The sequence below is a fragment of the Borostomias antarcticus genome (genome assembly GCF_949987555.1).
Source record: "Borostomias antarcticus genome assembly, chromosome: 31".
Lineage (NCBI taxonomy): Eukaryota > Metazoa > Chordata > Actinopteri > Stomiiformes > Stomiidae > Borostomias > Borostomias antarcticus.
The window spans coordinates 2141916-2214004 of record NC_140264.1 but is presented as its reverse complement, the minus strand read 5'-3'; the positions used below and the strand labels follow the sequence as shown (position 1 = coordinate 2214004).

The following is a 72089-nucleotide window of genomic DNA, read 5'->3' as shown; positions in this document are numbered from 1 at the left end:
TTTCCCAAAGCTACACCTGTTCAGGTTTACAAGCCTTGCAGAGTTCTGTTGTGTCTAGGACCACCTAATTGTTGCTTACTAAACGAAATGGTTTCTGAACAACAGCTATCGTAGTAGTAGATTAATCTTAATAGTAGATTAAGGTATACATGCATATTGCTTATTATCACACACGTATGCTATAATTTGATAAAACTTATACATTATTGCATAGTGCTTGTGTTAATTGGTACTTAAAATGGCACAGGAAAATAAGTATAATATGGAGCAAAAGTACTTGAAAATAATTAATATACATTTAATTATGTCTGTACACTGAACTTATGTTTGTTTTTTTGTGCTGCAGGACATCGAACAAACGTCAGAGAGAGTGTTTGCGGTGTGGGGCTGTGAAGGGGACGGGGACACCCTGTCCATTCTCCTCTCCACAAACCAGGAGCTGAAGGTGGCCAGGGACTTGTGGGAGAAGGTGGTTGGGAAGGAGCTTCCTTATGCCCCCTACCCTGTCCTGGGAGAGGTCAGGGGGGACACAATAATTTCGTTGAGAAGGGAGGAGTAAATGTTATTTTATATTGTTCTGTAGTAATCTTTCAGTTGTTGTTGTTGTTCTTCTTATTATTATTATTATATTGACTTGTTTTTGTTGTTTAAATCAAATGAATAAATGTATACATGAGATTAAAAATGAATTTCATGATTATGTTTTTATATATTTTTTTTATGAAATATGACATTTATAACCACGCGTATGTCAGGAACAAATACCGTAATAATGTGTGCATGTCCTAAGCTGAGGTCAATGTTGCCTGTGCATGATGGTGCATGCTGCTATACTGTAGTTACATCTTTCAAATGATATAATGATTTTATGTAGGCTAACTCGAGGTGCATTATTCACCATAACGGAGATCGGAGGACATGAAGTTCAAAATCAATATCCAAGTGGGCTGCTGCAACAGACTATCACTCCCCTCAGTCACCCGTTTGTCTGTAGGCCTATGGTATAAGCACAACAACACGTGTGTGACAAAATATAGGTTATAGTTTTTTTTGTGACCTGACGTGTGTCGCCCTGAGGTAGTACATTCCGGTAAGGTAGGTGGCCGCATAGATATTAGCGACTTTACGTAGTACGGGAGAGGAAGTTCCATTTACACATACCTGTCTATACAGTGTTCCGAATCGCATACTACCCTACTATATAGTATTCCAAAACAGAATGTATTATGTCCCAATACATACAGATGTGAGAACATAAGAATGTAACTTGACCCGCGGTATTCTAACAGGTGCTTTACGGCATTCCGCACCACCGCTCGCATGCCCATAGGGGCGCAGTAATACTACTCATTGACCCATTGCTGTAGCTCATCTCGCACATTAGATGAGCCTACCGTTCTCAAACTCCTTGTTCTCTGTCTGGTTGTAATTTAATTATTACGAACAAAGCCTATCTATTTATAGTTTCTATCTCTGTAACTGTCGCCGGGTCTATATCTGTTAACTCATGTGTCGGGACAAGAAGAAGTTTAATACAGTAGGCTAACTGAGTGTTTTCATATGGAACATGGCATCAGGACGAGTAAGATGGCTAACGGAGCTGACCAGAGATGTGTTTGAAATGGTTCACTCACTCCCTATTCCCTATGTAGTGCTACTCATAGTGAACTACAAAGGGAATGATTTAACAGTTTTGGGACACTACATGGAATGTCATTGCATAGGATATTCATGACGCAAACAAGCAGACGCGCCAATCACTGATGGCAGCAGGTTGAAATATCAGGTAGTATTCAGGTTCCATGTTTAGTTGAATGATAAATCCCATATAAATGTTTGGAATTCTAATGATGTGCAAGTGTGATTTTGTCAACTTTAGTGCTGTCTGCTAATAGCAGGCTGTGAAGCTGCACGATAAGACCGTGATAGCAAGTAAGCTCACGACAGCAGCTTCCATAATATTAACGGTAGCTGTCGGTGGCTAAAAAGCAGATAGCTAACTTAACAACGATGATTCCTGTAGCTATTTTGATTTTGATGCTATTAGTTCAACTTGTTTCCCGGGCAGGAACGGAGACAGACTCGCATTAGCAGCAAAGCAGCTACAGGAATGATCTTAACATTAGCTAACTGCTTTAGCCACTGATAGCTACCGTCTTCTTCACTTCTCCTTCGGTAAAACATGACACCGTTGTATTGTGGTATTGTGGAGGGCTTAGGCAGAAGCAGGAAGACAAAACCGTCATGGGACCTTAAATCAGAAAAAATGTGGAATGGTAGTGAACGGCGTGAGAAGCTATTGTAAGCTAGACTGCAACGTAAACAAACAACACGTGACACGGGTCAGACGTCGGGTCAGCTAGCTAGCTAACAACTGTACCAGTTAGCTAACAACTATGAACTCAAACTCCTTGTTCTCTGTCTGGTTGTAATTTAATTATTACGAACAAAGCCCATCTATCTATAGCAGGGGTGTCAAACATACGGCCCGCGGGCCAAAACCGGCCCGCCAGATGGTTCAAACCGGCCCACGAGACGACGTCCAAAATTAATAAAAAGGAACAGATATTCCAAATTTGTCCAGCAGAGGTCGCACTGACATAACGAGAGATCCGGAAATAAACAGCACGTGACAGCAACGCGCCCAGAATCATCTGGCAATCTTGCCTTATCGTTATTAAGCTCTTGTTGTCAAAATTACCCACGGTTGCACAGTCATAACCAAAATGTCTGTCAAAACGGAGAAAAGTTGACACAGAGTGCAGAGTTTTCCAAGAAAAATGGACTGATTCTTATTTATTCACAGAAGTGAAAGGGAAACCTGTGTGCTTGGTGTGTAATCAGCAAGTTTCAGTGCTCAAGGAATATAATATTCGACGCCACTATGAGACTCATCATGGTGAAAAATACAACCATTTGCGAGGACAACTGAGAATAGAGAAGATAAATGAATTGTTAGTGGGTCTGAAGAAACAGCAGTCTGTTTTTACCCGTAGCCGAGAGGTCAGTGATGCAGCGGTGAAAGCTAGCTACCTTATTGCTAACGAGTTAATGTTAGGATCCAAGCCATTTTCTGAGGGCGAGTTCGTGAAAACATGCTGAAGGCTGCAGAAATCGTGTGCCCTGAAAAGCGACAGGCCTTTGCCAACATTAGCCTAACGAGGAACACTGTCGCAGATAGAATTTCAGATCTCTCGGCAGACTTGGACAGCCAAATGAATCACAAAGTCAAGTCATTTGTTGCATTTTCGGTTGCAATTGATGAGAGCACTCTGAAGAATACAGTTCTGTTAAAAATAACATTTACTGTGGTAATGTAATATTTAAAGACCATGAACATTGTGCAGTATAATATCAGTCAGCAGCTTCAGCACAAAATAGTTTGGTCTGGTGTAACTCTATTGCTCATGCACTGCTATCACTTTTATGGGTTTTTGAAATGTACAAATTTAATACATTTACAAGGCAGGGTGATAACGTTCTTCATAGCTCCCACTTTAGTTTGTGCATAGTGTGGTGAGTCAGTTCAGGTGGTCAGATGTGAAAATGTATCTACTGTACATTAAAATAAACAAGTTGTTTTAATCAAAGTGAAATGCCATTTTTTCAGTTCCATAGGCCTATCTGTGAATAAATGTTTTGTGCCTTTGTAGATCCACTGTGATCTGTGAGTTATAATGCACATATATAGGCTAAATGATAAATTAAGGCATAATATTGAAATATTGAAAAACAAAGGTAAAGATTTGGAGTTGACGTTATTTCTAGGTTATTTTGCTATTATTTTACTGGCCCGGCCCACTTGAGATCAGATTGGGCTCTATGTGGCCCCTGAAGCAAAATGAGTTTGACACCCCTGATCTATAGTATCTCTCTCTGTAACTGTCGTCGGGTCTGTATCTGTTAACTCATATGGAACAAGGCATCGGGACTAGTAGAGGTTTATTACAGTAGGCTAACTAGCTAGCTAGCAGTGTTCTCATATGGAACATACTGGATCTACATAGCAAACAAGCATAACAGTGTGTCCTGAAGACCGACGACTTGCTACAGTAGGCTACCTCCTGGAATACCCCACTTAAAGGACTTTCATATTGAAATTTCCTTGATGGTCTGGGGGGTTGCGATGTGTTGCATAGGGGCTCTTCAAATCAAACTGTATTCATTCATTTCAGACACAGGGGCACCACGATACAGGCACAATATTGATGCCGTTGGTCAATCTTGTGTTTTTGTTTTTATTTTTTTGCAAAAAAGGCTATGTACACACATCGGAATAGATACACAAAACAAAAAAACAGCTGTGTACTAGTAGGCTACCAGTATAGCCTGCTACAGAGTCCCGGGGGGATGTCACATTCCTGACGGGCCACCAGCAACCTCGACGATCTTCGGCAACACATTCTTGAGATGGTCGATGTAGTTGTTGCATGTCTTCACATCCAGTACCTCATACCAGAAAGTTTCAATGGCATGAATCAGCTCCTGTCTGTTGCTGGGTTTTGCCGTGCGCCGAATGTACGTCTTCAACTGGTTCCACACCATCTTGATGGGGTTCAGATCTGGAGATCTTGAGAAAAGATAATAAATTAGGCTAAATATATTAAAAAGTAGGCCACTCCACCGTCACAAAGTCATCGCCTCACTATCCGGTAGTTTGTAAACAACATATGCAATATTACATAAACAACTTACTCTGCTGGTGTTTTGATCCAATTGATCCCCTCGGCAGCGATGTAGGCTCTAGCTGCAGTGTGCTTGGGGTCGTTGTCTGCATAAATAAAGGGAGAAAAAATATTAGGCACACCAATTTAGGCTTAACAACAGATTTTTCACTCAATGAGTGCTTTGCATGTAGCCCATCGTAACAATAGTCTACATTGAAAAAAACGATGCGTTGGTCCATTCCAGTTGTTTCTGATGTACGGTGCAGCAGCCATTGTTATGAAGTCGCCATTCATGATTCCTGAATAAAAGAACAACACTAAATTATTAGATTATTGGCTACCTACAGTAGACCCTACACCAACATATGTAGCCTAATGGATAATAGCCCGCAAAACGCTACAACGATTAAATAATAGCTAGGCTACCTTCGAAAAATGATAATCGGTCCTCGTCCCTGTCGAGAAATTCCACCCCAGACATGGAGCTTCAGGGGATGCTTCGGTTTGGGCTTGAAGGAAGCTCTCCCTTTCTTCAAGTAGCAGGTCCGGGCGAAACGCTCAAGGGACACTGTCGTTTTGTCAGTGAAGATGACGTCCTCGAAGCGCTCGCTTGTCGCGATCCACTCTCTCCCGGATCATGGGAACCCAACTACAGAACAGACGTCATGTTATATTGTAGCCTACGGTACATTTTTGTCTATACGTTTTAGACATAAATTATTCACATAGCCTACGAGCCGAGACAAAACAATGTCATTAAATAAATAAGTCACAATTAAGCACTCACTTACCGAGTCATTCCGTATTTCCACCCCATTCTTCTAGCAGCCTTCCCGATGGTCTTGGTAGAGACTTGTGTGTTGTGGTCGGACAGCAAGATTTTCTGTATGTCTCTGGCTGACCACTCGTCCTCGGCTTCAAGAAGTCCGTTGATGGTTTGCATGATCTGACTATATACAAATACAATGAATTATATTAGAACAGTGCCTTATATAATATAGATAGATGTCGGACAGCTAGTGTGCATTTATAGTCTAGGGCTAATGTGGGCTAATACAGGTCTATAGTCTAGGTCTACTGTACCTTGTCAGTTTCCTTGGCCTGCGGGGTTTGGCCACTACAGGTGACTTGCTATAGTGGCGCCGGACTGAATTAGCGGTCACATCAACCCCCATTGCATTCAAGACCGCTCTTATCTGTGTGGTGGAGTAGCCGTCCATATGGAGTGTCTTGATCTGCTCACTTTGCTCAGTTGAGATCTTCATCTTGATCAAGCGATGTTGGGTCTGCTGGTGAGGTCAGCTGCATGATCACAACATTTATCTTCACAATAAGGGGGCGGGGCGGAGGGAGCCGATGCGCTGTTTCCCAGAGCCTTCTTAGCCAAGGTATAGGCTACCTTAGACAAGGGATACTTTAAGGGCGGGCTGAACCCATCGTAAGCTGTCCCTTAGCGATGTGCTCCGTTCATCCCATTATAGTTTTCGATCACAGCAAAATTATACTTTTAAAAAGGAGAGTTGCAATACAGCGCACATCTATCTACTCTACCTGCGCGAACTAGGCAGAACCGAACTAAAAGCAGATTCGCAATATAGCGCCCATCTATCTACCCTACCTGCGCGTAGCCTACATAACAGATCATGGGAATGTTGTCGTTAACAATTCTATTGAGCCAAATAAAAAAACTGTTCCTTCACCAAGGTATACATTGAGAAGTGTCGTAGAGCGGCAAGGTACAGCGAATCTGGGAAACGCGGCCCTGCACTAGTGCTGTGTTCTAGTCAAAACGGAGCTGTGTTCTAGTAGGCTAAAGGCTAAAGGTTCGTGTTCAAAGAAAAGTAACTGGCCAAAAGTTAAAAGCCTTTATTGAGACATAGGCCTACAACTCATCATGTCATAGACGCAAGGCTTTTTTTTTACATAGTCTACTGAGACTTTTATGTCACTCTGCTGCTGTAACCCCAGTAGGGATTGATAGTTATTTTATCTTAATATAGCAAAAACAAATAGATAAGTAAAACGTATGATCAGGCTAGCCAACGTTAACCCATACCCTAACACTGGCATTCATTGACATCACCATGACCTAGCAGTGGCGTGTCTAGGGGGTGGCCAGGGGTGGCACGTGCTACCCCTGGAATCTGATTGGCCACCCCAGGTGCCACCCCATATGCTAAACTATGATTGGCTATCTGCCCACGGAGGCGGGAACATTTGAATTGTGTGACTACCGAACTTTCATTTTCAACCGACAAGAAGACGTCAAGAAGACATCAAGAAGAGATTGCGGCTACTCGCTCCTGAAAGATGTGAGTAGCTAGAATTATTGATAACAGTTACACACAATGAGTCAGTGGTTTAAAAAGTTTGAACTGTAATAAGCTAAAACGTTTTTTGATTTTCACGATATGTGGTGCAGGTCTGTCATCATCGCGACTGTCGACTGACTCAGCTTGCTGCCTAGCAAACCTGTCCAGGGATTCTTGCTAAGCTCCTGAAAGATGTGAGTAGACTTATTGATACACATGTGTGAATGGTTTAAAAGCTAAAACGTTTTCCCATCTTATTTTATTATTTCCTGACTCAGCTTACTAGCAAACCTGTCGTCATCATTGTTTGGTTATTGTCAACGATGCTAACGCTAATGCTAACGCTAATGCTAACGCTGATGCTAACGCTAGCTAACTTAACGTTACAGTATGTAAATCTGTCTTGTATCTCTTCTAACTTTGTAACATTAGGCCTGAGTAAGTTTTGCATGTCACATTCATTCATGCATTCATAATTAGGCTAAATGTATTGTGCAAGATATAGTGACATGCATCATGACATGCGACTATTACAGTATGAAAAGAAATCAGAACATTCAGGGATTCTTCAAAAGAAAGAAATCCAAAACAACAGAGCAGGACAGAGCAGCAGAAGCCAGCAGTGCTAGTCAGTCTGAGGATGAGAGCCAGCTTGACTCTGCTAGGGATGTACAGCAGGAGCCTCCAGCTTCAGCTGTACACATGGGTATGTAAAATCCTGATAGTTCCAGATTTCTCTTTAGTAAGCACTTATTTGATTGCCTTGATAATATCAATGACATTGTGGTTAATTGCCAGACATTGAAACTAAAGTTGACACTAACTTCTCAATTAGTGTAGAAGTGCAATAGTCATTATTTCATTTTAGTCATCTGGGTTGCGTAACATACCACTTAGCCTACTTACAAAAAGGCTGATTTTATTATCATTCTGATGACAACGTATGTGTTTTTGTAGACTCAGACAAGGATACTGGTGATGAAGGCCCTTCATCTTCACTTGCACATCAGGGTATGTAATGTATGCATCTTTATAAAACTATCTGCTATGACTTGGGATGGGGATGTTTCACTTTTGCTATACTTATAGTGGCTTATACTGAGATTCAGGGCAAAGCCCTATTTTTAACAATACAGGTGTGAAAAAGCTAAATATGACTAATTTGACATACAAATAAATTGATACAACTGTTAAAATCCCTATATTACTTCAGGTGTGTGTGTCAAGTCAGCCACTCTCTGACAATGACACTGACACTGAGAACCATCCAGCAGTACCTGCAGGCCATGCAGTGACACGTGGGGATGGTGATGCAGCAGCCCTTGTGGCCCCACCTGGACCTCATGGTATGCCTTAATATTTCATATGAAATATATTGTACTTAATTCAATTCTTTCATCTGTACTAATGCCCCAATGAGCACTTCTGTCCCAACAAGTACATGACACTGATCCGATTCTCATGCTTTTGTCACTTTCAGATATTTCACAGTCAAGAGCAGCAGGTCCCTCTCAGCCTCGTTTAAAGGTTTTTCCAAGAACCCTCCAAGGTGAGAAGAGGAGGGCGTTCAATCCAGTGTGGTTTAACCACAATTCCTGGCTTGAATACTCACAAAGCAAAGATTCAGCCTACTGTTACGCATGCAGACACTTCTCCCTGCCTGGCGCGTCAGAATCTGTTTTCTCCTCAGAATCAGGCTTTTCACACTGGAAAAAAGCAACGTACAAAGATGCTGGCTTTAAGTTGCATGAGAAATCTGAGTCTCACATTAATGCCATGTTTGCTTGGAATGAGCACAAGAGGCTATTGCTTACAGATTCTTCTATCTTAGATATGATTAACAAAGAGTACAAAAAGAAAGTTGAAGAGAATCGCAGTTACATTAAAACAGTTGCAGATGTACTGCTTTTGACAGCAACACAGAATATAGCACAAAGAGGTCACCGTGAATCGGAAGAATATGACAACAAAGGGAATTTCTTAGGAATTCTAGAAATGATCGCTAAACACAATCCTATGGTAGCCCAAAAAATGAAGGGACAACGCAATGCAAAATACACAAGCAATACCATACAGAATGAAATTCTGCAGTGCTTAGCAAGTATGGTGCGTGATGAGATTGTGAAGGAAGTGAAGGAGAGTGAGGTATTCTCTGTCATTGCTGATGAAACCAAAGATCTGAAAAAGAAGGAGCAGCTGTCATTAGTAGTTAGGTATTACTACAACGGGGCTGTGCATGAAAGCTTTCTTGATTTCCAACATGCCCAACATCTAGATGCTAAGGGGCTCAGCGAAATGATCATCCAGTGTTTAGAAAGATATGGCCTTCAGTACAAAGAAAATCTTGTTGGACAAGGTTATGATGGGGCCTCAGTGATGAGTGGCAAACACACAGGTGTGGCAGCCAGAATTAAGACAGAGGCTAAACATGCGTTTTATGTCCACTGTAATGCACACTGTCTGAACCTGGTCTTAGTTGACACTGTGAAGTCAGTTCCAGAGGCTGATTGCTTCTTCTCACTGCTTGAGAAGCTCTATGTGTACATGTCAGGATCTTATGTGCACCAGAAATGGCTGGATGTTCAAAAGGAGATGTATGGGGGCCAGCCTAGGGAGTTACAAAAACTTAGTGACACAAGATGGGCATGTAGAGCATTGGCTTGCAGGAACTTCATGGATAGGTTACCAGCTGTGTTGTGTGTCCTTCAAAATATAAGCGAAGAAAATCATAGAGACAGATCCACTGATGCTCGAGGTTTGCTTGCACAGATTGACCTCACATTCATATCCCTCCTTGCAACCTTCCGAAAACTGTTCGGAAACACAAAGCTGCTTTCTGACCTGCTACAGTCACCCTCAGTTGATTTAGCTATGGCAGTAGACATGGTCGAGTCACTTCACGATACACTTCAGGAGTACAGGACTGAGACATGTGATCAACTGTGGCATGACATAGTAGAGACAGCCAAACAGTGCAATATAGCTGTTGAGAATGGTGAGAAGAAGAGATCACAAAAAGTTAGCTCCAAACTTGGTGGGTCTTATGTGACATGTACTATAGGCCTGCGGAAGGGTAATGATGACAAAGATACATTCAGACAGACTACTCTACCCCATCCTTGACTCCATGATTGGTGAATTGGAAAGAAGGTTCTCAAAACCTAACTGTTTAATAATGAAGGGTTTACAGGCCCTAAACCCTAAAAGCAGTACATTCCTTCAAGACAACCAAGTATTTGGCTTGGGTGAAATGTATGGTTGTGATCAAGAAGATCTTACTCATGAGCTTCACCAGGCTAGGAGAATTTTGAAAAGGAAGGCTGAGAGTGGGGCAAGAGAGTTGGCAAGCATTCTAGACTTGACTGTGTTTTTAGAACCGTACCAAGAGGTGTTTCATGAGCTCTTCAGGCTGTGCAAAATAGCTGTAGCCCTTCCAGTCAGCAGTGCTGCCTGTGAGCGGAGCTTTTCTGCTCTAAAGCTAATTAAAAACCATTTGAGGACAACAATGGTAGATAGCAGGCTAAGCCATTTAGGTGTGCTAAGCATTGAGTCAAGAAGAGCTAAGGCATTGAACATGGATGACTTTATAAAAGTGTTTGCAAGCCAACACAAGAACAGGAGAATTCAACTGTTTTAAATGTATCTGGGCTGGTTTTTTTGTTGGCACTTTACTTTATACTGTGACAGTTTTTTATTTTATTTATTTTATTGGCACTTTACTTTATACTGTGACCGTTCAATATTGTTGGCATTATTACCGTACTTTATTTTAAGTTTGTTGGCACTTACTCTGAGAATGTGCATTTTCTTTTGTATATACAGTACTGTACAAGTTGTTAAAGAATAAAGTATGGAAGTTTTATATTACATTTGTATGGTGTCACTCTGTTGAGATTGGTAGGTCTGTGTATCTTTTAAATTAAACTTTAAACACAGGAATGTAAGACACTATAAAGTAATTAAAGTAGATATGGATAGTAGAGACAAAAATGGTAAATTAATGCTATTCCGTGCCCCCCGCCCCGATGTGCACTCGTACTTCATGCCACCCCTACATAAGTCAGTTCCCCACTTGGGCCACCCCAGTCAAAAAGGTCTGGACACGCCACTGTGACCTAGTTGCATTTGATTAGCACATTATGGTCGATTAGGCTACATTAGCAAATACTTCGATGTTGCATTTACAGGACAATACAGGCTAATCGATTGGGCCTATAAAAGTTCACAATGAATGGAGGCCAAGCAATTTGAACAAACAATTTGATTTAAGGAATGCCGATTAGGCATTGTTAGCGATGATTTGACTGTTCAATGGATATCATTCGGTCCTCGGTCGCGAAAAGCCTATTAGCCTACAGTATAACGACGCACATTGAAAGTAGGCTATACCAGTAGCGAAATAAAGACAGAGGTACAGTAGGCTACAGTCTACTGTAGATATAAAAATACATTGATTGCAAGGTGCATAGCCTGAATAAAGGCAGAACGTGAGACAGGGAATCCATTCTAGTACAAGGCTACTGCGTGCGTGCAAGACTGAGGGGCGAATTCACTAAAGGATTGCGCAGCTTTTCCTGACGCAAAGCCTGTGCAAATAAGTCGAAAATAATCTTTGCTATTCACAAAGCCCTCGCAAAGGGTGAAATACGGTATTAACTGCGTTGCCTTCCTCATAGCGTTTCTCTGCGCCGGTGTTATTAGCGGATATTTAAATTGGGTAATATGGGCGGAGAATGTTCCCCTTTCTATGCAAATGAACATTATTGCAAAATCCGCCCAATTCACAAAGATCAACGCCAATTGCTTCACGCAGTTAAAGTTAAATTAATTCCGTTTTCAGAGACGTGGTGGTATTTAAGCACAAGGGGTGTGTCATGGCCAGCCTTTCCGCTAATCATGGCAGCAGTGATTGTTGCGAGGCGAATTTGGCATCGCAATGCCAGGCATGTTGTTCGTGAGAGAATATTTAAAAGGTCACTTTTTGATTTAACACTAGAACCACCGCGGCTCACTATATAACGTTATCTGCCAGTAGCCGTTCAATGGACTTACCGTAAGAACGCATCGTTTTTTACGGTATACGGTTTTAGGATTGTACTGTACAACTCAAGGCTTAATGTTGTCCATTCATACTACTCACAAAATGACAATATGGCAATAAAATAACACAACAAAATCTTATCTTCGCACTTTAACAAGAATAGTATAGCCTACACTTCACAAAAGGAAAAAAATCGATGAAACGGCTACAAGAACAGCATTTTGGCCAAGGATCCAAATAAAACAGTAGCCTACTGTACAGATGTAGCATAGAACGTAGGTACATTATAATTATCTAATTAATAATTATCTAAGCTAATATATGAGAATGCATCGCTTTTTACGTAGGCTAGGCCTATACGTCTTGTGATTACTACAGATGCAGCATAGAACTTAGATGTTTCATAATTATCTAATAAAATTAATAATTATCTAATTATCTAGTTGATATATGAATAAAACAATAAGCCGTTTTATTGGCTATGGACTAGCCTACTAGTTGTAGGCTATACACGAGTTGATGCGCTCTGCTCTTACCGAGGTTGAGGCGGCAGCTCAAATACACTTCGCACATATCCTCTGCACCTTGGCAGTGCAACTGCCACAGACAGCTTTGGTGCACTTTGTGCATTGGTAGACAGTTCTGTTCTTGCTGCAGCTTGTCTTCACAATGCAGGTATTTTTTGGGGGGGTATTCTTCTGTGGACACTGCGGGGCGCCGCCGGTAGCTGTTTGGACACCAGAGCGCGCAGCCCTTCAGCCAACTGGAGGATGAAGTCGCGTCTGGGGAGGCTCTGTACACTATGCGTCTCTCACCAGTCCCCAGCGAGTCCAAGCTCCCCCAATGAATAATACTTATTTATAATAGCCTACATATCGCGAAACTGTGCGTATAATAGTCTATACGCGAAACTGCGCATTCCCTATAGCTGTTCATTAAACGGCTGGCGGCCGATATAGGTATAAATAAAAACATAGCCTACACAATATTTTTTTTATTTGAATGGTCTTGAAAATATTTTGCTTTTGTATCATAGGTGACGGCAGGTATCTTCAGCCATGGATGATGACTCCCGTGCGTAATCCTTCCAACGTTGGAGAGGCGGCGTACAACCGGGCTCACATCAGGACGCGCGGTGTGATTGAGTGCACATTTGGAATCCTGAAAAGCCGTTTAGATGCCTAGATCGTACCGGTGGGGCAATGTTATACACTCCCCCAAAAGTATGCCAGATCATCGTGCTGCAACTTGCATAACATAAAATGAAAATTTTTCCTTTGTTCATCTTTTCAAATCATTCCACCTCCGTTTGCAGTCTTCCGCATTTACACACACCAATTGCACTGACTGATTGGGAAATTAAACCCCAAATATGATTTTTTGCTGCAGTCGTGATATTTGCGGAAAGCTGTGAGACATGTCTTTGAACCTCGTCCGTGAGGCCTTCAAGTTCGGTGTCTGAAAATCGTATCTTTCTTTTTCTGTCTGCCATCGTCCAATGATATGCATACGAGTTGTATGCACAGTATTTATAGTAATTTCCTATATCAGCAGCAAATTGCACACAGCCGCAAACACCGAATGGGCGTGTTTGCGCTGGGATATTATTAGCGCAATGTCTTTAGTGAATAGGTTTTTACAACGGAGCACATAGCTGGAGCAACTAACGCGCAATGTAATGGTGCAATTAACGGCCGCATTTCCGCTTTAGTGAATTTGCCCCTGAGTGCGTTCACATTTTCCATTTCCAAACGGTTTTCCACCTCACCTAATTTCGCTGTTGATTGGTTTCAGCTAATGTTAGATTATAGTAGCCTAGGTACAGTACTGGATATTTATTTAACCGAAAATGGATTTTAGTAAATTAATCATCAATGACGCAGTCATTCCATTGTTATTGCTCCAGAATCAAATGACAACCGCTTTCATGATACTTTTGATCCTTACAGAAAGAGAAATACATAGCCTAATAATTATCTAATTAATAATTATCTAAGTTAATATAGGCATATGAGAACGCATCACTTTTTACGGTAGGCTAGGCCTATGCGTCTTGTAGTTGTAGCCTACTGTACAACGTAAGGCTTAGGCCCTTTTGAATTTATTTTATAGCCTACTAGGCTACTCATTATTATCTAATTATCTAGTTGATATATGAATAAAACAATAAGCGGTTTTAATGACTATGGGCTACTAGTTGTAGGCTGGCGGTTGAGGCGGCAGCTCATATACACTTCGCACATATCCTCTGCACCTTGGCAGTACAACTGCCAGACAGCTTTGGTGCACTTCATGCATTGGTAGACAGTTCTGTTCTTGCTGCAGCTTGTCTTCACCATGAAGGTATTTGGAGGGGGGTGTACTCTTCTGTGGACACTGCGAGGGGCGCCGACGGTGGCTGTTTGGACGCCATCCACTCGGTGCGCAGCTCTTCAGCCAACTGGAGGATGAAGTCGCGTCTGGGGAGGCTCTGTTGACTATGCGTCTCTCCACCAGTCCCCAGCGAGTCCAAGCTCCCCCAATGAATAATACTTATTTATAATATCCTATAAAAATATAGTTATGTGAAAATGAAAACCCACAATCATCCAATGGACGTCTTTGGCGGTTCTATTGTTAAGACCTTACCCTGATTTTGGAAATCAGATAAAGGCATTCACAAGGCCATTTCAATAATCACATTATTACCATTATCGGGTTATGATCGGCGTAGTGTGCATGTGAACGCACTCACTGTCAAACCTGCCGGCCGCTCTGTATGAACAAGATAGTTAATGTCTGGATATAATTGGCAATAATGAGTGATCTTTACTCATGGTGACTGTCAATTTTGTATGGATCTACAGCTCCGATCAAGCTTATTTTTTCATTTTTTCTTTGTATCGTGCCATAGCCTACTGCGCTCAGCTACATTAACTGGTGCCCCGTCTTCAAATTTACTCCCGGGGTTTAGGAGTACCAGTTGAATGTGTTCCAGAAACAAAACGCAAAACTTTCACCACACTTTACTAACAAATGTATTTACAATACCGTTATTTTGCGCATTTGACTTAACAGACACCACGTCTTGGCCCGACGTCGGTTACCGAGATAGATACTGTAGATATATGTGTTCGTAATAATTAAATTACATCCAGATGGAGAAAAATTTTGTTTGAGAACAAGGTAATAATAACAATTAAACGTTATTTGTAGCACCTTTCATACAGATAAATTCAGCTCAAAGTGCTTTACAACAGAGCATTTAAATTAAAGAATGTGAAATTTAATGATGCTTCATTCGTAGACTATAGGAGAAAAACACTGAGCCCAGCCTGCTAAATCTACTCAAAGACGCTACCTGGCGGTGGTGCATCACTAAAACGAAATAACACCCGTCTGAAATCCCACGAGATTTCCAACAGGATTTCCCTGCCAAATACCGCGAAGGTGAAATGCTGCAGCATGTGACACTTCTAACTTCCCACATCTGTAATTTGTGTTTAATGGTTGTGCTGAAGCAGTGACATGATATGACCCCTCTGATTTGTTTGGAAAAGGAAATAGAAAGCAGAAACTTTGGATTATGGACTCCTGACAACTTTCTGAGTTATTTCTGGGTTAACAAGCACACGGCGTTTAAAAAGCCTTTAATCCATCGGGCTATATAGGCCTACAATAAAAACACCAACGTTTCGGTTTTTATTGTAGCCTACATATGGATTAAAGGCTTTTTAACCACTTTTCCACAACAAGTTAATCAATTTGACCGAGCGCGTCCTCACGTTCCGCAGCTAAAATGCAACCGGTCCAAACTAACACAAATCCTACAACATAGGTATGTATTAGTTTAGAGTTTAGTTTATTGGTTTGAGTGTAAAATGTTTATATTTTCAATTATATTTGTAGTAATACATGTTTATTGCTGGGTTTGTGAAAACCATTACTAGTACACCACGCTGCCTGTGTCACATGGTTGCAGATAATATATTAGATATTATGACACGGGAGAAATAGAGCTACTATAGCTGTTCTAGCAAAGTTGCTATGAGGACTTATATTTTGATTTCGAAAAATGTTTTTCAGTTTCTAACTAAATGTAGAATGTCCCCCAGTTAAGGGCGGTGGTGGGGTTCTGACACTTCATAGTTTGTTAAAATAAAAACATACAGGATGATAAGGAGGAGGAATAATACTTCATAATTAATTATAATAATAATATATATATACATATATATATATAAAAACAGCAATTCTGATGTGTTGAAAGTACAGCAATTAAAATGCCAATTAATATTAGGCTAAAGAAATTACATTTCCTCTCAGTTTAAACCGTTTTCAACCGACTTCCGGTTTAGGCCCCGCCCACTTCCGAATCCGAATAATTAGCTGTCAAATACAAATACAGGCTGTGTCCGAAATGCCTGCTACCTGCTACTTGCTATATAGCAGGCGAGAAGTAGCATGCTATATAGTACCTACTACTCCACAGAAACGATATAGCAGGCGAGAAAAATGTAGCATGCTACTCGAGTCAGGTGACGGGAATGCGTGGGTTACGTTACGCTGAGGCAAAAAGGCGTTCAGTTACCCAGACCTCGAACCTGTGGTTAGTTTATATTCTGGTTATATTCTGTAAAATATATCGTTTCGAAAATGTATTTATTTATCCAGGCATCTTAGTTTTAACAGTTTCATTATAGCGGAGCAGGTCATATTTGCTTGTATGTGGTATTTATTTTGTTCACAAGTTCGCGATAGTACAGCCAGGCTACAGAGCTCCAGAAGCCGTGGCAGAGGACTCTGGGCCGGCCACAATGTGATCCAGCTCGGCTTGGCATAGGGGTTCCTGGAGCTCTGTAGCCTGGCTGATCGCGAAGTTGTGAACAGAGTAAATACAACATACGAGCAAATATAACCTGCTCCGCTATAATGAAACTGTTAAAACTAAGATGCCTGGATAAAGAAATAATTTTTCGAAACGATATATTTGACAAAATGGTGATTTGATGGCAGGTACTCAGCCATGATAAACTCCGCTATTAGCCGCGTTCCGGTACTGCAACAGGAGCATTCCGTTCCGGCCGCTCCTCTGCTATGGCTATGGTTTCTGGAGCTCTGTAGCCTGGCTGTACGATCGCAAAGTTGTGAACAGAATAAATACCACATACGAGCAAATATAACCTGCTCCGCTATAATGAAACTGTTAAAACTAAGATGCCTGGATAAATAAATAATTTTTTGAAATTATATATTTCACAGAATCTTAATTTAATGGCAGGTACTTAACAATGCTAATGCACTTCTTACTGGCATCGGCCATGACAGCTGTCCTGAAAATTTTGCTGAACAGTGACGTAACATCCGGAATAGAATGCTCTGGACTCTGCTACGTTTTTCGCCGTTTTTTTCGACAATATAGCAGGCGAGAGGTAGCAGGCACATTTTTGAAGTAGCATGCTACTTCTCGCCTGCTATATAGCAAGGTGGGCTCCCGGCACACCTCTAACACACACACACACGAGCGCCATCTAGCGGCCATTATGTGTCAGTAACAGGCTCCCATTCTAAAGACTGCGGGGGCATTTGAACCACTCCACGGCGTTGCTGGTAAGTTTCAAATGCTTGGCGCTGCTAGTGTTAACACAGCTATTTTCAGCACAACAAACCTGGAGACTTCAGAAGCCCTGGGCCAAGCAGACACCGCCTCATCACCACTCAGCTCTACCTCTCACACTTCTCTACAACCTTCCAATAGCTCTCAGTTGTTAGTTGTAACACTGATCTATTCTGCCACTTGAGAAAGGAGGAAGAGATACAGAAATTGTTTTCAGTTCTTGCCCCCAATAGTTATAGCAAATTTTCCCTATCCAGCATTTCTGCTATGCACCTGTATTGTATGTTTCAGGAGGTTCACAAGCAAGCTGTGGACACCGTCGCCATAATTGTTGTGTCTGTGGAAGGAGAGGGTCAGCTTTAGTTCTTCTTGAAGTGTGGCCATATTGTCTTTGTGAAGGAGGAGCTGTGGACCCGTCACCCTAAAGGGACGCACCTCCCACTCTGCTGTGTAATCTGTGAAATTCAGCACTGTTAGCAGGGAGGAACACATCCAGATCACCGCCACGGCTGACTTACTGCCGCTGCGTGAATATCCCACTCACCGCCACGCTACTGTGTGTGTGTGTTTCTAATGCATGTTGAATGCCTAGATTAATCTCTCTATCTTTCTTTCTTTCTTTCTCTCTCTGCAGTCTCATCTGTCCGTGTTGCAGCTTGTCTATAGGCCGTCAGTGAGACCTGTTCTACAGTGTTTGATTAAAAAGAGACTGCTGATTTCTGATCACTGTATCAGAGTGAGTGAGTCACGCTGACACACACACATACACACATTGTGTGAGCCAAGGTGGGCTAGGGTTGATATATGAGATGGGTGTACAAGCTTGGGGGTCTTCATTGTTGATCAATCAATCAATCAATCAAAGCTTTATTTATATAGCGCATTTCATACTCAGAGGCAACACAATGCGCTTTACAGAGAACAAGGGAGGTGGGCATACGACCCACTCTCTACATATTCCAGAGGGAAGCAAAAAAACAGTAATCACCCGGGGGCCAGATAAGTGAGCTGTAAAAGTTCTTCCCTGACCCCTCTCAACAAGGCGATCGAGCAAGCTCCAGGAGTATGTTTGTCTACTGGCTAAGAACATTTATAAAGCAATACATTACATTTAATTACATTTCAGAGTAAGAGAGGCTAAAAAAGCAACATAGGAGAGAGGACATTCTACGGACATGCTACGACATCCACAGCAGACATGGGGGTATCTATCTAAATCTGAGGCCATGGTTCTCAGCAGGAAACCGGTGGCCTGTCTGCTCCGAGTAGGAAATGAGTCCTTACCCCAAGTGAAGGAGTTCAAGTATCTGGGGGTCTTGTTCACGAGTGAGGGAACCATGGAGAGGGAGTTTGGCCAGAGAATCGGAGCAGCTGGTGCGGTTCTGCAGTCGCTTTACCGCACTGTTGTGACGAAAAGAGAGCTGAGCCAAAAGGCAAAGCTCTCGATCTACCGGTCTATCTTCGTCCCCACCCTCACCTATGGTCATGAAGGATGGGTCATGACCGAAAGAACGAGATCATGGATACAAGCGGCCGAAATGAGTTTTCTCCGGAGGGTGGCTGGGGTCTCCCTGAGAGATCGGGTGAGAAGTTCAGTCATTCGGGAGAGACTCGGAGTAGAGCCGCTGCTCCTTTGCGTCGAAAGGAGCCAGTTGAGGTGGTTCAGGCATCTAGTGAGGATGCCTCCTGGGCGCCTCCCTAGGGAGGTGTTCCAGGCGTGTCCGGCTGGGGGAGGCCGCGGGGTAGACCCAGGACTAGGTGGCGGGACTACATCTCCGCACTGGCCTGTGAGCGGCTAAAGATTCCCCAGGCAGAGCTGGTTGATGCTGCTAGGGAAAGGGATGTCTGGGGCCCCCTGCTGGAGCTGCTGCCTCCGCGACCCGACCCCGGATAAGCGGATGAAGATGGATGGATGGATGGATTCCTTGGTGATGGAATCTTTAGCAGGTTTGAGACACCGGACTTGGGCATAAACTGTAGTGTAGTGACAATGCGGTGTTACACCCTGTGCTTTGCAGTTGATGATGAGAAGGTAGGTTGTGTGAGGTCCAGAACATGGTGAGGAAGCGGAGGAATGAGAGCTTGTTAGACAGTCTTAAGGAGGTACAAACTCAATTATGCAGTTCCGCTGCTTGGTCCCGAATTAAATAATGGATAGTGGTTTAAATCATCAAATGGGTATTGAATGGCTCTTTGATGGTTTGTGAACTGCATACATTAGCAATAGCATCTGGTCAAGCTGGCTGGCTAGCTAGCTGGCTACTAGAGCATAACGAATATTGAAAACTGCTAGTGTATAACATCTTGTTTGGGTTAATGTGTGACACATGTCATAATAGGCCATTCACACACTCCTGTGGTAGACTAATTTAGAAATATTGTTCTAAGTGTAAATCAAAGGAGTCATGAGTCAGCCAATCAGGTTCAGAAAATGGTATTGTCTACCGTGACATAAAATCATCTCAGACTGGCTTAACAATCAACACAACACAACTTAGACTAAGACCACAGTACATATTTCTAAAACCAGCACAGATAATCATTGAAAATAAAACATGGTGCAAAGTGTGTAAAGTGGCAAGTGCATATGAGTTAAGCCCTATTCCAATACCCCCCTTTAGCCCCTAGTTTTGGAGTGCCCTCGACCGGGTAGTAGTGCCCCTTCAGAACGGTGCGGTGGAGGTTGAAATCTCATCAGATTTATTTAGAGGATTAATGTCTAATGTGACTGTTGATTCTTCAAAGGTTATCAAAATGTTTGGTTGAAAGCTAGTTTACATGAAATTAAGTTAGGCTTATTATAATTCATTATTAAGATATAGGTTACATGTTGAAGTTTCATTGAAGTTTGAGGAAGAGCTGTAGGTCTTTTTTCATTTTTAAAAACTCCAACATTTGGATGCGTTTTTTCTTATCAAAAACACTGCTTAATATTCAGCAACCACTGGGACATCAACATCATCTTTTCTAGATATTTTTAATACACATAGATCAGCCACAAATGTATAGAAAACTATTATCCTACCTATGTTAAATTGCCATCTACAACGCATAGACTGTGTTATGACACGGTTTCATGTCACAAGAACACATTTCCAATAGATGGACACAATCACCACACAATTCTCTAACATTAGTCATCAGGTTTTTAAATTTGGTCATACGTCTGATGCTCATATCATCCATTACATTTTTATGACCGGTCAAATTACTAGGACCTAGCATATGCGATGCGTTCATATGTACAATTTCATCAGCGATAACACCACACAGTAATACAGTCAGTTCTGTTTTCAGCCGTTGTTTTTGAAAGGCGTGTGGCGCTGGTCCACCTCTGCACGCCTTATTACCCATTTTCTTTCTCTTTCTTTCTTCTTTCAACATGTCAAAGCCCCTCTCCTCTCCAGAGTCTCAATGCCTCGTAAACATCCGATTGCAGTTGTCTTTGATCAGATGTTCACGAATCTCACGTAGTCTGGCGCAAATGGATGGCTCAGATTCCAATTCATTACATTACATTTACATTAGTCATTTAGCAGACGCTTTTATCCAAAGCGACTAACAATAATTGCATTTAACGTAGGAAGAGCCAATGTACTACTACTTGCCAGAACTCACAAGTGCATCTTCCTTCTAAAACAAGTGACTAAGAGCATAATCTAGTGCTGAAGGCAAAGTGCAAGAATCGCAATCTAAAGTACAGTGCAATATAATATAATACAATAAGTGCTTAGGTGGGAGGATTGTTGTAGTATTTCTTGAAGAGATGAGTTTTGAGCCTGCGACGAAAGATGGGCAGCGACTCTGCTGTCCTGACATCAGTGGGCAGCTCATTCCACCACTGCGGGGTCAGGACAGAGAAGAGCTGTGACCGTGGGGCCAGGACAGAGAAGAGCCGTGACCGTGTCGATCGACCGCAGGAGCCTCGGAATGACGGGGCAACCAGTCGCCCTGAGGTAGCAGAGCGTAGCGGTCGGGAGGGGGTGTAGGGTTTGACCATGGCCTGGAGGTAGGAGGGGGGCTGTTCCTTTCATTGCCCTCCACATTCGAAGAGAACAGCCTCCACACAACCAATACTTTTCTGATGAGATGGAGCCAGCCCCCGTTTTGTCAAAATGTTTGCGAGTATAGAGGGTAGCACAGGCGTTATCACTCAGTGATATATCTAACACATTTGATTCAAAGTAGTAAGATGGAGGTTCATAGAGACACGTGGTGTTTCTGACTGGTGTGACTAATTAGACAGCCGTAACAGCTCTTGCGGAGCTTCTCGGTTATAATCTCCTCCAATATTAGGCATACAGTGGCCTTAATAAGCCGAAAGCCCAGCAGCACAGGTAGGCCCAGCTCGTAGGGGGATACATGCCTAACGGGTGGCTTTTACTGGTGAAATATCCATCAGTAAATCGGTTTGATGCCCCCCACCATATTCACCATTCCAGCTTTTAAACCATGAAATGTCTTCGTTAGTCGCAGAGTCTGTATGAGGGGGTGACTGAGACATGTTGAAGCACTCGTTGTAGACGGGGTGACTCAATGGGTGATGGTCCTTGCTCTTAGGCATTTAGTGTTTATAGACTAAGGGCGGTGTCTGGTGACGTATCCCGTCACCACCTGTATGGTCCACTTGAGGCTCGTACGTGAACAGTTTCGTTTTAATGTTATTGTAGTCTTGCAAAACACGAGCCCAACGAAACAAATCATCTACTCTTTCAAATATCTGAAATATTGTTTCCACATCAGCCCATTGAAACACGAACATGGCTTTTGAGCACGCTATGACGTTATCGAGATCAACTGGTGTAATATCACTGTGGCCAGAATACGCCTCACTACACACATAGATGTATGATGAGGGGTTTTTCTCAACGCGGTCTGTGAAAATGTAGTATTCCTTGTCACCGCATTGTACACATTCTCAGTGTCAGGCACCTTTACTCTATGCAGGTCTGCCATGACAGTGGCCTTAAACAACCACCAATCATCCTGATTGAATGAAACACCATCTCTATCTAATATGGCACCGATATTAGTGGTTGATATCTTCACAACACCTTCCTGTTTGTCATAGAGATAGCCAGCTAGACGGTAATTAGCTAACATCCAACTGTACTCTTCATCATAGGCTTGGGCAGCTAGGTATCTTATCAGCGAGTTAGGGCGCCTTGTCATAGCAAGAGCCCGAGCGGCTCTCTTCTTCGGCGCCCTACACAGCACAGAGCCGCTCGCAGGATGTTGGGTAGAATTATCAGGAGTCTGGGCCATTATGATCTGTCTCTCTTCGTGTTTGGTTGTGAAAAATGGGGTGGGCTGTCGAGGGTGTGTAAACCCTCCTTGACCCCTGTCATTAGGCTATTTATTGGCCTCTAGGCTATAGTTCATAAACACGGAATACCAAAAAACGAGGTGTATCAAAACATGTTCTATTGACACCGCCCCATGTTGACAATCAAAACAAGCAGGTATGGGCATCCTGGGATGCTAATAGCAAACACTTTGTGGAAGTGTGTGTGTGTGTGCTAACACCTACTCTGAGGCGACAGCGTCACCCGTTCTTTACTAAAAACGTCAATGTAGCCTACACAAAGAGAATGTTGGTAATAACACTATAGATTAGGCTAATGTGTAACTGAAAATGTCCTCTAAAGAATTCCAGAGGTAGACTGATATGTAGCCAGCCTTGTCACTGTTTGGGCTACCAACACTCCCGACTGCTGGGTTGTATATAGCCTAAAGCCTACACATAGGAATGTAAGAAATTACATCACTATAGAAACGCATGGGTAATACTAATTGTTAGCCAGCAGACACCTGTGGATGCACTTGGGCTGTATGAATTTAAATGCTTAGAAATGTGGGTAATTAACCTATGCATTTTTTAAAACAAATGTGTGGTCTGTTGTAAACACACACAGACAGCCCAGGGGCCTCATTTATCAAAGAGCGTGTAAATTCAGGTGTAAAAGAGGGCGTACGACGAAAACGCGGAAAATGCGAAATGTCGCGTACAACGAGAATATTTACACGCTTTTCGGATCTATCAAAAATGTCGTACACGCTGCTGCGCCAATTCCTCCACGAAAAATCCGACGGCGTAGAAGAGAGCGGACGCGCACGCGCCCCGTGTTCCGCCACGCCCAAATCCAACCATATATGGTCAAAACTATGACAGCGCACTACGTGGATACCCCGGAAGGAACAGACATAATATAGCGTGGAGCATAGGAAAGACTAATACGTTTATGGAAAAACGCGGAAAGAAGAGAAACTTTTCGGAGACGGAGGTGCATGTGCTTGTTGGTGAGGTCCACGCGAGGAAAGAAAATCATCTTCGGAAGGTAAGCTATTTGTACGAGCCTACATTTGTCTGATTGCTCCTACAGTTTAGGTAGCCTACTGTACGTTTCGTGCATCCTGTATGTGGCGTAGGCTACACGGACATGCTGTATTATGTGGCTGTGAGGAAAGCAAACATTCCACACATTCTGTGGTAGGCTATGATTGATTTAGGACCAAAAACAGGGAACGATAACATAGATGACCACTTCATAATGTTAAACCACATTAAATGGTGTGAGGGCTGTATGAATTATATATGGTTAGGTATAACCATAACGAACACTATATGGTTAGGTAAGTAAGTAAGTAAGTAAGTAAGCTTTATTTATATAGCACTCTTCACAGCACGGATGCACAGAGTGCTTTACAGTAATAAATTAAAATGGCAATACAACACGAGACAAGATTAAAACGACACAGAACAGATAAAACAACAACATTGCGAGCAGCAAGGCGTTATAGATGGCCGAAGGCCTGCCTGAACATGTGTCTTAAGAAGTTTTTTTAACATGAGTTCAGTGGATGGCTCTCTCAGGGCCTGGGGAAGAGCGTTCCAGAGTCTTGGCGCCACCGCCTCAAATGCTCTGTCACCCTGAGTTTTTAGTCTAGTCTGGGGCACCGCCAGGAGACCCTGGTCGGATGACCTCAGTGATCGACTCAGAGAGTGAGGGTGTAAAAGTTCTGTGATGAGGGAGGGGAGAGAGAGGGAGTGGGGGGGGAGAGAGAGAGAGAGAGGGAGTCGTGGGGAATAAGAACAGGGAGAAAACATTTGTGATCCAACACACTTAGAATAGCATTGTAACTTATACATCACTATATGGATAGAAATGTGTGTTATTAACCTATGTGTTTTTTTAAAAACAAATGCGGGTCTATCAATGTCATAGTCTGCTGTTAACACAGCGAGCTAGGTGCCTATGCTAATATCACACACACACACACACACCTGGGTGACACAGTTAAGCACACGCACACACACACACTCATTTAACACCACACTGATGTAAAAGACAGACTCCAATGCTAAATATCATAACTAACTAACCCTAAACAACATTCCTTTTTTAAAATATCACACACACACCCGGCTGTCGCCGGTAAGCACGCACACACATTTACACACACATTTACACACACACACACGCATGCAAAATACCCTCGGGGGACTCATTAACATAACAATGACTTTGATACACTTTAATTACCTCATTAATTATGCAAACCGCAGTATATACACTACTAACATGAGATCTTTAACATAACCATCCCCAAAAAATACAATTGGGTTGTTAGGCGGTGCTGTATGCATATTAAGGCATTGGCAAACATTATTGATTCTCTCACCATCATGTACAAACCTTACCGCTCAGCTACATCCGTCTTGTCCTGTTTATTTACCTAAAAAATGGGCCTCTTGACTACTTACAATCTCCCTTGTGGATTGTTCAATGGAACTCCAGCAGGTGGCGCCAGACCCCAAGTCTGATTCTCCCTTTCTTTCAGCTTGCGGTAACTGTAAAGGCCAATTTATACTTCTGCGTTGAATTCAGTAGAGCCTACGCCGTAGCCTACGCAAGTGGTCTACGCCGTTGTGAGCATTTATACTTCTGTGCTCGTCTGTCTGCGTCGCCCTGCAATTACACCGCCACATCACTCGTTGGCGGTGGGCTTTCTATGCCACTGTGCTGTGTTTGTTCCGGTTAGGGTAGGTCGAGTTTCATTCTGAAAATGGCGACTCAAAAGGAGCGGGACATGATGGAGTTGTTAATTGTTGAACAACAGTTGCTTTTACTCAAACTGCTACAACGCAAAAAGAGAAGACGTCGGAGATGGTGTGTACGACCATTGAACCGAAGGAGGCAGAGGGAGGGTGAATTTGCTGTGCTTGTCCAGACACTGAGAGACATGGACGAGGAGATGCATTTCAAATATTTCCGGATGTCGGCAGGTGGATTCGACGATTTGGTTCGTCGCCTGCAACCATTTATCAAGCACCAGTCTACACACAAGATGCCTGTAGACATTATGCAGAGACTGGCAATCACACTGCGATTTTTAGCTTTAGGGGGAAGCCAACAGGCTGTAGCAGCTAGCTACAAACTTGCGTCGTGCACAGTGTCCTCCATAGTTTCGGAGGTCTGTGAAGCATTGTGGAAAGCATTGCAGCCAGAGTTCCCTCCCTGCCCTTCAGTCGCCCAGTGGGAAGCTATTGCAGCTGATTTTTGGCGTCTGTGGAACTTCCCAAACCGTGTCGGCAGCGTAGACGGAAAACACGTGAACATCAGGGCACCGCCGCACGCCGGCAGCGACTACTTCAACTACAAGGGCGCACACTCCATTGTCCTGATGGCTACCTGCGAGGCCAGATATTGGTTTACCATGGTGGATGTAGGGGGATATGGACGGGAAAGTGACGGGGGCATCTTTAGGGAGAGCAGGTTCGGTTCTATGCTGCTTGAACACAAACTGAACCTGCCCCCACCAGCCAGTCTTCCTGGAACAGAAGTTCAAATCCCACATTTGATCGTCGGTGATGCTGCGTTCCCACTACACAACAATCTCATGCGCCATTTTCCAGGTAGGACAGACATTGAATTAAGTGAAAATGTATTTCATGTAATAGTATATGTACATGTTTGTAGTGATCACAGCTACATAATGCTTGTTATGCTCTTAGATGCTTGTTAAGTAGGGAGATGTAGGCTACTGTACTTATGATTTCTGCTGACTAGCAGTTCTCTTGACTACCTACGTTAAATGCACTCATTGCAAGTCGATTTGAAGAAAAGTGTCTGCTAAATGGCTGTAATGTAATAATGATTTCCTATTCATTAATACTCTGTATGTTTTATGTTTTGCTAAATAGGTCTGGGCCGCGTTTCCCAGAGGCATCGTTAAGGCATCGTAGCGCTACGTGCTTCTTAAGAACGTCGTTAGGTCCACCTCTAGGTGGCGATGCGTTTCCCAGAACCTTCTTAAGCCAAGGTATACCTTGGCTACGAAGGCTCTGGGAAACAGCTCCACCCAACATCGTAAATCGCCCTTACAATGTACCTTCCGAAGATACATCGTTAGCCTTCCTTGGAGCCGAAGCGCTGTTTCCCAGAGCCTTCTTAGCCAAGGTATACCACAGCCAAGGGATACGTTACGAAGGGCGGTCGGACCCCATCGTTAGCTGTCCCTTGGCGATGCGCTCCGTTCATCCCGTTATAGTTTTAGCTCGATTCGAGCGAAATTACACTTTTAAAAAGGAGAGTTGCAATACAGCGCACATCTATCTATCCTACCTGTGCGATTCACATCATTAGTGTATACAAAATACAAAGAACTTGAATGATGAACAAAATGTTATGGCGCCTACAGAACACATCATGGCAATGTTGTTTTTAAAACTTTTATTGAGCCAAGCAACATATACGACTATCCATAGCCTAATATAATCCACTTTGTGAACAACAACAATATTTTCTTATGTAAAGGGATAATTTGATGACATGACTTTTCTGGCTGTCTTTATATATTGTCAGACAGATATCCTGGCGAATTGATTAATCCAATGAGGCCAGCTAGATGAATAGTCAAATATCCTCACACACGCTCCAGAATATTGTAGAAAGCCTTCCCAGAACAGTGGAGGCTGTTATAGCTGCACAGGGGGGACCAACTCCATATGATGCCTATTCATTTAGAATGGGATGTCATGAAAGTTGTAATGTGTAGGTGGCCCAATACTGTTGTCCTTATAGTGAACTTTGCTAACAGATTCACAGTATTTAGCGATCTTACAAATGCTGTTTGTTATATTGTGTGCCTTCTCCAAAACCTCTACTGTTGTAATGTGGCAAGAAACAACAAATATACAGGATAAAGGGAACTTGTTTAATATTGGTTGGGAAAAAACATGGGCAGGTTTGTTCTTCAGACCTTTGTCCTGTAACAGGCTGTCTTTTTCCGGGGTGGGGTTGTTAGACCCATGCCCAACCCCCAACCTGGAGGGCCAGTTGTTGCTTTTGGTCTGGCCTCTACCCTGAACCTGCCCGGCATGGTTGAACCTGCTGGGGGGTGACCCCCCACCAATATAGCCTTCATGGTCATGGAGGCACACAAGCCTTCCCACCACGACAAGGTAGCAACACGTAGGAAGGATGAGTGGTGTGGTGAGTGTATGTAGTGTGTGTGCGCAGTGTACTGTAGTGGGTGGGCAGTGTGTGGTAAGTGTATGTAGTGTGTGTGGTGAGTGTGTGTAGTGTGTGTGGTAAGTGTATGTAGTGTGTGTGGTGAGTGTGTGCAGTGTGTGTGGTTAGTGTATGCAGTGTGTCTCAGGCATCTGCATCATCTGCAAGGGAGGAAAATTCAATTAGCGACATTGAATGGAATGCATGCAGAATGTGAATAGACAGAGTATACAAAATATACACTTGGCGTACCTGGAGTTGGCAGAATGATGGGCACTGATATGGAGGGCCACACAAACTGTGCCTCCGCTAGGGCCTGCTGCCTGTTCTGGAGGTCCAGCCTCTCACGCTGCACACCCAGCCTCTGCCTCCCCACCTCCAGGAGCTCCTCGCTGCAGTCGCACCTCGCATCCGTGGTGTTCAGCTGCCTCTCACGGGGGGAGGGGGGGGGGGGACGTCATGGGGTGTGTGGGGGAAGAGCGTGTCGACGGGGTGGAGCAGTCTGACTGCGCTGGGGTCTCCTCTCCAGAGGACTGGGAGGCTTGGGGTGATTCAGCTGAGGGCTGGATGTTGGAGGGGCCCTCTCCAGACTCCAAATCAAGGCCACCAGTGATGCCTTGGAGGCTGTGAGGCCGATGATCGATAGGGCCTTCTCCTCCTCCGGGGTGAGGGAAGGCACGGTGCTCTGCCTCTCGGCGCACTGCCGCCCCCCGGCTTTTGGCCTGACTGGCGAAGTCCTGCCATTTCTTGCTGACGACTGTCCACTCCCTGGGTGGCCCAGGAGTGGAAGCAGCCATCCGCGCTGCAATGCGGATGTCTGTTAACTACGCATACTGTGTGTGTGTGTGTGTAGGAACTACAGCGTGGTGAACGTGTTGTGTGTGTGTGTGTGTGTGTAGGAACTACAGCGTGATGAACGTGTTGTGTGTGTGTGTGTGTACGCATACAGCCTTCTTCAATGGGCTATATGCACAACTCCAGTAGGCTACTTCCTGAAATTAGACATGCTTCTTTATTTCCTGTCTTACACTATTGGATGAAATGATTATTCAGGAATTCCTGAATAATCATTTCATCCAAAGTGTAGGACAGGAAATAGAGAAGCATGTCTAATTTCAGGAAGTAGCCTACTGGAGTTGTGCATAGGCCCTACTGGTAGCCGCCAAACAGGACGGCCTTCGGCTGCTCCACCTCGTCCAGCATGATCACTAGTTATTCTTTGGTGAACGCTATCACACGCTTCCTCTTCATATCTGCCATGTCGCTCAATATGTGCAGTTACCCTTGTTTTTTTTATAGGCCACATGCGCCAACACCGGTGCCTGATAGATTAAATTAGTCATCGTATCCGCGCGAATTTTAATGTGGGAATGCTACTGCCACAGGGGCAATTTATATGGGCATTATACCTTTGTTTGTATGATAACTAAATCAGTGGTCATTTTGCTATCATCATTGCCTATCATCATTAAAGTATTTTTTCCTGGCCTTTCAAGACATCCTCGACGGGGCTTATATGTCCCAATCCGATTCATGCTCTTTCTTGGATATTTTATTTGATGTTATGTAATTTGATGTATGAATTGGGACTATCACGAGGTCTCGCTTTGACTCTTAAATACATTAGCAGATGAGCTTTCGGTGGATCTTCTTCTTTCGTGTGTCATCATCAGATGTCCAGCTCAGTAGCGTATAGCCACGCCCTCGTCTCAGGTCCCACATCGAAGAGGCCAGCCTCCGAGGGTGGTTTATACAGGGGACAGGCGGTGATTATGTGCTCAGCTGTCTGCTCCGGCTCCCCACACTCACACGTTGCTCCGTCTGCCAGGCCCCACTTCCTCATTGTTGCTCTGTAGCGTCCGACCCCAGTTCGCAGGCGGTTCAGCAGGGTCCATTTCCGGCGCGGCAGTTCCTCTCCTTGAATACCGCCTCCCGGGTCCTGGATGTAACGGTGGATGCGTGTAGGCCCGGCCGACTCCCACTCCTGCTTCCAGGCTGCCGCCAGCCATGCCTCTGTAGACTGGTCCTCAGGGATGGACCTGAGCAGATCTTGTGCCGCCTTGTTGTACGGGTGGCGGGACTTGAGTCTATGGGGGGGCAGTGGCATTGTGGTGGTGTTGTGCAAGATATGCCAGTCGTGTCTTTGGGCTTTCCTTGCTAGGGCGAGGGTAGCAGCCTCTCGTCGGAGGCCGGCCGGGGCAATTCCTGCTAGTACTGGCAGGTGGCACACAGGAGTGGGCTTCAGGCAGCCAGTTATGGTCCGCAGAGCGTTATTTATCGCAATGTCGACCTTCCTGGCATGAGGGCTTCTGCACCAGGCTGGGGCACAGTATTCAGCTGCAGAGAAGACCAGGGCTTGGGTGGAGATTCTAAGCACCTTGGCGGTTGCACCCCAGCTAGTTCCAGCGAGACGTCGGATTAGTGAGACCCTTGATGACACTTTGGCCGTCACCTCTTCAAGGTGTTGTTTGAAGGAGAGTGTCCTATCCAGGCGTACACCGAGGTACCGCGGGGCTTGCTGGCACTCCAGGCGCTTGTTGTTTACAAAAACTTCCAGTTCCCGTCTTGCCTCGCTGTTGTTGAGGTGGTAAGCTGCTGACACTGTCTTGCCAATGCTGAGCTGGAGGCGCCACATGCGCAGATAGGCTGCTAGGGTGTCCATGTCGTGGTTTAGGCCGACTTCCATCGCCTCCCATGTTGGTCGTCGCATCATGATGGCCAGGTCATCAGCGTAGCCATATTTCCGGGATGTTGTTTCCGGTAGGTCGTGGATATAAATGTTAAACAGCATTGGTGCGAGGACAGACCCCTGCGGGACGCCATTCCTCATTGCTTTCGGTGGATAAGCTTCCTTTTTGGTAATATTTAGACTGAAATCAAATAATTAAGACAGCACGTATTATATTGGCACGTCATTTCTGTGACTTTACGAATGGCCATCGATGTGTGCGGCATCGATTCATTCTTTTTTCAGCACCGCGCCCAGGGACAGCTCCTCTAACGATGTATCTTGGGATGAACCTAACGATGTATCTTCACGCGCACGCTAAGAGATAGTCTGGGAAACACTCGTAGGAAAAACTGTCCCTTCGCCAAGGTATACCTTGAGAAGCGTCGTAGCGCGGAGAAATTCGGCAAATCTGGGAAACGCGGCCCTGAACATGACAATGGAAAAGCGGATTTACAATTACCATCACTCAAGAGCCAGACGTGTGATTGAGAATGCATTTGGCATTTTGGTGGCACGGTGGAGAATCCTTGGTCGAGCACTAGAATGTCTACCTGACAAAGCAGGAAATAAAATAAAATAAAGCAGGCACTTTCTGCCCACATGGATCACCACTCTTCTTGGCTAGGTTTTTCTTGATGCGGACGTACTTGTCCCTCATGTTCTTCCATTTCTTTGTACATGATGCGACATCCAATTCAATGTTGGTGGAAATCTCTTTCCATGAATTTGTTGCCAGCTGGCTGTCTTTGTAATGAGGGGAAGAGGGGTCATATATATTAATGTATCTACGGACCTCCTCGGCCAACCTCTCCTCAACTTGATCCATGGTGGTTCAAATAATGGCGCCGCAACCAGAAATGCAGCTGGAAATGTGATGCTACCAAGTGGACCAATCACAGTTCTTGCGGTCTGCGTCGCTGTGCTGCGTAGTTAAATTTCCGAGGAGGTGCGCGTCAAGCTACAGCGTAGGCTACGCCGTAGGGCACGGGGCTACACAGAATACGGCGTAGGCTACACTGTTGATTTAACGCAGAAGTATAAATTGGCCTTAATATTCTCTACTCCAGTGACCAACTTTACCACAATGAAAACATGCGTCAGGTCTGTTTCCCTTTCTGCACACAAGCATCATCCCAAAACCTTTGCGCAACAATCTTAGCTGGGACAGACAGCGAACTAGTATTAGTATTCATAATTAACACAATAGCCTACAGCCTATAATTCAAAAACAACGATGAAAGGAAACTTATACAGTAGGGCCCCACTTATCCGAACCCAACGGGACCGAAGGTCGTTCGTATCTCTGAAATGTCCGGATGACTGAAACTTATGTTAAAATGCACCAAATTCAATAAGTGGTATACTTGTTTCCTATACTCATAATAGACCGATAAATACCCTTAATTACTTGTGAAAATGCATCAAAATTGCAATCAAATAGCCAACTAAACTCATATAGCCTAGCCTATAATAGGCCTACACTAGCCTAGAATAAAATAAACGAATTTCCACTTGAGTGCGTGCTTTGATCAAATCCAGTACTTTATTCTGAAATGAGGACTGCGCTGCATCGATAGGCTACTGTATTCACAAAACAAAATGGTATAGCCTAAAAACAACCCAACATTAGAACAATTAGAGCAAATGATAATCAATAAATAAATAAATGAAATGACAGACAAGTTGTCGTGCCCTAGGCTATTGTAGCCTAAAAGAAAGTCTCTAAAACAACCGATGTAGGCTAACGTGGCCTAGGCTGTAGGCTATTATTTAACAAATACAGTAGGCCTAGTAGACTAATCTACATGCTCACAACACATATGTGTTCCTGAAGTCCATTAACTGGGAACAAAAAATTACTTGATGCTCATCTGCTTCAGGTTGCTGACGCGCTTTCTGGCTACCAAGGAATGCAGCTCTCGCAGCAGACTCGTTTGCGTTTTGCGCTCGCTTAGAGTAACAAAGAAATTAAATGTGACAGTAGGCTACAGCCTACAGGCAACATGTAGGTCTACATACAGTTCTGTTTTTATTCACAGTAGGGTACAGTACTGTAATGAAAATTCCACCATTAACCAGATAGCAGGCTCAAAAAGCAGGCTTTTTTAAGCCTGTCCGGTAGACCGGGAGGTTCGGTACTGTAGTTAAAACCCATGGCGGAAAATAAACAAAAGAATACAATTTACAAACATAATACAATTTCGAAAGAAACAAAGACACATTAAACACCTACGTATCTCGCAACACGCAACCAGTGTCCTTTGTTCTCCCTCTGGCTCGATGGTGGATCACGGGAGAGCGGAGTGGTGTTGTTTCCTTCGTCTTCGTCGACCAGCTACCGGAAATCTAGAAGTAACGATTTACGGCAGTCGAAACAGTGTCGAAAATGTAAACAATACCTACCTGGATAGTAGGCGCGCTTAACAAACCATACAAGACAGAGCCAAAACTCAAACAGTAAACAACAAAACGAACAACCCCGTGCAGGGACACGGAACACAATGGACGAACAAAGGCTTACGTTAAAGACAAACAAAAAGCATATGCCTGCCCGGCTGAACACCAGCCCCTTGGTTGGAAGCTTTAGTAACTCCTAGTTACACCAACCACCTGTGATAAAGGGAAAATAAGTTTCTCCAAGAAACGCGGATTGTGAACCCTAATCACTCCCGTAGCTACTAAGTTGGGAATCGTTTCTATACTTTATAACGACACCACCCCAACTACATGCGGTTTGAATTTCACCCGCGACCGGTCAAAAGGGAACTCACTCTGCAAACCTTGGAGCATTCGACTCAAACCAAACCCAACCGTTATAACTACAGCCGACAAACAATCTAAACTGTACATCAACTGCAAGGGAGCATATGAGTCACAAGACCAAAATTCCACTTCTTCTGAGGATAGTCCCGGTCAACGAAACAAGGAATCCATTATACCAATCATACACCGCTATTGTTAAATTACAACTCCTTAGGTCGCCACTATCTCCCCCCCCCCCCCACCCCCCCCCTCCCCGGGGGTTTGTTTTCAGAACAAGCCAGACCAACAACACAACCCATAACGAAAACAAATCAAAACCATAAGAGGGTTCGTTCAAAACGTACCTGTGAGTTCAGGAAGCCAGTGGAAGAATGGGGGAGATAATCTCAGCGTGCGCTCTGGCGCAAGAGAGAAGATTGGTTTTCCAAAACCCCACTAAGGATCCGACACCCGTTCATCCACTCGGATCCCGAAGCAACACAGGCGGTTCTCCCTTCACTATCCGCGTCGCCAACTGTAATAGAATTTAATCTGATCGAAAGTAAAAAGATTTGCCAAGGTTCGCTCAAACAGGTCAGGTCTGATTTATTGAGAAAACATACAAGCGCAAGGACTTCAGGATAACGCACGTGAGTGAAATCCAGCAGAAGTGAAGTAAAACAGGTTAATATGCAAGCATTTCGTGAACTTGTTCATGGATGCACGTAGGCCAGAAAAGCACAACTGCGCAAGTACAAAAGTCACCGGAAGGCGAGAAAAGCACAACTGCGCAAGTACAAAAGTCACCGGAAATAGTCAAATGACTACAAACTTGCCAAGATGGCGCAGTTCAATAGGGCTTCATTTTTGATAGCGGTCAGTGAATGGAGTGGCTGTATCCAGTTATATTAATACATCCATGGCCTGTTCTAACCACACGTTTGATTGTCATGGCAACTGTCAACCAAGCGTCTACTCTAACTAGCAAGAATTAGCAATGAAACGGGGTCAACAAAGCATTTCGTCATATTTTGCTGCGGGGATTTTGGAGGATGCCCACAACGCCAGAGGTCCGTCACCAACGCAGATTCTGCTAGTGCTTAACATCGGTAAGTGACAGGATGAATATTTTATTATAATACAATTATTGTTGTAGATGATAAGCGGCCAATCGTCGGTATGTATTGCTTTTGTTTTGCTATTCTCATCCTCGATATAAGTTGATAGCCAAGTCAGTGCAGCACATTGTTGCGGCCACCAATTTAGAGACCAATACCAATTTATATTTTATCTTGGGTTCCAGATTTTCTGTTCAGCCTTGCGGCCTGGCCTACCGGTGAAAGTGCGCGTGATTGTGGACCAAGATGGATCCATGCTGAATGTTAGCCTATAGATTTGTCGGGATAGATGGCTGGTGTTCAAATTTGCTTTCAATCACAGTGATTTGATGTAGCCTATAATGCACATAGTGCCTACCTTTAACTAGCCTACGCATATCACTTTTTTTTAATGAGGTCTGAAGGTCTATGATGAGGACGGGATAGTCTACATTCATAGCAGTGTGATCAATAACCTAACATCGTATGGTTTGTCCTTTCTTTTAGCACTTTGTTGGATGTATATATAAGAATACAATAAGAGAATACAGTTGTTTCCTTTGTTCTGATGTTTACATTTGTTCAATTTCTGGACATTCAATTTTATTTGAAAAATGCCCCCCCCCCCCCCCCCCCCCCGTTTTGTTATGTTTTACAAATCGCACCCTGTCTACACGTATTTATATAACTTGGTCTGCACATCTTTTTTGCATGGTGCAGATATGGTCACTTACTTACTAAACCCTGACCACTGGCTACATTTAGCATTTGCAGCACAAAAACAAATTAATGCTATATGGGATATGGCAGCAAGCATTATGGTACAAACTAAGATGAGACTGAACACCATTAACAGTTCAGAACATTTTATTATTCATAACCATCCATCCATCCATCTTCATCCGCTTATCCGGGGTCGGGTTGCGGAGGCAGCAGTTCCAGCAGGGGGCCCCAGACATCCCTTTCCCTGGCAGCATCAACCAGCTCTGCCTGGGGAATCTTTAGCCGCTCCCAGGCCAGTGCGGAGATGTAATTCCGCCACCTAGTCCTGGGTCTACCCCACGGCCTCCTCCCTGCTGGACACGCTTGGAACACCTCCCTAGGGAGGCGCCCAGGAGGCATCCTCACTAGATGCCCGAACCACCTCAACTGGCTCCTTTCGACGCAAGGGAGCAGCGGCTCTACTCCGAGTCTCTCCCGGATGACTGAACTTCTCACCCGAACTCTCAGGGAGACCCCAGCCACCCTCCGGAGAAAACTCATTTCGGCCGCAAAGCTCTCGGTCTACCGGTCTATCTTCGTCCCCACCCTCACCTATGGTCCTGAAGAATGGGTCATGACCGAAAGAACGAGAGCTTTGCCTTTTGGCTCAGCTCTCTTTTCGTCACAACAGTGCGGTAAAGCGACTGCAGAACCGCACCAGCTGCTCCTATTCTCCGGCCAAGCTCCCTCTCCATGGTTCCCTAACTCGTGAACAAGACCCCCAGATACTTGAACTCCTTCACTTGGGGTAAGGACTCATTTCCTACTCGGAGCGGACAGACCACTGGTTTCCTGCTGAGAACCATGGCCTCAGACTTAGAAGTGCTGATTCTCATCCCAGCTGCTTCACACTCAGTTGCGAACCTATCCAGAGAGTGCTGGAGGTCTCAGGCAGATGATGCCATCAGGACCACATCATCTGCAAATAGCAGCGACGTGAACTGAACTGCTCACCGAACTGCAACCCCACCTCCGCGCCGCTATGCCTCGATATCCTGTCCATGAAAATCACAAACAGGATTGGTGACAAAGCGCAGCCTTGACTGAGGCCAACCTCCACCGGAAAGGAAGACGACTTACTGCCGAGGACCCGGACACAGCTCTCGCTCTGGGTGTACAGGGATTGGATGGCCCTAAGTAGGGATCCCCTCACCCCATACTCCCGTACAACCCTCCACAAGACCTCTCGAGGGACCCGGTCGTAATCCTTCTCCAAGTCCACAAAACAGATGTAGACAGGTTGGTCAAACTCCCAAGCCCCCTCCAAGATCCTTGCGAGAGTGAAGAGCTGGTCGGTGGTTCCACGACCAGGACGAAATCCGCATTGTTCCTCTTCGATCTGAGGTTCGACTACCGGCCGGACCCTCCTTTCCAGCACCTTGGAGTACACTTTCCCTGGGAGGCTGAGTAATGTGATGATTGATTATAGAGGCATCACATTATTCATAACAAATTACTTAAATAAATAGGATAAAGGTTTCACAAATCTGAAACTGCATCTTAATGAGTGTCTGGTGTCTACTTGATAATTGAGTGCAGATTTGACAGGTGTAAGTCATGTGCTTTTTGATCTGGACCTGGTCTAATGTGGTCTAGATGGGGAAAAAATAGTGAAATCGCCCTTTTTCCTGGTCTTCACAAATAGAACAAAGGTTTCACAAAACTTTAACTGCATTTTAATGAGCCCCTTGGCTGTGTCTACTTGATAGTCTAGTATAGGTTTGACAGGTCTAGGTGATGTGGTTTTTAATGTAGGCCTGGTCTCATGTGGTCTAGATGGGTAAAAAAGAGTGAAATCACCTTTTTTTCTGGCTTTCACAAATGAGTAGAATGAAGTGTTGTGCAGTATTTAACCTGCTGACACAGTAATTTCCAAAGTATAGGTTTATTGTGTTTTGAGTCTATGCCTCGTAAACCGAGTCTGGTTGATTTTGATCACTATAATACATATTAGCCCAGTGGTTCAAAGATAACGTTTATATGTCTTTTAAAAGTTTAAAGCTGGTTGTGAGATATATAAAGTGTAATGTTCATATACTAACACTTTTCATGAGACACCTGTGTTGAACACATACAAACTATGTTATGTTTTTATTTATTTAAATAACACCCTATATCCTAATGACAACCATGAGAGAATGTGTTACTTGTAGTGTTATATATCAAACAAGATTGCGAATGGATGTCTTGCACTGAGAAATACACATTTGGCAACCATTTATACCAGATATATATTTTTATATACAATGATCTGGGCTGCTTTTATGTTCTCTATCAAATAAAATAGTACAGAAGACAAAGTCTAAAACCATCTTCCTCAATGTCTCTCATCGAAAATTAAGAAAACTTTAATCAACAGGCCAGAAAATGTCTTCACTTTTGACAACAATCAATACACAGACAGTGACATCATCACCATAGCTTAATATTACATCAATATTAAACATGTTCATTATATTAACTTTTCCATTTTCAGTCCATGTTTTGTCCAGTTTTGATTAATGCAAAATGTTGTCCTAAAAGCATAAGAGCACTTGCACAATGATGTATTACACAGACAGGCAGAAAACCAGTGGAGGCCAAGTCCACAGCACCAAGTAGAAAAATAAATAATACTCCTAGTAACAAACAACACGTTTGCTCAAAGAACACGTGTCACAGGAAAAGAAACAAATGCAGTCTATCGCTCACTATAGTGCCTTCATTATACATTAAAGTATTTGCTAATTGCCAACCCCTTTACCTCGCCTAACAATAGCAAAGAACAGCTTAGTGGACAGAGCTCAGTTGAGCTTAGAGGACAATCCAACGCTGCTTGCATGTCCTCCAGTAGGCTGCATGCTAACTCCATAAATGAGTCTGATTTTAAAGGTAAAAAGTGTTTTTAAATAAATAGAACTGTCCATTGTAGAGACTAGCCTAATATACATAACCTTTCAACTACACAATTGTTTTTACATCTTGTTAATATACACAATCTCCTTATATAACGACCGTGGATAGTCACCTTACTAACCTTACTAACACTCGGAGAGCGCAGACCTCTTCCCATGAACACATGTCGGAAGCATACAGTGACATTAGGTTACCGATTCTTGGACTCAAATGTCAAAAATATATTGGTGGTGCATCACCGTTGCAGTTCATGAGCAGCTGGGTTTGACACAACTGGGGTCAGCCTGACAGAGGCTCCTCAGCTCTGCTCTCTGATTTAGACTATCTCTGCTACCAAGATAGCTAGCTAGATATGATAGGAGTGACAGCAGTAATCTAGTGCTAGTTAGCTACGAGCATAACTAGGTAATTCAAAGCAGTTGATCTTCACTATCATGCCATGATTAAATTATTTTGGTCCTAATACCGGCAAAATAGCAAGGTAGCTAGCTAGCTGAATCAATCCTTTGCAGCATGAGATTGATTACATTATAGCTAGAAACTAACTAGCTATGGATGTATTAAACATTGGTAAGTACCTGTATGTGCCGGTCTGGTCTGTCTGGCAATGTTAATTAAAGTGAAGAATAATTCATCGATCGGCCCCAAGATTTAATGGTTTCTTCCTCGGCTCCTGCTACACCCCTAGGGATGGGTCTCGTTAATTTTTTGCGATACTGATGCCATTATTGAGACTGCTTTAAGGATTAGTAAAGGGAAAATGCATGTTTAGCCCTGTTTTAAGGCTACTTATGATCATGTACAATGATTCAGATCAAAACGTTGACAAAACTAGCATTTTCGAGAAAGTTGATAATTGCTCTACCACCGTTTTGGTCATACAATGGATGTGGATGGGCATCTTGAAAAATCATTCAAAAACATGTTAAACTCTTGATTTCAAAGACAAGAAGCTCACGGAGGGTGTAATTGGTGTCCGTTGGTGTTCTGACATCAAATTCGCCGCAAAGTATGAATCCTGTAGGGTTTTATTGGTCATTTTATGAATTATCAAGATGGTTGATCTAGAAGAGTATGAATTTGATCGCGAGGAATTAGACTTTGACGGCAGCGCTTATCGTTTCGAGCCTGAATATAGTGAGACTTGTATTGACGCGACCGTTGTAGATGTGTAGATCAATCCGCAGAGGTGATTCAGGAAGCGGAACTACTTACAGCAGCTATTGTTTATGTTAGGCTAGCTAATTTGCTCACTGCTCACGCTACTCTTTCGCTCACAGACAAGAAAGCCCTAGGCTACAGTTCAGAAAACGCACATCAAAAGGGTTGATCTAGAAGAGTATGAATTTGATTGCGAGGAATTAGACTTTGACAGCAGCGCTTATCGTTTGAGCCTGAATATAGTGAGGAGGAACTACAGCAAATGGAAGAGATGGAGGCTCGCCGAACCGCAGAGCCAGAGACGGTCGATGAAGCTGTCGCTATACCACAAACCACGGGTGTTTGGTGGTGTGCTTGCAAACATTGCCAACAGATGCCCACAGAAGAGGAAAGTTTGTGCTGTACCGAGTGGGACCTGTTGCTAACAGCTGCAACAGCAAACCTTTCGGTCCATGAGTCTGACTCCTTGCCTGTTGAAAGTGAGTCCTGCTTTTACCACTAGTATTTATGTCCGAGCGAATAAATCTACAGTTTTGATAATTTCATGCTGTAAGACCACTTCTTCTATGTCTATTTTTCTAAAGTTAGTCTTAGCAAAGGGATTATTATTATTATAATGCTTCAACACACACACACACACACAGCTGGCAATAAGAACTTACCTCAAGTTCTTCCACTCGTTCGTCTTCTGTCATTCCTCTATGTAAAGTCAGAACAGCATCACGTTTGAGGAAGAGCCTTTTGGGAGATTTCTTCGAGAATAGCCTAGGCTTATAACATTTGTCCTCAAAATGCAAAGCGCACACACGGTGATCTAAGACCTGAAGAATATCCACGGGTGTGTTTACGTCCAAGTAAAGACATTCTAGCCACAACTTCAATCTTGCGGGATCGTTGTAGGGAAGTCTATGACAAGTTACAGATGAACGGATTTTGCCACAATTGGCAACGGCACAATAGCGTGTCATTGTTGAGATCCCAAACAAATGCTTCGCCTGTCTTGTTGTTGCAGCTAGCTTTTCAAGGCAAGGAAGCTGAGCCGGAATCCACGGACCTCGCCTACCGCGAGATCAAGGCATTGCGCAATATCGGAATTAGTTAAAGCGGAAGTTTACACACGTATGTGCTGCGACTAAATAGTTTGATGCTAAATATTTTTTAAAAGCCAGATGAACTACAATCTTACGTTATGGCGAATTATATGCTAGAAAGCCAACTAACACCTAGGTGAGTTTCTTGTCTTTGAAATCGAGTTTAACATGTTTTTGAATGATTTTTCAAGATGCCCATCCACATCCATTGTATGACCAAATGGTGGTAGAGCAATTATCAACTTTCTCGAAAATGCTAGTTTTGTCAATGTTTTGATCTGAATCATTGTATATGACCATAAGTAACCTTAAAACAGGGCTAAACATACTCCTTTAAAGGATAATGTTCATTTTTGACAACCTGGACCTTATTTACGGCATAATATAAGACGTTTGACTCACCGAGATAACTTTGGTGTAATTCAGAGGCCTGTAGAAGAAATTCAAAATCCAGCGTGAGCCAAGTATATCTATGTAATGTCATCTTCTATATCCTCAAAATCTGATATTCAGCCATATTGCACACAATATTCCAGGCACCAACAAGCCGTTCGTAGCGTAGACAATGTGAGCCGCGATTGTAGCCTGCAGACGGAGAATAGCCAGTCTGCGCGCTGTGCGCATGCGTGCTGCAGCAAGTGGGGAAGCTATATTACGTTTCTAAAGACTTTTCTAAAGATCATATTACAGAGGCATGTGAAAACCACAACAAGCCTACGCTCTATGTAAGCACAACTAGCGATTCATTAAAACAGATTGTTGAAAACAAGTTTTGCGGCAGAAAATAGATTTTTTAGAAGCTGCATTCTCAGTGCCCTGTCCGCCGCCATAACATGGATATACTTGTTATCTCGGTGAGTCAAACGTCTTATAATATGCCGTAAATAAGGTCCAGGTTGTCAAAAACGAACATTCTCCTCTAATTATTCGAGTCTTTATCGATCTCACTATCGATACCCTACCTTTCTACTAAGGCTACTTATTCAGAAAAGTGTTTGTTATGTATATTTTATATGTAGGCTATTAATTGTGTATCTATTTCCTTTGATGGTTCCGGCACATTGAGGTTGCTTTCAAATGGCTTTATAAATAATATAAATAATATGCCCTCCAAATGTTCTATCAGAAAGAAGGCAAACCTCAGTCAAACCTAAGGCAAACCTATGCCAACCGATTGCTAGGCTACTAACGCCATCCATTGGTTGTGACGAGCACTGCAGCTTGCTAACGTTAACCAGCTAGATAGTGCTATAGCATTGTACATGCAAGTGCTATGCTATACACTATTAGGCTATTTTACGTTGACATTGACAGTCCTTAAATCTAGATGTCTTCTTTGCAAGCTAGATTCCCCCTGTCATCCGCTTGCTAAAGGCTACAAAAACGTCTTAGTATAACTTAGACTACAGTGGGTCATTCATTCATTCACTAGTTGTGCCTAGTAACGTAACGTCACTGCACCGAGCTAGCAAGCTAATGGTAGCTAACTTTACTGTAGGTATAGCTGGCTAGCTGCAGTACGTTACTACTAGTCTAATGAATGAACCACTGTAAATTATAGCTTTAACAAGCCGATGACAGAGGGAATCTAGCTAGCAAAGAATACATCTAGCACTAGATTTAAGTACAGTCAATGTCAACGAACGGGACTTATTTTGGTGCGCACAGCATGCATACCTGGGGTGGTAGAAGAGGACGAGGGAGTTGGTCTGTCAAGCACTTTGAGACTATTAAATGTAGTGCAAGTCCCAATTCTAATCTGATGGGCACCATTTAAGTGCTTTAACATAGATGTCGTTGTATTTCCCCCCTTGCAGGAAAATATCTTAGAGCACAAATTTCACCTCCTTTTCTTTCACTTTTGTGAAATGTAACCACGCCTTAGATCGCTGTGTGCGCTCAGCCATTTTCTTGAAATCCTCGAACCGTGTCTTAATAGAACCGGTTTTCGAGACCCATCCCTATACACCCCTCCACCACATTTCATGAAAATTGGTCGGGTAGTTTTTGCGTAATCCTACTGACTAACAGACAGACAGATTACGCCATTGAAAACAACCTTCTCCCTGGACTTCGTCCTGCGTGGAGGTAATCATTTGGCAAAAACAAGTAAAACAAAAACAACCTTTTAAAAAGATACCATTAAACGGGTGAATAAAACTGCCTCTACAACAGGTGACCGTCCCTCCTCTCCCACTGCCAGGCACCAGCGTTCTCAGTGTACCGAGGAGGAGGAGGGCGCCTCGGATGGCGGGACGCAGCCCACCAGGCTGGGAAGCTGCAGGGTGGGGCTCGGGCCGGAGATGGGGGAGGGGGGCGGCGCTGGGGCGGGCGGGCGGGGGTTGAGGCGGGGTGGCGGGGGGTTGGAGGGCCGGATGAGCGGCGGCGGAGGCTGGTGCAGGGCGGGCCGCGGCTGGAGGAAGCGTGCCTGCTGCTGGAGGGGCGGCGGTTGCCGGTGTAGTGCTGGCGTGGCGGGGAGGGAGGGCCGCAGGAGCGGCGGGGGCTGGTGGAGCGAGGCGTTGCTGCTGGATGTCGCCGGGGGCTGGGCCGCCGTCGCCGAGGAGGGCGCCGCCACAGAGGTGGGCCCCGAAGAGAGGGTCACCTGACCCTGGAGGAGAGAGAGGAATGAGTTTGGTTTTTGAGGTAAAACATTACTAACCCTAACCTACTAGAGGTTAAGGAGTTCTCAAGGAGTTCACTTGAACCTTCTAACAAGCTGCTGAAGTCATAATAAGTCAGTCAACTGATATCTGGCCATCCTTTCCTTTCCTCTTATGGAAATTAAGCATTGGGGCATTAAGATGGTTCAAGTGAATGGAAGTGCAGTCGCATTAGTACAGAACACAGAGACAGGAAACAAACACAAGTTTCTTGGGGAGGTCAAACAAGGGAACATAGGTGAGTTTTGTCAGCAGTTTAACAATAACATGTCTATAAGCTTACAGGTTTTTGCTCCAACTGCATAAGCAGCAATCAAAACCAGCTTGACCTAACAAAACTGTAATGTCTAGTTGTGACACCGTGACAACAATATCAAGTGACTTGGTACGGTGACGTGTTACAGATGAGATTTGGAGCAAAAACCTGTAAAGTGAGTGAGCCTTTTGGGCCCAAATCTGGAAACCCAGGGCGTGAAATCAAACGTTTGCCCATTCAACGGGGGGAAAAAGGGAATGCTCCACCACCTCCTCCTCCTCTTCATCCGTACTCTTCCCGGAAGGGGTGTTGGAGCTGTTCTTCCCCTCCTCGCCAGATGTGACTGTGTCGCAATTTGGGGCGCGAGTTCCCTGCTCCGCCTCCCACTCCTGCAGCACCTCCTCCAGGTTAAAGCGACGACGATAGTTCACAAAGAAGTTCTTTACCTGGCCCAGCGTCTTATTACCGATAACGTCGGCAATGGCCTGGAAGTCTTTCCCGTACTTCCGGACGCCTGGTGGAGAAAAGTGGTATTGCACAATAAATAGAACCCAAGGATGTTTATTTGTCACATGTACAAGATGCAGGTACCACATGAAAGTGAAATGCTCAGACAAACACGGCCGTAGTCATTAGATAACCACTTGCCGACTATTAAGTAGGAGAAATTATTTACCTTGAACGGCCAGAAGCTGTTCGTCTGTTGTCCAGCGGGCATTAACTTTCTGGTTGCACTAGAACAGAACGTAAATTTGATGTTCAAGCCTCTAATTGGGTGTTTCTGTCAACAGAAATATGTGCTACCATAGCAGCCTGAAAAAATGACCATGGCTTTAGAGATGACTCCATATTGATGGCACCTTGACAGGCATCTGTTGATTACACCTTTCGCTGGTAACTGACATGACACTCTACAAAGCTGTGTGCCTCATGCCAGCTGTTGATCTTAACATGTACAGAGAAGGCACAGCCCATTGTCACCTACCTCAGGCAGCCGGAGGTCATCGATACCGGCTTCCATCCGGTGTTTTAGACCGCTGTTCAGCTGCTTGGCATTCTGAACCTGTGTAGGCAAATGCACATTCCTGTTTTATTTCCAAACGACTCAATGGGTAAAGTATCTAAAGATGTTCAGCCAACTTCATACAGATTGCCGGTACTTTCCAGCAAGCCTTACTTTGTGTGATCAAAAAATACTGTTTTACACAAATTCAATCAATCATACATTGGTCAAAAGTTACTTATTAACAAAATAATAGTTTTGTATAAGAAATAGCAGCTTTCGACACTAGATCATGCCATCCATATTGGAAGACTTGAGAAATGGGTCGGCCTCTCCGGTCCAGTCCTTGACTGGTTCCGGACCTACCTTATTGGCCGAGAGTTTTCTGTCGTCCTTGGTGATCACAGCTTAAAAAACACTTCAATGACATGTGGCGTCCCACAAGGATCCATTCTAGGGCCCCTACTTTTCAGTCTGTAAATGCTACCCCTATGGGATGTAATTAGGAGGCACAATATTACCTACCATAGCTACGCAGATGACATCCAGCTCTATATTTCTGTGACACCCAATGACTACAGCTCAGTTGACCACTTGGTAGAATGCATTGCTGATATAACGGCATGGATGTTACAGAATGTCCTTTAGTTAAACCAGGACAAAACAGACATGCTGATCATTGGTGAAACAGTTGAAAGGGAGAGACTATCTGGGCACTTAAAAACACTGACACTGAACACCAAATGTCAAGTCAAAAACCTAGGTGTCATGTTTGATTCAGATCTTAATTTTGAGGCCTATATTAAGAATGTGATGAGGACATCTTTTTATCACTTGAGAAACATTGCTAAGGTGAAGATGCATAAGATGCATTTATCAGTAGCATGTTGGATTACTGTAATGCTCTCCTATCTGGTCTACCAAAGAAAGCTATTAGTCAACTTCAAATAGTACAAAATGCTGCAGCACGTGTCCTCACTAACACCAGAGGAGGACAAACATCACACCAGTCTTACAATCAATACACTGGTTACCTGTCAGTTTTAAAATATATTTTAAGATTAGTTTATTAGTTTATAAAGCACTCCATTGTCATCCACCTGAATTTATGGCAGGCATGCTTGGACCAGGACCAAGAGACATGGGGAGGCCACCTTCAGTTTTTCTGCCCCCAGCCTCTGGAATACCCTGCCAGAAAACCTAAGAATGGTTGAATGTGTGGGAACTTTTAAGCACGATCTTAAGACATATACCTTTTTAATCTTGCTTTTATCATGTAGTTTAACTCAATTTTAATATTCCTTTAGCTTCATTTTTATTCTTTACTGTTTCTTATTTTCTATTTCTCTTTTACAATATGTTCTGTCCTGTTTTATTTTCTTATTTTACTTTTCTTAACTATGTTTTTATTTATTCTGTAAAGCACTGTGTGCTAGATTTGCTTGTATGAACATATGCTATATAAATAAAAATTATTTTGAGTTTGACAAAACATAATAGTAATATTCTGAAGATGATGGTCCTGACTTTTAACTGACTTTACCATATAACTATAACCACTGGCAACTCTCCGTTGGAAACTGGAAAAGGGCAGGCACTTACAAAAATACTTGGCAGATGATTGGATGTCTATCAAGGGCTAACTTGAACCGCTCCACGCTATCAGGCACGGCCAACATAGCCGTTTGTATTTCAAATTCCTCAGAACCAACGCTGATTGGCGGGATAATTTTCCAATCTGGCACAAACAGATTTCTATGGAGAGGGTCCAGACTGATTTGCTAGAGAAACAGAATGTGAGCTCGCAAAATCAGGATGGTCTCACGAGGCTACAGATGACCTGGCCCTGAGAGGAAGTCAGATGTACATTGCAGCTCACCTGCCTCTTGAGTGACACCAGCTCCATGTCCAGCTGTCGCAGAATGGTGTTGGCGGCGCTGGAGCTGCAAGACACAGCCACCACGTCCTCCTGGGTCAGGTACATGCCCTTGGGCGGGCGGCACTTGGAGCGCTGAGAGTGGTGGCGGTGCTGCAGCGTCTGGTGCTCCCGACGGCCTAGCCCTAGTTTGGAGCATAGTGTCTGAGGCTCCAAGTGGCTCTGGAAGGAAAGGAGACAACAGATGGCACACTGATCAGGGACAGCCCCCATGACTCTTCAGTAAATAAGCAAGTACAACTTTTTTTGTATAGCTCTTTTCGCGGCCCAGTCACAAAGTGCTTCTCAGGTAAAATAGATCAAGATGACACAGTCACAACATGGAATAAAATACAAAAGAAACAACAGAGGCAACAGTCCTTTATGGCTATCAAAAAACCTGCTTGAACAGGGCTTTAGCTGTCCCTTAAAAATGTCCACAGATGTTGAGACTCTTAAGTCCTTTGCGAGTGCATTCCAGAGTTTGGGAACCACAGATTCAAAGGCTCTGTCACCCTTGGTTTTCAGCCTGGTAGAGCACAACCAGAAAGCCCTGGTCGGAGGACCTCAGTGACTGGCTGCTGACATAGGTGTGGAAAAGGTCACATATATATGCAGGTGCTTGACCATGTAGGGCTGAGCACAAGGACCTTAAAGTGAATCCTGAACGATACAGGAAGCCAGAGCAAGGAGGCCAGGATGGGTGTGATATGGCAGGACTTTCTTGACCTGGTTAACATCCTAGCAGCAGCATTTTGGACCAGTTGGAGCCGGTCTAAAGATGATTTGCTGAGGCAGGTAAAAAGTGAATTACAGTAATCCATAAAGCATGGACAGTCATTTCCAACTCTGCATGTGACACAATACATCTTAATTTGGATATATATCTAAGGTGGAAAAAGCAGGTGCGGGTCAGGGATTTTATGTACTTGTCAAGGTGCATAGTCTGATCAAAAGTGACACAGAGATTTCTTATATTGGAGCGTACATTACCTTTTAAGGGCCCCTGTAATGGCTTCCTGTATAGGAACCGTTCTTGTTTCCCTATGTTTAGTAGGAAGAGAATAGTCCAAGCTGTCTTTATGTCAGTATTAGACTATGGCGACACAATTTTTAGACATGCCCCAGTGTCAACTTTGAAACCACTAGACTCTGTACCATTCAGCGCCAAGATTTATTACAGGTGATAGATATGAAATCCACCACTGTATTCTCTATGATAAGGTGGGCTGGTCATCTCTCACATCAAGACGAAACTATCACTGGCATCTGCTTATTTTTAAGAGCATTTTTTTCAAACTCCCACTGTACATGTCGTCCCTGTTACACTGGAGCGTAGGCACATATCGGACCCGATCGAATGATCGACTTGTTTTTAAGGTTCCTCGTGTGAACATTGGACTTGGTCAGACTGCCTTTGCTTATGACGCTCCCTGTACGTGGAACGCCCTCCAACAGACTTTAAAGCTTGAGGTGCTTCCTACTATGACAGACATTAAATCTATGGCCCTTAGCCTTTGCACTTCATCCTGCAATTATTTTTAATGATTCTATCTGTAACACTGTACATTGATCTGTTGTTCTTTATTATTGTTTGTTTATGATTGTGTATGATTGTGTTAGCTCGTCGACACCGCAAATGAGGGAAACCCCAGTGTCTAACGAGTTGAAATAAAGGTTTGAAATGAAAGTAATTCACCACCTTAGAGACAATACTATCCGCAGCAACAATAAGAACTTCGGTGTTGTCAGCATGTAGTTGTAAAAAATCAAGTCAAGTTTATTTGATATAGCACATTTCATGCGACAAGCAGACTCAATGTGCTTCAAGAATAAAAAGACATACATGATAGAACATTAGGTAACAATTTATTTTAGGGGGTCGACATTACCTAGTAATTTCCTAGTAATAAGGTGGTAATTACCTAGTAATTTCTTAGAAATAAGGTTGAAATTACCTAGTAATTTCCTAGTAATAAGGTGGTAATTATCAAGTAATTTCTTAGAAACTAGGTTGAAATTACCTAGTAATTTCCTAATAATAAGGTGCTAATGATCAAGTTATTTTCTTTAGAAATAAGGTGGTAATATACTAGTAATAAGGTGGTATTTTATCAAGTAATTTAATATAATAATATAAGGTGACAGTAAGCAGCAGTAATGTCAAAGTAATGAGGTGATACAACTCCCTGTAAAGTGGAGAGAATTATATTGAAAAAAAAGTTAATTTGTAATAAGGTGATAGTTTCATAGTAATTTCTTGGTAATTTCTCAGGAACAGCCCCCTAAAATAAAGTGTTTTCCTAATGTGTAATTTCCAAGTAATGTCTAGGTCATTTCTTATGAAGAGCCCCCTAAAATAAAGTGTATTTCTATGGCATAATTTCCAGGTAATTTCTCAGGAACAGCCACTCAATGAACTTCAAGTTGATTCTGAGAGCTGCCGGTGTGGGGTAGCTGAACCAGTAGATCGTCTTCTTGTGTACGCCAGGCTCCCTCAAGATGTTGGCTGTGTGCCCATCTCGCTGGACGCACAAAGTGCTGCCCATGATTCACCTGGTAGCGCACGTACCCGTCTTATCCTAGATCAACCTTTATCATTTAATAGTGTCCTTAAATCGGATGAATTTTGCGGAGGTTTACAGCGTGAAGGGATGGCTGTTGTATGTTCGGTGAAATTACTACTGTTTACAAGTTACTGTTTGGGATTTGGCTTTGGCAAAATTATTTCCCTTATATCATATAATTATTTCTGTTATATCTTATAAAGAGGTTATAAAATAATCACAGATTTTGAATGACGCACGCGGTAGCCTACGGTACATCGTGCAGAAAATAGACATGCATGTCATAACGCACGCTCTGTGTGCAGAGATTGCAATAATATAATGCAGCTCAGCTGTTAAAATAATAATTGAATTATTAATTCAATTATTAATTATTATTGAAATTGCAATTCCCGTTTTCCCGCTGTTCATTTCCCGGGAAACGAGAAATTGTTCAGAGAACGGGTCCCGGTAATACCGATTTAACTCTAATGATATAAGGGAATGATATAAGGGAAATAATTTTGCCAAAGCCAAATCCCAAAATAGATTTGGATATTGAGCCATCATGAATGTTCAATATGTTGCCCATGGCAACTGTATTTTTTCAAAATGGCCAGCAAATAACCAAAACGATTGAGAATTTTTTATAAAAGATGCGTTAAAGACATTAGTTTCACTTTTGGCTTTTGCACCTGTAAGCTACTTGTAGGGGAGGCCACGTAGAGGCTGTCTTTGTCACCCCCAATGTTATTTTTTGTAATTTTGTTGTATGTTTTTTTATATATATATACAGTGGTGGCCAAAATTATTAGAACACCTGACGGATCTGAATATATTGACCTTTTTTGCCTCCAAAACATGATTTCATGCACAACAAATAATGAAGTATTGAATAAATGAAGTGATTCCTACAGTTTTTATCCACTTTTAAAGGAGTAGTAAAGGGAAAATGCATGTTTAGCCCTGTTTTAAGGTTACTTATGATCATATACAATGATTCAGATCAAAACGCTGACAAAGCTAGCATGTTTCATGAACATTATGGAATTAAATCATGTTTTGGCAAAAAAAAAAGGTCAATATTTTCAGATGTCAGGTGTTCTAATAATTTTTGCCACTACTGTATATAATATATATAAATTATTTATTTTTCTTTTTTTTAAGATAACAGCAATGTTAAAGATAACGGTATGAAAATAGTAATTGACAGAAAAGGTCTCAAAGCATAGCTACATGTTTTACGATTCAGAACTTGAATTTGTATAATTCTTCAGAAGCTAGAAGACTCAAAACAAGTCATATCATTGATTCCTTAAACCTAGGATCTATCATGTGTCACAAGTCTATTCAGCACTCCCCTTCATAGTAACAGAGGGCTGTGCAGTTTAATGCTGCTTTTTTGCACTTGCAAAGCCAAATCCCAGATCAATTTACATATTTATTATCAGGTGTTACATATTTACATATTTACAGCATGTTTATCACTTCCAAACATCAGTCTCTTACTTCCTGAAATTTTACCAGTTTGCACAAATCTTGCTTTGATTCATTCTTGGACATCAGCCTCCTGCTGGTCTCCTGAGCCCTGATCCCTCCATCCCTCTTTTCCTGTGAAAAGTACTTCGCTGAAGCTTCCGTCACCATCTTAACAACCCTCTCAATGCTGTGTGTGTGGCAAGGCAAGTTGAGCACCTCCATGGGGGTATTAATGAAGTTCTTCACCTCCAAGGTGCTTAGTGAGCAGGTGAGAGGTGGCTCTGACACACCTTCTGACCAGCTGATCAAGTCACCAATTCTGGAAGCATCACAGTTGATGTCAGGTGTCTTTCTGGTCCTGACAGAGGAGTCCCCCAGCTGAGTTTCTGGGTCCCCCTCTCCCCTGACGGCCAAGAGTCTCTCCACTCCCTCAATCCTCTCCCTCTGATCCTCAGAGCACAGCAGTGTTTGGAGAATGGCTTCACTGTGGGCATACCAAGCAGATCTTCTCACAGTCGGCATCACAAGATCCAGCACCTTCTTCCTCTGCGACTTGAGACAGTCCATCTGAAACAGGATGTGCCTAGGTTCTTCGATCCAGGAGTGCTTGACCTTCAAGTTGAACCAGCATGTATAATACACTCCAATGATGTATTCCACAATTAATTGCAGATTCTTCTGATTTGTTCCTTTCAGACCATGCTTTGAGACCTAGAGCCTGAGAAGTCTGTTTGCTGTGGTGAGCCAGCGGCTGTGGTTTACTGGTCCAATCTCCAATAGAGCCAGCCGCGCAGGAAGCACTCCATCTCTGATTGCACAGACCATTTTATAGCCATAGTGTTGATCAGTTGAGAGATCTTCAATGACTTTGTCAGGCAGCTTCATCAGTGGAGGGCCAACAATGATTGGGGTGACGTTTGGATTGATATCCATGTCTGTAGCAGAAGCAAGGAGTTTCCCTATGGGTCTTGAAAACTGATTGTGTGACAGAGTAGGGTCATCAAGGTGAACAATGAGATGGCGCAGGGGAAGTCCATTAGTACATTACTTAAGATATGAACAGAAGACAGATGGTTAAGGATTGACATCCAGCTTGCAGCAACAAAATGCAAAAACTGTTTTCGAGGCAGGATTTGTGCAAACTGAACAAAGTTCAGGAAGTAAGAAACTGATGTTTGGAAGTGACAAACATTCTGTAAATATGTAGATATGTAAAACCTGTTGATAAATATGTACACGTTTGGGGGATTTGGCAAAATGATTTCCCTTAATCATTCAATATTTTATAAAGAGGTTCGTAATGGTAAAAGTGGCAATTTACAAATACAAAATGATGTAGGTAGGAATGGTCCTATCCCAAAAATAAGCACATATTTGAATTCCTGGTTGACAAACATGAAATAGACACCCCCCTCAGTTGATTTGGGAAAAGAAAATAGTATGACCCGCCCTAGTGGGCTACCCTACAACATCCCATAGGCCATGTCCAGCCACTCCAGCTTTGTGTGGAAATATTTCCGAGCAAACAAAGACGAAGCGACCTGCATCCTCTGTGAGAGAAAATGTCAATGTGCCAGAGGTTCCACGAGTGGCATGATTCGTCACTTGGATACATGGCACGATAAAAGGCCAGCTGCGGCTGGTGCTGTGCCTCCCGAACCTAAACGAGTACGGACAATGGATGACTACATGACCTGCAAAGTCTCGCTTGGAGAAAAGTTAGCGGAGATGGCAGCATTCGATGGAACTTGGAAAGGCTTGTTTTAAAAAAAAGTTGAAGAGTATTTGAGTTACGTGCAGTCTGACTTCAGAAACGTCAGGTTTGTTATTCAGTCATTCTAGTCAAAAAGCTTGTTCAATAACATTCAACATAAGTTGCAAATTTGCTTTTAAATTTAAAGTTAAAATTCAGTTCTCCCACCCCATGTGTCTTTGTAAATAGGGAAATGTATACAGGGAAATGTTGCATTTTGCCTTTATTATTTTCTCAGAATGCACCAGAATGCTTGATTTACATGTGAAAATCACTAAAAAATCTTCTTGGCTGGGGATGCCCCCAGACCCCCCTACAGGGATTGGGTTTACAAACTTTCAGCACCACCTACTATTTTTTTCACCAGCCACCACTGCTCAGAACATTTCTTCTGAAAGAAGTTCAGATTCTGCTGAAGAATACAGCCATGATATCGCAGCACGTGAGGGCTTTCGCTAACATGGAAAAAGACAAGCTAGCTGAGAAGTTACAAGACTTGGTGAAGAGTGGTGCATGTTTTTCACTGACACTCGATGAGTATACTTCTACAGTTTTTGAGTGTCAATCTGCATGGAACCAACGAGTACTGGAACCTTGGCGTGGTCAGAGTTAATGGCTCTATGCCAGACGAAAAAGTGAAGCACAACGTGGAACTGCAGCTGCAGGTTTAACCTCGAGTTGGACAAACACATAGTTTGCTGCACAACAGACAGAGCGTTGGTCATGGTAAAATTTGGAAAGTTGGTCATGCCAGATTTTTTTTTTTTTTTTTGTGTAACTTACATTTTTATTGATAGTTTTTCAATTTACATATATTCAGGGATACACAATAATGAGAACATTTGTGAATTCACAAAAACAACAAAAAAATAAATAAAAGTTATTATATAAATATTAAAGATAATGCAGTGACATGCGGGCTTCCTCTCTCATTCACATGTAGCGTAACACAGTATTTACAATCCTGATGATCTGTGGTGTCTTTCTTTTTTCATCTGTCACAATATTCCTGGTCCTCTTTCTTATACACAGTCCATTTCCCCCATTTCCTATCAAATTTCTCTGCTTGCACCCTCAATATATGTGTGAACCTTTCCATATTGTGTATTTCCTCTACCACACCCAGCCAATGCTCCTTCGTAGGCGGATCAGTCTTGTACCAAGCTCTTGTTATAGCTTTCCTACTAGCAGCCAGCAGTACCTTGACCAGTTATCTGTCCCCCCCTTGTATGTTTTCGTCTGTCAAATTCCCTAGATATAAAACCAAGCCAGTCTTAGGTACTTCATAACCCAATATCTTATTCAATACTTCACATACTCCTTCCCAATACTCCTTCATCTTTGGACACTTCCAGAATATATGCGTGTGATCCGCCCCAACTTGGCCACACTGTCTCCAACAAACATGCTCTGGTGCATGCTTCCTCTTCACTTGTGGAGTTATGAAGTACCTGATGATATTTTTCCAATTAAACTCCCTCCACACCCTTGAACCAGTAACTGAGTGCTGGACCCTACAAACATTCATCCATTCTTCATCGGTCATCTCTATCCCCAATTCCCTATCCCATTTTTCCTTCACATATTTAGTCGAGTTACCCCTGTTCTCTATCAGTGATTGATATAAGGCTGATATGGCCCTAACTTTCTTTCCTTTATATGCATTAATCATTATTTTGACCACCACCTTGTTCTGCTCTATAGACTTGTCCATTCTTTTTTCCTTTTCATAATAATCTCTCACCTGTATGTACCTATAATAGTCTCCTCCTCCCAAACCAAATCTGTCCCTTAGGTGTTCAAAACTTTGTATATCCCCTTTTTCCACGATTGAGCACAGTGCCGTGATGCCACACCTCTCCCACCTCTTAAAACCCACTGTCGTGTGCTAACCACCTCAGAATCTTGGTCTCTTTCTCCAATTTGTATGTCTTTATTACCGTGTTCCAAATGTCTAAAGTGCATTTAGTAATCGGATCCAATAATTTCCCCTGCTCCTTAAATAGTTCCCTATCCCCTAGAAGTGTCTGAATTTGATAACCCTCCACTTTTGTTTCTATGTCTTTCCATCTAGCTATGTAGGTTTCATCGCACCAACACACCGCAGCCCTAAGCTGTGCTGCATAGTACCATGCAGATTTACATGCCAGATTTACAGCAGTGCTTTGCACATGCGGTTCACCTAGCAGTGACTGATGTGCTGTACCAGAAAATCAACCCCTCCCTGATCATCAGTGACAGCCAGCGTGACCGTATCCAGCAGCTCGTCACCTGCCTCAAACCCCTCAAGATGGGAGTCGAGTCCCTCTGTCACCGGGACACCACGCTGGTCAAAGCAGACGGGATCTTCATGTTCATGTTGGGTGAAATGGAGAAGCAAGACACAGCTCTGAGCCGAGAGATGGGTGAAGCACTCATGAACAGATTCACAGAGCGAAGACTGAGGGGTCCAGTGTCTCTGTACAGGTAGGCTAGATTTTCACTAATAATAAGTAGCCTATTATTATTATAGTTATTAATATAATAATAAATATTACATATTTATAATATAATAATCATAGGCATATTGCCTAGTTTTTGTGTTTTAAATCATATTTTAGATTTAATAAAGTTTAGGTCTCTGGTCAGCATATTAAAGCAATTTTGAGTAGCCTACATGAAAGGCGCTAGGCTATGGCCTACAAATCAGATGTAGGGTAATATTATTATTATTACAGCTGTGTAGCCTAAATATATAGGCCTAGGCTAATAAAGACTTTCACTGACATATTTTCTATTTAACTGATTTCATCCTCAGGTAGGCTACCTCCTGGATCCTGCGGTGCTGAAAACACAGCCGGCCACCAGCGAAATCATCTTCATCCCCTCAAGACAGATGCTGATCAAGATGGCAACATGCTAAACGCCTGTTTAACAACCGTGACAACCCGGAGGATGGAGAGGGCACGGAAGAAGACACGGAGACACGGGAGAGGGTAGGCCTACGGAAGAAGACATGGAGGGCTCTGGAGGGGAAACGCTCGAGACCCAACCAGCGTCGCAGAGTGAGCAGCAGTCCACCCTGGCAGAGAACCTGCAGATCGCTATATCCATGATCACCAAACCAGCCCGAGATGGATGAGGCCGACCTGGTGAAAATTATAACTAGAGTTTTCCCTCTTCGAGGCCACCAAGACCCGACCACCACGCCACCTCCAACAGCTGTTCGAAGCGCTTAGTACGATCCAGGCCACGTCCGTGGAGACGGAGAGAGCTTTCTCTGTCTGCGGACATTTCGTTACCAAAGTCAGAAATCGACTCAGTGCAGAGTCGATCGTTGCACTATGTTTCCTGAAAGCTCACTTCCAAAACTGCCAACATAGGCTATATCAGTGAGGCTATAGGCCTAGTCTTACATGCACCATTTTCTCAAATGACTGTCATTCTCTGGATATGGGGCTATAGGCCTATGCCTATATTTTGTTTTACCCACCTCGGATCTGTTCAGAAGTCTGTTTCTCATTATTAATGTGAGCATTAGGCCTGTGAGTGCCATGCAGGACTGGTTTTATTTTTCTATATGATTTACCCAATCTCGATCGGTTCTTGAAATGTTGCATTTTGCACCCGAGTCTGTTTTCTCAACATTAATGAGTAGGCTATTAGGCCTTTGAGTACTATGATTTTATTTTTCGATAAATTAGCCCTATTTATTTTCACAGGCTACTGTTAGGCGTACTTTTTAAAAAGACCTACCTCTGTTTTTCTCATATTATGGATGTCATGCAAACCTGTTTTTTTTATTTTTCGAGGCATTTAATTGCACAGGCTGTCACAGTCACTTTATAAAAAAGATTAAGATATTTGTGGTGAACTGTCCTACGAATGACTGCAAAATACATATTCTGTAAACATTGAGCATTGAGTGATCATTTCGGAGCAGCGACCTCGTGGTGAATTTAAGAAATTAAATGTCTTAAGTTTATTGTGTATAACCAGGCCGGCTGTTAGTACTTCCCTGCAGTCGGATTATGTAGGCTACATCCGAGCATTACTGTAGAAGCTGCTGATTGCCATATTGCCATTTAAACTGCGTTCGTTTAGATGACAAACAGCATACAAACACGCCTCTAGAGTCCAAGCTATTCTGCATGTGAACTTTATCTCAATATAGATTCTAGTTTAAAATTATTAGAGTTGTGTGCACTGTGTGCGCTCCACACCATAAAATGAAAAACATTATTATTATATGACACACGATGGAACTCAGTGTTAATCGGCATGGAGCGAATGTCTCGCATAGCAAAACGAAATACCAAGGCAGACGGTGCAGAAGAGAGTGATGCCACTGCCACTCCTGCACACAAGAATCTGATCCTGCACACAGTCTGAGATGAGTTTGGCTTCCGTCGGTTCTCTCCAGAGGAAATCAACTTCATACACCAGTTTGTGAATGTGATGAAGCCCATAGCACTCGCACTGAACATCCTCCAGGGAGAGGAGAACACCTTTCTTGGCTACTTGGCTCCAACCAAAGTGCAACTGCAGTGATATGAACGACCTGTTGGAAGAGAGCACAGAGCCCAATGCTGAAGAAGGTCTGGTCACATGCCGTCCCCTCATAGAGAACATCCTAGAGTCACTGAGCAGAAGACTGGAAGGCATGCTGGAAAAGAGAGAAAACATACTGGCTGCTATGCTGGTGCCAAGCTGGACTGGGTGGAAAAGGAAGAGAAAGATCGAATTATGGTGAAGAGAGAATTTCAAACCCTCCACTCTGATGACTCTGAAGCAAGAAGCTCTGATCAGTCCCAGTCCACTGCTGCAGCAGCACCATCATCCTTCTTCAGGTTTAAACTAAACTCACAGCTTCCCAGGAAATCTGAAGTTGACACTTACTTGGATGCACCTACCAGATGGGTTTGACGAGTTTGTGCTGCTGCCCAAGCTGAAGAAGATGTTCATAAAGTACAACACAGCACTCCCCTCCTCCGCTCCAGTGGAAAGGCTCTTCATCGTCGGTGGTCAAATATATTCAAGTAAGAATGAAACAGGAATCAGTCCTGTGATTAATTGTTCTACATTTCCTGAAAGTGAGGTAGCAATACAGTTTTGTAGATTTTACTGATCATAAAACTTTTTTTTTTTTACTGTTCCCTCTATGTTCAGGCCCAGGAGAAACAGACTTGGAGATGGAAACTTTGAGAAACAGCTGCTGGTGAATACCAACAAAAAGAGGAGGTAGGTTATTTATTTTCATATTATGTCCACTTGGTGGCACTGACTTTTTAAAATCATCCAAACTGTAGTGAACAGCATTAGCGTGCAGAGTGTGTAGTGTGCAGAGCATGTAAATAACGTGAGCATCTCCTCTTTAAATACAGGAAGTAACAGCAGATCAGTGAACTCCAGTCCAGTGAACTCCCGTCAGTTGTGCCTGTTGGCAGCCACCCCACATTCACACCAGAGAAACCACAGTGAGCAGCATACTTGGAGTCTTAAAACCAAAATACCTCTACAAGGGGGAAGTTCTGTAAGCTTTTGAAGCTTTAAATGTGCTCTGTTCGATTTACTGCACTTTTTGTAAAAAAAAAAAAAAAAAAACATTATATATCCAATATATGCAATAAATAGGTCCAGGGGAGTCATAACTATCTGTTCATGAAATATAGCCAACGGTGTCGTGCCTGTGGAGCAAATGCAGAATTTATTTTTATGAGAGAAGCCGGCCCGGCGCTGAGCCCCACCCCCTGAACGGCACGGTATGGAGTGAAAACACCCACTTGTTTATATCTGATACGCTGCACCACTGCCCCATCTAGTGGCCAATAAAAATCGAACTGAGCACCTTTAAAGGACTTCTCTAAGCTAAATGCACTGAAAGTAAATTAATACATGTGTTTCAGTAAGTTTATTCACTGACCTTCTAATGTACATGTTGCCTCGAAAGGCTATACCCTGCCCACCAAGATACATAACTGCAACAACTATCTTTGTCAAGAGACTGTCACTATCAGAGTACCTAGCCTCCTGTGGCCCAGGCGCTTGAAAGCTGTGCATCTTCTGGCCTTTTCTCTTGGGCTTTGACAGTCACAGCGTGACAATGGGCATGGCTGTTACTGTCGTTTAAAGCCAACTCTGGCATTTTTCCAGTTGTTAAAGCCCCCTGAACAAAATGTTTTTTTAAGGAAGAGTTATAATGAAGCCAGCTATATTCTTTGAACCAACTATCCTGGAAATGCAGGACCTTATTCACAAGCCTTTGTACTGGAATGTGCTTAGCATCAGGTTGGTTTGGCTTATCACCAAGAATGTCCAGATCTTCAAACTGAACTGCACTGCCTGCTTCATCCCCACAAATCGTCAAATATAATATTTCTTGATAATATATGATCTAGCAAGAGGGGGAAGAATGGGGAAAGGGGATGGAAACAAAAAAAGCATTGTTGCACAGCCTACAAACGAAGAAAACACAGAGAACAGCTCTCCTATAAGAGCACAAGATGGTGAAGCTAGCCCTTATCAACGTGAGGCTACAAGTTTGGTGAAGGTTCTGGAGGAGATAAGGGACTTTCGCAAAGACATGAAACAATCACTAGACGACATGAAATCCGAGCTCACCAATGTTAATCAAAAAATAGTGGTGGCCGAAACGCGAATTGAAACTGTTGAAGATCATGTTCAAAGCGTGGAACAGGTGCTAGGTGAGATGATAAAAGTGATAGAGGAGAACTCTCTCCTCTATGTAATATGGTTACATGTGTTTTAAATGTTTTACCATAGGCTATATCCCTCTTATCAGAATGGATTCGTTTTATAATAAGAACGACATGGATTTATATAGCACCTTTCACAGAACCCAAGCTTAAATTTTAATTTTTATGCTTGATGAAGGCCTACTGCCTCCTACTTTACCATTTGATGTAGGCTCTGTATATAAAGCAATTTGAGCTGCAGTCGATGTCTGAAATAACATTTTATTAAGTTTAACATCATGACCAAGATTATTCTGCAACCATCCCACATCTGCATGCACATACAGTAAGAGATACAGTAGTTCATCCCCATCAAATGTGTGCAACTACCCCCAGATCATTAAATACCATAGTCTGCATTAATTAGCCAATAGCTGTGCGTAATTGGATGTGATTGCCACTTGGATACACCTGGTGTCTGTCATCACACACACGAGCAACTGGTGCATTGGGTAGCAGGTATCTACAGTATTGTCGGTAAACTCCGCTGCCACTAGTTGCTTCTTGATCAACGATGCCTCCTGGTGGTTAGTGTGCAACAGTGTATGAAAACATGTTGATGCTTCCCGCCAACGCATTGTCACCACAGCGCTGCTACTGGCATGCCACGCCGCCGCTTTCTGCGTCTTCCAAAATTAGAGGCTCAGGCACTGTAGTCGCCATGAGTAAAGATCACTCATTATTGGCAATTATATCCAGACATTAACTAACGCATCTTTTTTCTCCATCTGTAGGCAATTTAATTATTACGAACATATCTATCTACAATAGGCTATCTATCTGAAGGCTATAGCTTTAGTCTAGGCTACACTGCCTTTAGTTCAAACTAGTATATTACTTATAGGCTATTATATTGTGTGTATTGTACATCGTATTGTATATTGTATACATTGACATTCTATGAGCTAAAGTCTCATGAGATTTCAAACCTCGACAAGATCCAGAGTTAGCAAATCACTTCCTTCTTTTGTTGTCACTTCTATGGTTAGTGTTCTATTTAGTAGGCCTATTATAGTATTAGTATTGCACTATCTTAGAACATTGTGATGCCTTGTGTAGGCTATGTTGCATATTTGCATTACTTTCAGGAGTGCTGCAACGTGCACAAACATGCAATGTTCAAGAACTCTAGTGAGCCTAGGCCTAGTAGAGCGCAGTATTTCAGTATACAGGGAGGGAAATAATTATTTGATCCCCTGCTGATTTTGTACGTTTACCCACTGGCAAAAAAATTATCAGGCTATAATTTTATTTTAACAGTGAGAGACAGAATAACAACATAGAATCCAGAATAACACATATCAAAAAAGTTATAAATTGATTTGTATCTGATCTAGTGAAATAAGTATTTGATCCCCTATCAACCAGCAAGATTTCTGGCTCCTACAGACTGGTTATGTCCATGAGGCACACAAATGAGTCCTCTCCTAATCTCAGCTCCTTACCTGTATAAACGACACCTGCCCACAGAAGTAATCAATCGATTCCGAACTCTCCACCATGGCCAAGACCAAAGAGCTGTCCAAGGACGTCAGGGACAAGATTGTAGACCTGCACAAGGCTGGAATGAGCTACAAGACCATCGGGAAGCAGCTTGGTGAGAAGGTTACAACAGTTGGTGCTGGTGTTGATGAATATTCGCAAATGGAAGAAACACAAAATAACTGTCAATCTCCCTCGATCTCGGGCTCCACGCAAGATCTTGCCTCGTGGAGTTTCAATGATCATGAGAACGGTGAGGAATCAGTCCAGAACTACATCTTTTCAATGATGTCAAGGCAGCTGGGACCACAGTCACCAAGAAAACAATTGGTAACAACAACACCGTAATGGACTGAAATCCTGCAGCGCCCGCAGGGTCCCCCTGCTCAAGAAAGCACATGAACAGGCCCATCTGAATACAGGCCCATCTGAATACAGGCCCATCTGAAGTTTGCCAATGAACATCTGAATGATTCAGAGGAGGACTGGGTGAAAGTGTTGTGGGCAGATGAGACAAAAATCAAGCTCTTTGGCATCATCTCAACTCACCGTGTTTGGAGGAAGAGGAATGCTGACTATGACCCAAAGTACACCATCCCCACCATCAAACATGGAGGTTGAAACATGCCTTGGGGGTGTTTTTGTGTGTTGGCTGTAAGCCGACACACCAAGAAGAGGGAATCCTATTTGTCGCTCCCTGCCTCAACTTCTGGCGAGTTGTTGACCTGCAGTTCTATGTTACCACAAGAGGCAGTGGTCCCAGAACATCAAAAGAAAAAGACTTCCCAGGTCAGTGGTGGCCGAGTGGATAGTGCACTGCCCATCACCGCGAAGGTTGTGAGTTCAATCTTTGGTGAGGACATACCAAGGTACCATGACATATTTTGTCACTGGATGTTATAGAAGTTATGTAACGAGCGTGGGTCATATTTGTTAATTCTATACCCTTTTACAGCCTAGTCAGCACAAGTATGCGCGCGCATTCTTGAAACAGTAGCAGAGGAAGACAGACAAAATCGCCATTATTAAGCGTACGGACTGGACTGAGGACATCATCAAAAATGCCCGCGTTTGCGGTGCCCATTTTATATCAGGTAAGTTATTTTGACTACCTGGTTTCACTGGAATGTCTGGTTGAAATGTAGCCCTTCTCAGTCCCGTTGTCGCATTCCACTCGCTCATGCCAGACAACAGTCCTTTGCTGGTCCATTCACTTTGCCGTCAAAAATAAATCGGAATCGGCCTAGTTAGGAGAGGCGCTCATAGATAAACATGAAACTTAACTTACCTAAGCAAAAGTGTCTATTTTAACAAATGCTGGGTTGAAGCTTCAAAGCACCGCCACCACCACAGAAGAAGACTACCTCGGAAAAATAAATTATTTATTGGTAGCGCTGAGGCTTTAAATGACATCATTTGTTAAAATAGACCCGTTTGCTTAGGGAGGTGAAGTTTCATGTTTATCTGACACTTGTAAATATGAGCGCCTCTCCTAACTAGGCCGACATTGATTTATTTTGACGGCAAAGTGAATGGAGCGGGAAAGGACTGTTGTCTGGCATGAGCGAGCGGAATGCGACAACGGGACTGAGAAGGGCTAGTTGAAATGTAGAGAAATATCTAGTAAACAGTAACCCATAACCTGGCTGAGATACTGTGCACGTTCTCTCAAAGTGCTTTAGCTAAGGTTAGCTACTACAAGCTAGCTAGTCCTTGTCACCAACACTTGCCTCACAACGTAGCTAAACTATTCACACAGCAAGCAACGTCAGCTGACTGGGACTGTCTCGTGAGTAGAATAGCCAGTGTTGTGAAATACATTTAACAATTGGTCAGTTGATATGTTGCACAGCAATCGAGCAGGACAATATCATTAGGGCTAGGTTAGGTAGCTAGCAAAGTCAGCTTGCCCAGCTGGTATGGTTATAGGCTCATTCCTATGGGATTGCTTAGTAGTTTGTGATTTAGCAATGGGTTGACTAATCACTAGATCAATATTTTCAGTTGGGGATAGGACTACAACACCACCTGTGCTGTGGCACCAGAAATCTGCTCTGACCACTGTTTTTATTCACCACCATATCATGTTATTATGCAGATTAAATGTACTGTATGTCTACGCGACACAAAAAAAGGCTTTATATAAATGTTATTTTTGGCCAATATTTTAATGCACTATCTCCCTTCTGTTCTGTTGCAGCTTTGATGCTGGGATGCCTGGTGTGGTTGAGGCCAGAGAACACCGTGATGCAACACCAGTCAGGTGTCGGCTGCTGTGCAACGCTGATGTCCAGCCCCCCCAAAGATGGTCTTCAGGTGCAAGCCCCACCCGAACAGGACATGGCCAGAAAGCAGTATCTGATCATGGATGGCTGTGACTGTGTCCATGATACAGGCAGTGCAATTACATAACATGTCAATTATACTGTACAGTAGTGCAGAGTAAGTTCTCTATTGTATAGACAAGGTGTTCAATTGCTCAAGTGTTGTCAGGTGTTGGTTCGAGTGTACAGTGGTGCAGAGTCAGTTGTTTATAGTACTCTGGTTGTACTATACATAGGCCCTCACTCTAATTATAACAATGGCACACATGCCACCCCTTGGACCAACAAGTGACACCTTGCACCTCGTCTATACAATAGACAACTGACTATGCACCACTGTACACTGGAACACTTGAACCAACACCTGACAACACTTGAACAATTGAACACCTTGTCTATACAATAGAGAACTTACTCTGTACTACTGTATACATGTGCATTACATGCCTCTCTTCTTTACAAAGATGGTCACAACCACATGTCCTGAGAGCACATGCAAAATAACAACTTATGGCTACTTTTAATGTGCATGTCTGTATGTTTAATTAAGCATTTAGGAAACGTTTCAATCAAGACTTGAGTATTACCTATTCTGTTGAGTACTACAGTAGGACCCCACTTATCCGAACCCAACGGGATCGAAGGTCGTTCGTATCTCTGAAATGTCCGGATGATTGAAACATATGTTAAAATGCACCAAATTCAATAAGTGGTATACTTGTTTCATATAGACTCATAATATAACAATAAATACCCTTAATTACTTGTGAAAATGCATCAAAATTGCAATCAAATAGCCAACTAAACTCATACAGCCTAGCCTATAATAGGCCTACAGCAGCCTAGAATAAAACAAATTTCCACTTGAGTGCATGCTTTGATCAAATACAGTACTTTATTCTCAAAATAGGTCTACGCTGCATCGATAGGCAACTGTATTCGCAGAACAAAATGGTATAGCCTAAAAACAACCCAACATTAGAACAATTAGAGCAAATGATAATAAATAAATAAATTAAATGACACACAAGTTGTCGTGTCTTAGGCTATTGCAGCCTAAACAACCGATATAGGCTAACGTGGCCTAGGCTATAGGCTATTATTTAACAAATACTGTGGGCTTATCTTCATGCTTACAACACGTCTGTGTTCCTGAAGTCCATTAACTAGGAACGAAAAATGACTCGATACTCCTCTGCTTCAGGTTGCTGACGCGCTTTCTGGCTACCAAGGAATGCAGCTCTCACAGCAGACTCGTTTGCGTTTTGGCTCGACATTAATGTAACAAGGAAATGAAACGTGACAGTAGACTACAGCCTACAGGCAACATGTAGGTCTACATACAGTAGGTCTGTTTTTATTCACAGTAGGATACAGTACGTGTTTATTATGACCGATTTAAATGCAAGTAGGCCTAAAGTACTGTAATGAAAATCCCACCAGTAACCAGATAGCAGGCTCAAAAAAATGCATGTTTTTAAGCATGTCAGGTAGACCGGGAGGTTCGGATCTCTGAAGTTTGGATGAGTGGGGTCCTACTTTATGTTTATAATTGTTCATTCATGATATTATTAGGAGGGCTAGCTTGTAAAATCAATGTGATATTTCCACTATTTCTTTCTTTCGTATTAGTGTGAATGCTTTAAAGCATTCACACTATTGTTATCCAGTTCTTTATCGTTTTTTATTATTATTATTATTACTTCTTCATTACTTATCATTATTATTATTATTATTATTATTATTATTATCATATTAAGTCATTGTTAGTGTAAGGTGGTGTTGACATGTGAAATGTGCTGTTGGTCTAGTGCCCAGAAAGCATGGAACGGTTTGAGGGTGAGAAGGACAAACATGGATAGCTTACTAGCGCTTTATCCTTAAATTGGCATGAGGCCTACATGTACCATAGAGCTAACAGGTGTCTTAGTAATCAACTGACTGTTTGTGTAGCCAGAATTGTATTACCTCCACCCCAGTGAAAGCGCAGGGTGAGATGTTTTTTGTGGTGTATGTTTATTTATTGACTGGTTTATTTATTTGTTAGCAGGATTATGCAAAAACTACCTGACCAATTTTCATGAAACTCAGTAATGGGGTGTAGCATGGGCCAACATAGAACAGGGTTCCCACACCTTCTGCAACATCAAATTCAAGGACCTTTCAAGGACTCTCAAGGCCCAATTCCCTCAGATTCAAGGACCCAATACAGCATAGTTTCAGACGCAGATCAAGATGCAAATTTTTATAATAAGTACTAGCCGCTCACAGACAACTATTAAAAAGATAGGCTTGAATAAAGTCAGGGTGGGACTGTGATGTAACAGCATTGTCACGTTATTGAATTACATCATAGTTACGTATTTCAGCAGCAGTGACAGCAACATTGCCGTACAGTCTCCTTGAGGTAGGTTATTTTGCGACTATATAGGCACGGTGTCGACAACGTCAGCTGTTGGTACCGTCGCAATTTACCAAACTACGACCAATGTGTCCTGTCTGTTTTACGTACTGTGCTAGTAGGGAGGCTCTGCATCGGGCCATATGTATGTCCAGTGAATCTTTGAGCAGCTATTCTTTGTAGATGTCTTATCAAGCCACGCATCCTGGAATTGGCATATTCCCAGCATAGCTGGAGGTTCGCTTATTTACTTACTAGACTATATCTTGTTCGCCGCCAGAAACATTAGACCACACTTTTTTGGGGCAAGTGGCACGACTCTCAGATGGCGAGACATGCAGACAGCATAACATATTTACTAATATTACGTTTTTTTTTTTAATCGAACATATTCTTGCACAAAAATATACATTCAAGCTGTGACCCATGTCTATTTTCAAGCACTTTCAATGACCCATGTATATTTTCAAGCACTTTCAAGGCCTTGATTTTTTTTCTCTCAAATTCACAAACTTTCAAGGATTTCAAGGCCCCGTGGGAGCCCTTTTAGAACCATTACATTTTGGAGCTGATCCAACCCAAGGAGGGTGCCACAGAGCTGCCCAGCCTGGCCACCCATTTACTTTTTGGACGGCCATATCTCTACATGGGAAGGTCAGAGACACTGGGCTTGGACTGGCATATAGCTCTCGACCTAACGAATGCAGCAATACCAAACATGTCCTGTTCGCACGCACACAGACCCACGGAATGCGTAACTGGGCGGAGGTCTGTGCTCTCCAAGCATCATTTCTAGTTTTAGCGATATATTACCTCTTTCTTTGTTTCCTTGGTGGGGTCATAATCGCTATCGTTTGCTTCAACGGGGTTGGCTTCCTCCATCTCTTCATCACTGGATGTCAACAGAAGCCCATCATGAGACACTAACAGGCTACTTGCACATCATTCTGATGCATAATACAATGATACATAACACAAAGACAATATTGTCTGTGGCTGTACCTCTCATCTTGGTTGTTTCTGCTTGCCAGCTTTCTGGCCTGGCGGTCCATGAGGCTGGTCCTAGATCGGGTCTTCTTCCAGGAATAGTAATACTTGACCAGGCTGGATATGGACTTGTCAGGTAACTGCAGTGAACAAAGGACTCTCGTAAAGCAGTTGTAGAATGACAGTATGAACACTACAATGGTACCATTTACATTTTCTGAAATGTGTGTGATTGCTGAAAGCATGCATAGTAACTTATAGCATAGTAATGTATAGCTTTAGTAGTATAACAGTAGGCTACTATTAATGCAAGTACAGTAGGACTCCACTTATCCGAACCCAACGGGACCGAAGGTCGTTCGTATCTCTGAAATGTCCGGATGACTGAAACTTATGTTAAAATGCTCCAAATTCAATAAGTGGTATACTTGTTCCATATAGACTCATAATAGACCGATAAATAACCTTAATTACTTAAATGTATCAAAATTACTGAAAATGCATCAAAATTGCAATCAAATAGCCAACTAAACTCATATAGCCTAGCCTACAATAGACCTACAGTAGCCTATAATAAAATAACCGAATTTCCACTTGAGTGCGTGCTTTGATCAAATACAGTACTTTATTCTCAAATGAGGCGTACGCTGCATCGATAGGCTACTGTATTCGTAGAACAAAATGGTATAGCCTAAAAACAACCCAACATTAGAACAATTAGAGCAAATTATAATCAAGAAATAAATAAATGAAATGACAGACAAGCTGTCGTGTCTTAGGCTATGTAGCCTAAAAGAAAGTCTCTAAAACAACCGATGTAGTCTAACGTGGCCTAGGCTGTAGGCTATTATTTAACAAATACATTAGGTCTAGTAGTCTAATCTACATGCTCACAACATGTCTGTGTTCCTGAAGTCCATTAACTGGGAACGAAAAATGACTCGATGCAGCTTCAGGTTGCTGACGTGCTTTCTGGCTACCAAGGAATGCAGCTCTCGCGCAGCAGACTCCTTTGCATTTTGTGCTCGACATTAGAGTAACAAAGAAATGAAACGTGACAGTAGGCTACAGCCTACATGCAACATGTAGGTCTACATATAGTTCTGTTTTTATTCACAGTAGGATACAGTACTGTAATGAAAATCCCACCAGTAACCAGATAGCAGGCTAAAAAAAAGCCTGTCTGGTAGACCGGGAGGTTCGGATCTCTGAAGTTCGGATGAGTGGGGTCCTACTGTATAGATTAGATTCAAATGGCATGAATGGTATTTAAATGATTAATAAAAATAGTCCACACCATTATCGAAAGGGATTTAAGAAAACAAAAGACAAAAATATATAGCAACGCAGCTCACTCATGATCTGTGTAGTTCAGACCAGTATGTCAAAGAGACGATGCATTAAGCAATTAGACCTCACTTCCTGTATATGTGGCGTTGTAATTGAGTGGCCGCCATGTTAAATTCTGCTTATTGACCCTTAGAGTGCATGCATATATAGTAGATGTAAAGTGTCAACCATCTTAAATTGTGTTCATTCACCCTTATGAAGCATGCGTATTAAGTAGAATGTCAAAAGGATGATGCGTTTAGCAACTAGACCTCACTTCCTGTTGACGTGGCATTGCATTGTCGTTGAGTGGCGGCCATCTAAAATTGTGTCCATTCACCCTCATGTAGCATGCATATTAAGTAGAAAGTCAAAGGGATGATCCATTAAGCAATTTGACCTCACTTCCTGTTTACGTGGCGTTGTCATTGAGTGGCGGCCATCTTAAATTGTGTCCATTCACACTTAAACACTGTGAAAGTATAGGTGCCAACAAAGTGTCTAACAGGAAGAAGAAAAATAACTAGAATGGGAACCAACCGCCTTTCCGAAGGTTCCCCATTCCGATGATTGACCTCCATTCATCGGAATGGCGGCCCCTTCCCTTTTTTGGAAAGGGTCCGCTACTCCAAAAATAAGACCTCAATTCATCGGAATGGCGGCCCTTCATCTTTATTGGAAAGGGTCCACTATTCAGAAAATTAAAATAGGGCTGCCAATCCGAAAACTGACTCACCTATGTCCCAGAGACCTGACAGTAGGCTATATGGCGAGCCTAAAAAAGACATATTTCCCATGTACCTATATGTTAGTGATTTTCACCGGGGACACGATAGCCTAATTCTGGCTGAAATTACTGTTTTTCCAGAGAACTCCGAGGTCCTCTGGTAGGCTAATTTTATTACTAGCTATCCGAATCGACATGTCAGATATTTGAATACCAATTACATAATTTGGGGCAGGACATTACACTGCGTTTCCACCTTTGTATTGCATGTTGTGAGTGGGATAATAGGCCTATTTGTGCATACGATACAGTGTGGTCCATAGATCTTATATGGCATAATTCACCACAGTACGTATCTTATATGTAAGGCTACTTTTCCAGATATATATATATATTTATTTCCTCACATCAGGTAGCCTATGAACAGCTCAAAGATGGCTCTCAACCTCAGTCTGCGGCAGGTCTATTATGCACTTATTATTTTTTAACATCTATGGGCCTATATCGCTGCCATTGTTTTGCAGACTGCTCCTGAAGAATGCTTACTATGCACAAATAGGCCTATTATCCCACTCACAACATGCAAAACAAAGGTGGAAATGGAGTGCAATGTCCCGCCCCAAATCATGTACACATAATTGGTATCACATAGCCAGGGACGGCGCTACACCGGGGCTAGGCAGGGCTATAGCCCCGTCACAAATCTGCTTAGCCCCGATTAAGCCCCCTCAAACATTTGGGTATATTTTAAGTAAAAGTTCATAATCAGCCATTCTCTTCATAATCAGGTCCCATGGTTGCGTGCTCGTGCTACAGGAACCCTGCGATGCGCGTGGTGGTGTCTGGTCTGGTTACTATGCCTACGAGCCTAACAGCTCGCCTCGCCAGACGAGTCGCACTGATGTGAGTGTGCTCGTACGTTAGCCAGTCGTTCATAATGGATCGTTTTGTAATTCGAAAGAAAAGAGACTTAAGTCTAGACGAGGGGGACATGTTACATGTTCTTGTTGGCATGTTGAATATTCTTAGAAAGCATGCATATTAAGTAGAATGTAAAAAGGGATGTTGCATTAAGCAATTAGACCTAATTTCCTGTTTACGCAGCATTGCATTGTTGTTGAGTGACGGCCACCTTGTGTCCATTCACCTTGTGTTCATTCACCCCCATGAAGCATGGGTATTAAGTAGAATGTCCAAGGGATTATGCGTTAAGCAATTAGACCTCACTTCCTGTTGCATTGTCGTTGAGCGGTGGCCATCTAAAATAGTGTCCATTCACTCTTGGGAAGCATGCATATTAAGTAGAAGGTCAAAAGTCATCCCTCGTGTGAGCATTTCGGTGTGTCATATATATACTTTTATATATATATATATATATATATATATATATATATATATATATATATATATATATATGCATGAGCTGTGAAAACCGTAGGAGGGGCAGTAGTTTACAAAATGTGTGGATATATTCAAATCACCAGCTCTCCTCACTCTAGCAACTGAACCCTCCACACTTTCAACCATTCAATTCCAATGGACAAAAAGTGCCAATAAAAGTTAAATATCTTAAAAACGATAATTGACATCAAAATAAAAAGAATAGAAAAACAAAGAAGCAAGAAACAAGAAGCTAAACTGAATAGAGTTTAAACCGTGTTTCTAGCTTAAACGCTGTGAAAGTAGATAGGTGCCCAAAAAAGTGTCCGGAACAGGAATCATAATAATAATAATCATCATCATCATAATGTAAGAGAACTATAGTTGATTTGTATTCTGCAATCACACCAATTACAGCTAAACTCTGGATGGTCAAACGGTTGTAGGATGACAGTGTGAACATTACAGCTAAACTCTGGATGGTCAAACGGTTGTAGGATGACAGTGTGAACATAACAGCTAAACTCTGGATGGTCAAACGGTTGTAGGATGACAGTGTGAACATAACAGCTAAACTCTGGATGGTTTCTATATGAACTCTGATGGTTGGAGATGTGGATGGCTGATACTGACTATGAGCACGCTTGCTGACAGGAAACAGTATCTATTCTGTGTGTGGCTTTGACATTGGAAGGGTGAAGAAATTAAGGTTAGCAATAAAGTACATGGTAATTAAGGGTTAGAACATGCAGGTGGAGCTACTCGTTTCAGGTTCAATCAATTCAATCTGTTAACACACACAACCCAAAACACAATCAATCAAACTGGCTTGTACAGTATTTGGTCAAAAGTCAGTGAAATGTTGTGTGGGCAAGTTACCATTTGTTGAATCCTATGGAAGCTTTTCCCATGGAAGCTGAAGGCTTGCTCGAACAGAACTTTGTCCTCCACGGTCCACTCGTCTGGGAAGGGGGTGAAGTTAGGCAAGTCTGCCAGGGACCTCTCAATGTTGTGCTTGTGCCAAAACAGCATTCCCAGGGCCTGCAAACATGTACAGATGCATTCACCACTATCATTTACCCCCCCCCCCCCCCCCTAACATTAACGAAAGCTTACATACCTGCTCAACATTATATCCGTGCTTCTCCTTAGCTATGGCAATATATTCATCCACTGTCAGGAGACAATATCTTAATTTACCAATTTGACATGGACTAACATATAGAGTATATGGATGAAGTAGCTTATGGATAAAGTAAAAAAACAAACAAACAAAAAAAACATATACATACGTACATTTAGAGTCCACAATTGCATGATATGGAGACCACACCAGCATTCCGCCACTATCTTTATCTGTGTATTTCGTCGAACCTATAGTGAAATTAACATGAAACATCGGGTCTAAATTTTAACAATAGCATGATGCCTGGAGTAACTGGCTACTGAAGAATATGCCTAACATAATAATTTAATTTGACTAAACTTGGCCAGTTTATGATATTAAGAAGTTGCATGTAGATTTAACAAGCAATAACCGACACAAACTTCACATCAGGCTGTTGCGAGCGGCAGAAGTTGTCAGTTGCTAACTAACTGTAACAGTAGCCTCTGTTATGGTATACCGCAGAGGGCAGCTCGGTATAGCCTCGGTACACACATCTCTATGAAAAGCGATCACTGACAGACTCAATTCATTTCAGCATTAGCTGTCACTGCTAACTCATCTGAAGTGACTAAGGAATTTTACTTAAATAATACATGGTGGTCTTTAAGTATAAAAAGGGATCTAGTGATACACATGCTCCAGTCAGGTAGATCAATATCCTCACCGGGTTCAAACTCGGGAATATTGGCTTGATAATCCGATCCAACGCGCATTCCGACATCTGTTAAAATGAAAATAAAATTGTGTAACATTCTTTATTACTGCCGCCGCCCCCCCGCTCCGCCCGTATACAAAATGATAGTTATGTGAAATACAACCAGGCTGTTCGAGGCTATACCGTGCTCGTCGTCACTGCCACTCTCCTCTGAAAAATGCCCATTCGACGCATTCGACGGACTTTTGGCTCCATTAGAGCGACCCTTGCCCAAGTACTCCGACCCTTTATCCATCATCCCCGGCATGTTTATAAATATTTAGAGCGTCTTCTAAGATGAATTACAAACATGAGCATGCAGTGTACAAATGTCCACAGCCTGCCTTTCTCATAACTCCCTACGCAGCTGTGTCACTGTGCCACGATCCGGTATTAATCCACCATGTTTCTACATTATATATTTTACACGTAGCCCTAAATATCCAAACGTTCTCATTCAGCTCGTTCAACTGCATCATATCAGTTGCTGGTCACATAATCCATGACGTTTACCAAGCCGATATGCAGCAATTTAATTTTCAAAATCAGGAGGACCTAGTTATTCCAGCGGAAGGACTTTTTACGCACTTAACCGAACGGCGACTCCTCCGTGCGCCTAGGAAAAGATGGAGTTGTTTACGA

At 42.9% G+C, this 72089-nt stretch overlaps 1 protein-coding gene across 3 annotated transcripts; it reads right to left on the bottom strand.

Annotated features, from left to right (window-relative positions):
- Positions 1-37799: 37799 nt before the first annotated feature.
- On the bottom strand, positions 37800-71792 carry rcor3 (REST corepressor 3). Of its 3 annotated transcripts, XM_084460331.1 has the most exons (12): positions 71592-71792; positions 71418-71474; positions 70882-70959; positions 70706-70758; positions 70465-70626; positions 66165-66289; positions 65976-66054; positions 46408-46626; positions 44511-44588; positions 44202-44259; positions 43795-44039; positions 37800-43217 (listed from the first exon to the last, which is right to left on the bottom strand). In XM_084460331.1, exons 1-12 carry the CDS (start codon positions 71713-71715, stop codon positions 42825-42827), a joined length of 1671 nt encoding a protein of 556 aa, XP_084316457.1. In that variant the 5' UTR covers positions 71716-71792; the 3' UTR covers positions 37800-42824. The 3 variants fall into 3 exon arrangements, with proteins under 3 accessions (XP_084316457.1, XP_084316456.1, XP_084316458.1); XM_084460330.1 differs by having other exon boundaries at positions 70706-70959; XM_084460332.1 differs by having other exon boundaries at positions 43972-44039; positions 70706-70959.
- Positions 71793-72089: the final 297 nt, after the last annotated feature.

Excerpts from the sequence above, each read along its gene's own strand:
- rcor3 (XM_084460330.1), bottom strand. The coding sequence starts at position 71,715 with ATGCCGGGGATGATGGATAAAGGGTCGGAGTACTTGGGCAAGGGTCGC. Across the intron at positions 70,627-70,705 it reads ACGGATATAATGTTGAGCAG|GCCCTGGGAATGCTGTTTTG; the intron begins GTATGTAAGCTT and ends ACATGTTTGCAG. Across the intron at positions 46,627-65,975 it reads CCAAGGAAACAAAGAAAGAG|AGCCACTTGGAGCCTCAGAC; the intron begins GTAATATATCGC and ends CTTTCCTTCCAG.